At 42.6% G+C, this 72,089-nt stretch overlaps 1 protein-coding gene across 1 annotated transcript; it reads left to right on the top strand.

The window, feature by feature from the left end:
- The first annotated feature begins 26,747 nt into the window (after window positions 1–26,747).
- LOC148511462 (tachykinin-like peptide) lies at window positions 26,748–68,792 on the top strand. The gene is made up of 5 exons (XM_088442244.1): window positions 26,748–26,849; window positions 27,082–27,343; window positions 57,052–57,145; window positions 58,004–58,027; window positions 68,173–68,792. Exons 2-5 carry the CDS (start codon window positions 27,233–27,235, stop codon window positions 68,220–68,222), a joined length of 279 nt encoding a protein of 92 aa, XP_088298370.1. The 5' UTR covers window positions 26,748–26,849; window positions 27,082–27,232; the 3' UTR covers window positions 68,223–68,792.
- Window positions 68,793–72,089: the final 3,297 nt, after the last annotated feature.

Raw genomic sequence — 72,089 nt, 5'->3', positions numbered from 1 at the left:
GTGCAGAGAGGGGGGGTTAGGTTTAGGCACCCCAGGTGGGAGGTTAGGCTTAGGCACTAGGGGGGGAGGTTAGGGTTAGGCACCACTACCTGAGGGTTAGGGGGGGGAAGAGGAGTAGGGTTAGGGTAAATACTTACCCTGTCGGGTTCTCCATTGGCTTAGGTCCGGCGGTATACCATACCGATTCCTATGGGAAACATTATAAAAATAATAATAATTATAATAATTATAATACAAAACGTAAAACAAAAATAAATAAATACAAACTACTTTAATGTGTGCCTGGATTTACGTGACATTTTTAAAATACGTTTTTATAAATATTGTAGAAATGATCAAACTGGCACAGACAACCAAATCCCAGAATACAACTAAAGACTTGGCAGACAAGATGCTATGGATGTGGGGTAATGTGTGCTAAAACGTTCAGATGATGCTATTATCTTTACTCCTGACAGTACATAGACCCCTCTTATCAGATAGGATTGGGTAAAAAGGACTGACAGGTGGATGGTTTGTGTGCATAAAATGATAACATAAACATATATGGAATGGATACATATTATATATAACATATAATATAATAAATTGTATATTATTGAGGAAAGACAAAGGTCTAGCTTTAGATAGAGACAAAACAAAACACACTGACAGATTTCAATCATCACATTGTACTTGGTAGTTTATTCTATAAAAAGCTTGCAAGACAAACAATGATGGGCATGGAAAGAACATACAAACTCCACACAGATTGACCATGACTGGAAACTGAATGTTAAACTATGTGCCAACCTTGAAATACTTCCTTATTTTAAACTAAGTTTCTACGGACAGCTTCCTGGTGATTTTGAGTGGAACCATACATCAATGTATTGGAACGATCTATATAATTATACATCTGCTCATATTTAGATTTACATTCTGAATATTAATGTAACAACTTGCAGCTGATTCACCCCCAAAGCACACAAGTCACCTATAACACTAACAGCAAACCGGTCCCCACGGGAATTCTCTTGGCCCACCTCTCATAGTGCAATGGACTAAAAGCCTTAAGAGACATGCAGCTCAAATACTGGTGCATGATATGGGCGTGCACTGTGACACAGTTTAAGTTACATGCATAAAAACAAACTGCATCTTGACTAAAGCAGGGTACACACCTTTGTGATATAGGGTGTGCACTCAGCTTAATTCTCAAACAGAATCTCTATGTGGGAGATTTATCAACCAATCATCTCCTTATAGTTTTCAAACAATAACTGTAAAACATACATGCTTACACCTTCCTTGTTTTCTTGGGAGGCTCACGATTTTTTGGGTAACCCCCCTGCACCCCTGGAAGGGTAGGCACTTCTCCCACATTTGACCCACTTCCTAGTGAAGTGGGCAGAATGGGGAGAATTGAAGCGGTGATCGCGGGTCCCTGTGTAGGGGTGGGGCTTAATGACACGATTCTCCCTGTGTAAATTTAAGCCAATTGTGGCAATTTGCCACAAAGGGGGCAGGGCTTAATGGCACAACCTGTCAGGCCACGCCCCCATCAGAGAAGCTGATTGGTTGGTAGATTATGTCTCTCCAAGTTTTGATAAACCTCCTCCTATGTGTGAGCAACTGTAAGTCATGGATTAAATATCCTTATAATCAGGGCAGTCACTAACAGTAGGCAAAATTAGAAGGTTAACGATAACTTTATGAAATACATATAAAACATTGCAGTATTGTGAAAACATCACATTACTGTGATACTGTGAATCAGACCCTGTGTGGAAAAGATAGAGCTACAGAAAGTGTAGTCAGTTGTACTAAAGGAGAATTGCTCATCTTACCATGACTGTCTCATGCAGCTTTGTTGGAAAGTAAAGTGGGGTTGAGCAGATCCGCTTCCCTTTGTTAGAAATGGATAAAGCCACCAATGTGGCCTTTGCACTAGGGGGCAGAAAGACTGACAAACAGCTTAGTGATGCGTGCTTTCAGCAAAGAGATTGGACAAACGGAATGCTGGTACAATTTTCATAAATGCTGTACAAACTTCAGTTATGTCATAAAGGGGCCTATTCATCATTACTAAAAATTTGATGGAGTTCATTAGGTTTAGAACTCGCACAGAGTTCTATCTGATTATCCTCTCCATAAGTGTCTACTCCGAAAAGCTGTCATTTTTGCGATGACAGCTTTTCAGAAAATAGATAGTTATCCCTGTGTACACTACCTTACCGCAGCTGGAATCCGTGCTGCGCATGCGCCGTTACGTTCACAAAAGCGGCGCAAGCGCAGCACTGCCTACAGCTGCGATAAACCCCAGAAACAGACAAATCACAGGTGCACAACTCAAAATTACTGATTATATAAATACATTATGCAATAAAATTTTGCAATCAGTAGAAGTTTTTAGCATAATCATGGCCAAGGTTATGGGCCTACCCACCATATCCAGGTAACCTCTGTAGGGTAGGTCCCTAGCATACTAGGGTTCAAATCTAGAGCGCAGGACACCCCTAAATCGCTGAGCCACCCCAGGGCATCGCTATAATGAGAAAAGTGAAATGTGAAGTAAGAAAGATAAGAGCAGCTATGGCTGCATAGAAAGGTGAAATTTCTGATTATACAGTATATAAATACATTATGCAATACAATTTTGCAGGTTACCTGGATACGGTGGGTAGGCCCATAACCTTTAGGGGTGTCCTGTGGACTTAACCAGGAGATATCAGTGATATCTCCTGTGTTAAGTGTGTCCATGAATACTAAAAAAATAGTAATTAAGGAAAATGTCCTTAAAACCGTTATTTTAGTGTTGATGAATAGGCTGTTTAGTTGAGTAAGGCAAAGGCTAAGATTTAAATTATTGCAGTATCCAGTAGTGGGGATTCTCTTTTCCATAACATAATTAATAACGGACAGACAACGGGAAAAGCTAAGCAGTAATTATGTACTGGATATACCACATCATGTAGGAAGGGGCTAATGAAATAGCAAACTTTACTGGAATGTTTCAATGTAAAATTACTGTTAATAAGTATTTTCATTTTGGAAAATAAGTTTTTTTTACTGAACTGATGCTGAGATATGGGGACAATCTATTCTCATGTGTTTCTATTATCATCTCCTATCAGCATATCGGCTGCAAACAAACAGCATTCCCTCTGGATTAATGAGAGCAAAAATATTGTGTATTGGCAGACTGGACAAATTCCAGGAGCCATTAGCAACATGCTGGCGCCAAACATTTTGGATTAATTTCTCTTGATGTCCGTCATTTCCCACCTCGTGGCCTCCTAAAACTTTCTTCCCCCTAGAGTTTTTTAAACATGGAGTGCAGTACTGCGCAGACTGCGGGGCGCTAGGTCCGGCACCGCCCCCCCTCACTTCTACATCACAGCAGCCCAGCACATGCTAAGCAGCAGCTGGAGCAGTCTCCTATGCTTATCACCCTGATCGCGCCCCCCCCCATTGGCTGTGCACCGGGCTGAGGGGCTCACAGAGCCCCCATCCCAGCGTGATGCAGCGCTGCTAAAATGTTTTGGTTTTTTTTCCCTAAGGGGGCATGGCCATGCCTCCCACAATTAGGCCATGCCCCCTGTCACCCGGGCCCGGCGCAGCTCTTGGCGGCCCTGCCGGCACAAGCTCGCACCCTATTCCATAAGCCCCTTCATGCTGGTTCCTATGGGGAGTTTCCATTCCCTAACCAAGATGTCTGCCAAACCTAGTACTGTGCATGCACAGCGCCATCTTATCACTGTGTACGAGTGATGCAGTAGTACATGACTCTGTAGCAGTGATCCTGCGCATCCTGCATACATTCACTGTCTGGTGAGCTGTATGACGCTCCGCTCAAGCTACGCTGCATCCTGCCAGTGTGTATCTGAGTGAGTACTGCTGTACCCATCACTTTCTCAACAAACCTCTCCACTGGTTAAGCAACTGGACTGTTCATGGTTGTAAGGCATCCGTTGGTGTGTACAGTTGCTCTGCTCCATAATTAAGCCTGTACACACACCATTTTCCAACAGCTTATGGGCCCAAGCACATAATGTTTAAGTACACAAGCCCTAAGCTACTAGGACACCCAGAGTGGCACACAGACACCATCTTAAGCACATGTACAGTGCAGGCTGCCATAGAACACAGAGTGAAGATAGCACAGAGTGTTTCCAGCATAGTTCAGCAGCAGTGAAGCATATTAGACCACAGAAGCTACATAATTATGTCTGTAAAAAGCATTCATACATGACTAACACCCATTTATCAAGCTAAAATGTGCAGAAAATTATACAACATGGAAGTTTGCTATGGATATGCCATTAAAGCGTGAAAGGTTTGAGAGGTCACAATAGACCCAGGTGCAAGTCCAAGCCCAGATGATGTTGTCATGGGTACTATATGTTTAGTATATGTGTAGAGCAACATGTGTACTCTATTATAAATGGGAAGGAGTCAGAAAATTACATGTGCACAGCGCTGCAGGCGATGAATCAAGATGAAGGTCTCATGATATGAATACATTTAAGACGTGTATTGTACAAAACAGGGGCGGCTTGGGAAATGAAAGTGGACCTGGAAAAAAACGTGTAAGCGGCCCTGGTGTGCGCGCCGAAGGTGTGCGCCGAAAAAGTGGGTGTGGCCTTGTGGAAAGGGGTGTGGCCTAATGCAAAACACCATGCCTGCAAGCCACTCCCCCTGTTTCAGTCATAGTCATACTGGGGGCATGCCTACCGCTCCAGGAGCTGATAGCCATGCCAACAGTCCCTCTCTCCAGTGAATAAGCACAGCGAGCATGTGAATGAGCATTTTCTTACATATATGATTTCTCTGCAATGGGGAATCTCTGAAGAAATTGATCCTCCCTGGACAGGCAGTGTCTTGAGTTGGTATTTGCTATTCATGCACGAGATTCCATGGTCTGGAAGTATGTGTCCCAATACAACCAATGTCATTATCATGCAACAGAGGTTCAACCAGATAATAAATGTGGGTTTACCATATCAAACAATTTTATATTAATAAAATATATTTGCTTCTTTGGTACCATTTGCATCAGTAATATGGTTTCATTAGAATTGTTATCTTACTGAAGATTACTGTGCCCCAGTGTTTTCTTCTAATAGTATCAGCAGTCCTACCATCCTATCCTCTATGTGTGTCTCCAGCACCATCGCCTTAGTGTGTCTCCAGCCTATCCCCTCTAATGTGTTTCTTCAGGGCTATCTCCCTGCACCTCTCCAGTGCCACCCCCAATTCTCTCCGGAACCATCCACCCACCGTGCCATCCTCCTGCGTCTCCCGAGTGCCATCCTCCTGTGTCTCCTCAGTGGCATCCTCCTGCCCTAGCACAGAATAGCCCTTCTTTCTCACACACAGATCATCTCCCCTTAGCACAGAATACCCCCCTCCCCACAGACAGATCAACCCCCCATCCCCACAGACAGATCATCATTTCCCCCGCCCTTAGTATAGCAGACCCCCCCTCCCCCAGACAGATCATCTCCCCCACCCCTAGTGTAGCAGACCCCCATCCCCAGACAGATCATCATCTCCCCAGCCCTTAGTATAGCAGACCCCCCCTCCCCCAGACAGATCATCATCTCCCCCACCCCTAGTATAGCAGACTCCCTCCTCACAGACAGATCATCTCCCCCGCCCTTAGTATAGCAGACCCCCCATTCCCCAGACAGATCATCTCCCCCGCCCCTATTATATCAGACTCCTGATGGAGGCAATTCCAAAGAAGATCGGCGGTAAGGTAGGGACAGTTAGTATGGGCACAGGCGGACCACCATCTGGACCGGGCTCTGACCTTCCTCCCAATTAGTCACATAAGACTATAAACATCAATGATGTTTTATGTTATATGTTTATTATGCTTAATTTATTTACATAGCGCTCTTTCCTATTTTTATATCAGACCCCCCTCCCCCACAGACAGATCATCATCTCTCCAGCCCCACCCCTAGTATATCAGACCCCCTCCCCCACAGACAGATCACCACCCCCTAGACTGCAGCCAGATCCGATTGTCTCCTCTCCACTCTGCCCCCTCCCCAGGCTGTGAAATGAAACTTAAACATGACACTTCACAGCCTGGGGATGGGAGAGTGGAGAGGATGTCATCAGGCTGAGAGACTGCCCTGACCAGCCGGCAGGCCCCATCCCCGCCACAACTTACCCTCACTGCGGCCACGCTATCACTCGCGGTCCTCCGCCAATTCACCTCACTCCAACGGTACGCTGGGTGGAGCCTTGATAGGATGCTGGCCGCTGGCCTCTCTTCTCGTGAGAGAGGCTAAGGCGCGGCCAGGCAGTACTGATAGGCAGCCAGGCTGCTTGTGTAAAACACACAGGAGCCGGCTGGGTGACGCGAATAGGGGGGCGGGGCCTCATATAACAAGCGGCCCCACAACCAATCGTCCCACCGGAATTTTCCCCGCAAAAAGTAATGCCCAATCCGCCCCTGGTACCAAATTACGTGAATGCAGTAGCATGAGTGACTACATTGACAAAATTATGTCCATTTCTCAGTAACTAATGTCTCTTGGAGTGCAAATAGTTAATGAAGAGATTGCTATGGCAATGTTACAGAAATGAACTCCTGAGTTTGACTTTCTAGTTGTGGCATTAGAAGCAAACAGCAAAACTAACCACAGACACAATCAGTTCAAAGTTACTGCAGTACCAAGAATGTGTGCCCTGTGATGGAATGCTGAGACTTCTGCGTTGCATACAAAAAGTGAAAAATTCAGAAAGTTTAAATTCAAGTGCAAGAATTGTAACAAATTATGTCACAAAGCATTTAAGTGCAAGAAAAAAATGTGAATCCTACGCAAAGCAAGAAATGTAACGGCAAAGATGAGTCAGCCGCGAGTGTCACAGATAGCCACAGAAAAAGTCATCAGCCATTTTCCAAATGAGCAAGTACAGCTACAAAACCACATTCAGATGTGTGTGGTCTAATAGAAGTAAAGTCTGTAAGTGGATACAGATACTTTGTGTCATTCATATATGACTCCACAAGGATGACACATGTGTACTTTAACAGAGAAAAATCTGAAGTTGCTAAGAAGATTGCAGACTACAAGACACTTGTAGAGAATCAAACTGGTCACAGACTCAACACCCGGCTCCAGAAAGATACCAAGACAAACTGCACGTTAGATGCAGAGCCAAGCTACAGCTGTACCCAAAAAGTCAGTCTCCAGCAAGCAAGAGTTTTGTCTGGGATGAATGATTCCACCCAGAGTCATTTTTTTTTCTGTTAAAGTGTATGTTGTATCTACCTTCTGTAGGGGAAGCTGCATTCAGTTGATGATTTGGTGAGAGACATTTAGGGCTCTATTTACTACAATCCGCATATTGAATGCAGATTGTAGTGTGATATTATTGTAGTGTGATAATATCACAGGGATTTACTATAAATCCCTTGCAGGGACAGAGCTTGCGATAAAGCTCTGTCCCTGCAAATTCCCTCCGCACACTAGTCACTGTATTTTCGCAAACAATACCGTGACAAAGTGCCCGCGCATGCGCTGACCGACCGTCGCTGCTAGCCCCTGGTGCTAAGCCCCACCTCCCATGACTGTGGACCCCCTGCAACCCCCCTCCCCCCCCCACGACCCCCCCTCTCCCTTAATTACACTTACCTCCAGTGATGTTCTCCATGCCTCTGATCAGGTGATCTCCCATATTGCACTGGGACCCGATCACCTGATGACCGGGCTGCAGTGCACTATGGGAGACCAGCTGACCGGTGGGGAGACATTACCGGAGGCCCGATCACCGGTCCCTGGAGTCAGGTAAGTAAAAAAAATTTTGACAATTTTTTTTCTTTTTTTTACAGCAGTGGTTCTCAAACTCGGTCTTCAGGACCCCACACAGTTCACGTTTTGCAGGTCACCCAGCAGGTGCGCACAGGTGTGATCATTACTCACTGAGACATTTTAAAAGGTCCACAGGTGGAGCTAATTATTTCACTTGATTCAGTGAGGAGACATGGAAAACATGTACTGTTTGGGGTCCTGAGGACCGAGTTTGAGAACCTGTGTTTTACAGTAATGAGCTTGCGGTCTGTTTAGACCACACAGCTGATTACTGGGACCGACTCTCGGCTCTGCTCTCCCCGTTAGAGCAGAATAGGAGGCCGGTAACCGGGGGATTCCCTGGATAACGCCACCTCCAGGTGGCGTTATTATCACAGGGCTTTCCCCGAATTTTTTTTACAATTTGTTTTTAGGAACTCTGGTCGGATCACATTTCCCATTACAATTATGGGAAATGCGATCTGCTTTACTAAAAATAAGTGATACTTAGGGGTTGGAGTAGAATTTTACGAATTCTACTCCAAAAATGCCCTGTAATAACTATTGGTGATACTAAAATAATGTGAAAAGGGTGTGAAAACACCCTTTTCACTTTATTTTAGTAAAAATAATGTTTATAAATAGAGCCCTGAGTCATATATACACCAACACCCATGTTTGTGTATTTGTGTGATATATATTTACTGGTGTTGTTAAACTATATCAGTGCTGCATCATACACCTTAAAATTAAGGGCCCAAACGTGTACATAAAAAGACTCAAATGTGACCTGGTACCACCATTCAAGCCACCTGCAAAGTTACTTAAACATATATTGCATATTGTCCTATACATTGTAACTCAGATTACAGGATCTTTAACAGTGTTGAATCCTACATCTAGACATGAGGAGGCTGCCCGGTGACATTGTGACATGTAAAAAACCCCCAATAAAAACAATACTTGTGTATGTGTACAAAATAAATCTAGCTTCTAGAGATGGCATTAGAAGTGATTTTTTGCTAATTACAGTCCCAGGGAGGGGCAGAAAGCACTCCTTCTAAGACTGCATGTGTTTGATTAGCAGACAGTGTTTCCAATGGGAAGTCACTGCACTTTCTGGGGGCTCACTAGAGGTGGCTGATTTTTATTGGGGGGCTGCATTCCCTAGGTAAAATCCACCTCCGATCTTCAGCCATTTAAAGGGACATTCAATTAGTTCTAGCAGTATTCATAGTCTTCCAAAGTTTACGTGAATTTCCTGTTATTGTTTAGGTCTCTTTGTTGGATTTATCTTAAATGGATACACAGTAGGTTTCTAGGATTATAATAAATAGTTAGTGGGACTGTAGGTTTACTACCTCTTTATATTCATAAGTGAAAAAATCTGTTAAGACATATACTCAGTTATCATGATTGAAAAAGTTATATCTGTGTTAGTGTGAAATTGCATTTGCCTTAGTTTCATTTGATTTTATGTGTCAATTCCTTTCCATCCATGCTTATCATTCAACTAAATTGCCCCAATCTTTATTCAGGGTTAATAGAAAAAAAACCCTATTCTTTTGCATTTAAATCCAATTGTACATTGACTGTACTGTGTTTTGGGGTGGTGAACCCTTCCCTGCTGTGGTGTGGAGTCAGGAGAAAGTGTAAATGCTGTTGAAGAAAGTGTTGTAATGGATTCCTGATACCCATTACAATCAAGTAACATCAAAACTATATTACTACAACATACTATAACATCAACTTCTTATTAAATTAGTACTTCTATTTGGTGCCCATCTATATATGTACTTTGGCTTCTGAGGTAATGCGGGTCCTATTATTGGATCTTTTTGTAATATTCCCCAATGTCTTCTAATTGATTTTTCCAGCAACTTATGCTGGTTACTATAACTTGTGATGAACGCCAACTCATATTCATTGGATTTGTTCCCTTTGCATTTTTTTGATAATAGTAGGTCTTCTCTGGGGATCTCTTTGACTTCCTCAACTGCTTTTTTTCACTTCTTCATATTTATACCCACATGCTAAGAATTTTCCTTGCATCTCCTCAGCCTGTTTTACATATACATCATTTTGGGTACAATTACGCTTCAATCTCCTTAGCTGCCCTCCTGATATAAATCTCAACCAGTTAGGATGCTGGCAGCTATCTGCCTGAATATAACTGAGGGAATCTTTTGGTTTTAAGTTTTTTGTTTGTATACCTCCTACTTCAAACTAGATACATACATCTAAAACTTGATGGTTTCTCTATTACTGTTAAAAGTAAATTCTATATTAAGAATATTAGTGTTTAATTAAGTGTAAAAAGCATTCAAAGTATCTTCTCCTCCACTCCAGATAAAAAGGACATTGTCTATATATCGAGATGAGGACACCAGGTTCGCACCATGTGGGTGTTGACTCCAAATGAAATCTTTCTCCCACTGCCTCATGAATATATTAGCATAACTTGGTGTGAACCTGGTGCCCATAGCAGTCCCGATCTTCTGTAAATAAAAGCTGTCCTTGAATACAAAATAATTAATAATTAAAATGAACATAACAGCTTCTACTATAAAATCTTAAAGTCCACAATTGATCTCACTGTTCCTGCTCCAAACCGCCCCTCTTGTCACTCACTTTGTGGGCCTGAATACCTGGTGGCTCCTATTGCAGCACGGTGTATATGACTTCATGCAGTCACCATCGCTGCACAGTGCACTAAGGAGTCGCAAAGAGGAGCAGGGACCAGGGCAAGCACGAAGGAGAGCTGCTGTTAGAGTGACATGGGGGGGATAAGCTGTTGGCCAGGAGAATAGACACAAGGTCATGGAGCTGCTGCTAGAGGGACACGGGGGTAAGTTACTGGTGGGAAAGGAGACACAGGAACTGTGAGCTGCTGCTTGCAGGACCCTTATAAGCTGCCTGTGGAAGAAGAGACACAGGGGCAGGGAGCTGCTGGAAGGACAGAAGGGGGTAAGCAATAAGCCATATTCATTCATTGATTTAAATGGGTTTTCTAGTTCCCACCACCAACACCTTGCTTTATGTTATTATTCTGTATATATATCTTTTATTTATTTATTTTATTACAAAACCCTTTATATCTACCAATAGTCCTTAGCATTTCATTCCATTTACTCAGTTCCCTTGGATACAGTGCAGTTTAGCTCAACTCTGTTCTGTGCATGAAATACACCAGTAGCCACAGTGCAGTTACATGTTGCATTCAAGGGAAATTAAATAACTGTGCTTAGATGCGGGGGTTAGATGCCTACTACCCCCTAGTTACTACTACCTGGGGTGTGAAGTGAAAAATGTAAACGTACAATGTTATACTAATGTCATGTACACTATAAATTAACATATTGTCATTCTTATTTAATCTTCAACAAGGTGCATAGATACCAATGTTCTTACTTCCAACATTAGAAATAAAAAATATTAAATACATTTTCAGAATTTTACTCCCCCCTGAGTGGTGCAACCTCCGTTTTGCCATAATGCAGCTACAACCCTACTTAAATTATATATAAAATTGGTTAAAAAAACAACAACAAAAAACAACAGTTACATAAAGAACCAGTAAAATTATGCAGTACATATAGTCAATGTTGCAGTTGGGTACGTAAAAAAGAAATGAAAGTTATGTAAAGGTAGAAAACCTCTGTAATGGAAAATTAAACCTTCCAATGATCTATGGCTTGCTGAAATATGTAGTTTAACAGGAGTTACAGAAATTTATATGAGGGCTGAATGCAATCTCACTTAGGCACTTTATGTATGCAGGCAGTGTGAGAGCAGGAACACAGCTTGGAATAGCAAAGGAGAGATCTCGCTAATGTACTCATGTTCCTTATCACAGACTCTTCTAATAATAATGTATTTTGTGTGGAATGAGGGAAAGGAAGAAAGAAGACAGAATTGTGAATTTTGCTGTAAAAGCTTTCAAAAGGAGCATTTTAGTAGTAATTTTCCATATTTAATCACCCCCAAGGAATTTATTAGATGCTGAGGATGAGTCTGAAGAAAATGCATATTACATTACATTACAGGAGCTATGTCAGATAAGACTGGCTATAGATTGGGAACTTGTATTTCCAGAAAGGTAGTACTACATGAGTTTTCAGTAGCATTAGAATCTACAGTTTATTATATATGCTTTTCATATTTAGATATGCTTGCATTAGTTTTATGCTAGTTGTTGAACTACAAGTCCCAGCATTCCATGCTTTGCCACATTTCCATACCATTATCAATTCAAAATTATTCATGTAACTCAGACAGGGAAGTCTCCTTCTTCAGTACAAATGTATAGAATCTTGGCCGTGGTAAAAATAAATTTACAATATAAACTTAAAATATATTAAATCCACCATCTTCAGTCATTCATTTGGTGGCGGACATATAGGCTGCGTATTCTGTGCCACAAGGACCGGAGACAGACAAATTGGTGGAAGAGGAACAGAGAGAGATATGAGAGGGAGAGAGGGAAGGGAGGAAGAGGAAAACATAGAGATGGGAAGGAAAGAGGGATGGGAGTAGGAGGAAATAGAGATCAGAGAGAGAGAGAGAGAGAGAGAGAGAGAGAAAAGGATTGGAAGAAGGGTGAAAGATGGGAGTTAGAGAGAGAGAGAAATAGAGAGATGGGAGGAAGAGGTGGGAGAGAGATGAGAGGAAGAGAGGGAGAGAGATTGGAGGAAGAGAGATGGGAGGAAGAGAGGGAGAGATATGGGAGGAAGAGAGAGAGATATGAGAGGGAGAGATGGAAGGGAGGAAGAGGAAAACATAGCGATGGGAGGGAAAGAGGGATGGGAGTAGGAGGAAATAGAGATCAGAGAGAGAGAGAGAGAGAGAGAGAGAGAGAGAAAAGGATTGGAAGAAGGGTGAGAGATGGGAGTTAGAGAGAGAGAAATAGAGAGATGGGAGGAAGAGGTGGGAGAGAGATGAGAGGAAGAGAGGGATAGAAAGAGAGAGATGGGAGGATGAGAAGGAGAGAGATTGGAGGGAGAGAGATGGGAGGAAGAGGTGGGAGAGAGATGGGAGAAATAGAGGGATAGAGATGGAAGGAAGAGGGAGAGAAAGAGAGAGAGAGAGAGAGAGATGATAGGAAGAGTGGGAGAGAGAGATGGATAGAAAAGGGGTAGAGAGATGGGAGGAAGAGGGAGAGAAAGAGAGATGGGAGGAACAGGTGGGAGAGAGATAGGAGGAAGAGATGGGACAGAGAGTAGAGAGGGAGAGAGATGGGAGGAAGAAGTGGGAGATAGAGAGATGGGAGGTAGAGAGGGAGATAGATGGGAGAAAGAGGGAGAGAAAGAGATGGGAGGAAGAGGGAGAGAAAGAGAGATAGGAGGAAGAGACATAGAGAGATAGGAGGAAGAGGTGGGAGAGAGAGATAGGAAGAAGAGAGTTAGAGAGATGGGAGGAAAAGAGGGTTATAGATGGGAGGAAGAGGGAGAGAAAGAGAGATAGGAGGAAGAGGTGGGAGAGAGAGATAGGAAGAAGAGAGGTAGAGAGATGGGAGGAAAAGAGGGCTATAGATGGGAGGAAGAAGGAGAGAAAGAGAGAGAGAGAGATGATAGGAAGATGGGGGAGAGCAAAGGAAAGAAGACAGGGAGAGAGATGGGAGGAAGAGGGAAAGAAAGAGATAGATTATAGGAAGAGGAGGAGGAGAGAGAGGAAAGAGACAAAGATGTAAGGAACAGAGGGGAAGAGATAAAGATGGAAGGAACAGAGGGAAAGAGATAAAGATGGAAGGAGCAGGGGGGAGAGAAATATGATGTGAGAGAGAGATGACAGAAAGTGGGGGTGAGAAAAAGATGCAAGAAAGAGAGGGAGAGAGATGGGAGAAATAGAGAGGATAGGGTAGAGATGGGAGGAATAGAGAGGATAGGGTAGAGATGGGAGGAATAGAGAGGATAGGGTAGAGATGGGAGGAATAGGGAGGATGGGGTAGAGATGGGAGAAATAGAGAGGATAGGGTAGAGATGGGAGGAATATAGAGGATAGTGTAGAGATTGGAGGAATAGAGAGGATAGGGTAGAGATGGGAGGAATATAGAGGATAGGGTAGAGATGGGAGGAATATAGAGGATAGGGTAGAGATGGGAGGAATATAGAGGATAGGGCAGAGATGGGAGAAATAGAGAGGATAGGATAGAGATGGGAGAAATAGGGAGGATAGGGGAGAGATGGGAGGAATAGGGAGGATGGGGTAGAGACGGAAGAAATAGGGAGGATAGGGTAGAGATGGGAGGAATATAGAGGATAGGGTAGAGATGGGAGGAATAGAGAGGATAGGGTAGAGATGGGAGGAATATAGAGGATAGGGTAGATATGGGAGAAATAGGGAGGATAGGGTAGAGATGGGAGGAATATAGAGGATAGGGTAGAGATGGGAGAAATAGAGAGGATAGGGTAGAGATGGGAGAAATAGGGAGGATAGGGGAGAGATGGGAGAAATAGGGAGGATAGGGTAGAGATGGGAGGAATAGGGAGGATGGGGTAGAGATGGGAGAAATAGGGAGGATAGGGTAGAGATGGGAGAAATAGAGAGGATAGGGTAGAGATGGGAGGAATATAGAGTAGGGTAGAGATGGGAGGAATATAGAGGATAGGGTAGAGATGGGAGAAATAGGGAGGATAGGGTAGAGATGGGAGAAATAGAGAGGATAGGGTAGAGATGGGAGAAATAGAGAGGACAGGGTAGAGATGGGAGGAATAGAGAGGACAGGGTAGAGATGGGAGGAATAGAGAGGATAGGGTAGAGATGGGAGGAAGAGAAGAGAGGAAAAAGCTCTGCCATGCCACTGCTGTGCTATGTACTGTATACAGTATGTGCGTGCATGTTGTATACTGTACATACAGTTAGTCATTTTATCAAGTAGATGGACATGTGCAGGGAGCTCTATAAAGTTGTATAAAATGAAATCTAGTTTTCCAGTAGCTATTTCTGACCAGTTACACAAACTAGAGTAATAATTTCCGTGACAAGTAATGACCTAGATTAGGGTCTGCTGCTCAGGAAACCTCCTAACAGCCTCCATGAGTGATTATTGCAGTAATGTGAATTGAAACAAATGTGGGAAATTAAAATATTCATTTTCAAAAGTAGTTCAAGCTAATTTACTTTTAGACTAATTTACCTAAAGTGGACTACTTGCACACAGTCAGAGCTGTAACTTTTTTGGTGACCTGGGCCAGAGAAAGCACTGGCACCCTCCTCCTCCTTCCAAAAGGGACATGGCCTCATGGGTAAGGGCCACGATGAACATGATTTGTTCTGTACGATGATGAAGGGGTACCGCTACCTTTGTACCACTGTTACTGCCAAATACAGTGTGAATCCAATGGCTCCAGTAATGATACACAATAATTATGCAGTAGAACTCGCCAGCTCTAGAGTTAGGAGGGCGCTGGTGAAGCTGCTCCTGCAGCAGGATTTGTCCATTAGATCAGCTTGCACCAGCCTGGAGACGGAAGTTTAGATCACTGACTGAAGATATAGAAAGAGCTGCTTGTCGAGTATATGCAGCAAATATCACCGGTAGGGAGATTTGTGTATGGTTTACTCACAGACAAAGGTACTCGAGGCATGCTGGTAAGACTTTTGTAGGGAATTGGTTGCTGTGTTCAGGGCTGCCATCAGAAATTGTGGGTCAGATAGCTCCATATGTAAGGTATCTAACTGCCATGTAAGAGATGATAGGTTTGAGTCCCGGGTATGACAGTATTTTGAAATGTGTGTCTTAAATAAAACAGGATGTGACTGAAGGTGCTTGGGGAGGTGGCCACACGGAGGGGGAGTCAGCCAGGAAGGAGTTAGGGGCAGCCAGGAGAGGCCGCAGATAAAAGAAAGGAAACTACAAGTGAGAATGATTATACAGAGAAAATTAACAAGTCTGAGCAGCATTCCCTGTCCTGCGGTGCCATGGCACATGTCACACCACCCTAGTTACGGCCCTGCTCACAGTGGAGGGTAACCATACTTTTTTTACAATCATAGCGACATCTATATCTATTTACACAACAATCTTGATATTCATTTAAATCTGATTTTGTAATCTAGTCTTCAAAAGACTGTGGAGGAAATGTACTAAGCCTTGGAGAGATAAAGTGGAAAGAGATAAAGTACCAAGCAATCAGCTCCTACCTGTCACTTTACAGACTGTGTTTGAAAAATTATAGTTAGGAGCTGACTGGTTGGTACTTTATCTCTCTCCAGTTTATCTCCTTCCAAGGCTTAGTACATCTACCCCTGTATCTGTAAGGAATTTGATGGTACCCGGATGGAAGATTGACAGTCAATGGGTTGACACCAGATGGTCGACGTGCAATAGGTCGACTTGGTCAAAAGGTTGACGGGGGCACAAAGGCTACTGACAAATGGTCGACAGTGCAGAAGGTCGACATGGTTAAACGGTATACAGGTTCAAATGGTCAACACAGAAATGGTCGGCACATTTATTTATGGTTTTTCTAAATTTTTAGTGAGGGTTGGACACTTGGGGGAGGGTTAAGATTAGGCTGCCAGAGGGGACAGTTAGAGTTAGGCACTAGGGGAGAGTTACTGTTCGGATTTGTGTTAAATAACAAAAAATTGTCGACAATTTTATGTTGACCATTTGTGTGTTGACCTTTTAACCCTGTCTGCCTTCTGCACTGTTGATCATTTGTCAGTTGACCTTTTGTCCCTGTCAACCTTTTGACCATGTCGCTCTATTGCCTGTCGGCCATCTGGTGTCGGCCTGCTGACTTTCTATATAATTACTGTCGATTCATTATACCACACCCGAATTTGACACGTTGAAGACACAAATGGTACCGGGTCACAAAAAGAAGCTAAATCCAAATTCATGAGTAAAGGGTATATTAAATCCACCTGGGGCTGAAAGTGCACCAGTCTGTGCCCCCCCCCTTCCCGTATCACTGCAGAAGCCTGTGTCTCTCTCCCGTAAATCTCTGCAGCAGCAACCAGTGTATGTGTTACCCCTTTCTCCACCACCAGTTACCTGGATCTTGTCCTTGCTCCTCCTTAAGGCAGCGGCAGAGACAGGCTCCTCACACACTGTCCTTCAGTGCGAGTGACATCACCTTCCTCAGCCAGCCCCCATCACCTTCCTCAGCCAGCCCCATCACCCTCCTCAGCCAGCCCCATCACCTTCCTCAGCCAGCCCGCATCATCTTCCTCAGCCAGCCCCCATCACCTTCCTCAGCCAGCACCAATCCCCCATCTCTGCCCTCAGCCTGCCCCCCATCACCGCAGCCAGCCTCAGCATGGGCATGGACAATGTGCAGTGACATAACCTAAAACGTCACGCCGCAGCATCTCCGATTGCCTGTGCTGTGACTGAGCCTGCAAGAGCCCAGTACAGTGTGCACTGTGCATGCATTGCATGCAGAGGGAGCAAGGAGAGAAGGAAGGAGGGGTGCTGCTCTCTCCAAACTGTGGCACTGCACCCCAAATAGCGTTGCGCTCCCATTTGGCCACCCTCATATCTGCAGCTCAGGGCACCCCCCCCTTCCCCGGCTTCCTAGTTGCAGCCCTGCATCCACCTCAGTAAACACTGTGGAGTCAATGTATAAAACCCATTAAAGAGTACAAACAAAGATGTTTCCTATAATAACCAATCAGCTTCTAGCTATCATTTATCAAGTATAATCTATGAAATGATAGGTAGAAACTGATTGGTTGCCATGGGTAACTTCTCTACTTGCCCTCTTTAGAAGGTGTGATATACACACCTCCCAACATGACCCTCTCCAGGAGGGACACAATGCTCTGGTCCTGGACTTCCCTGGAAATTTATGATTGGTGAAGGCTCCAGAGGTGGGGCTACAGTACAGTCCAAAATTCAAATAGGGGAGTCACACCAACTGCCAGTGAGTCCCAGCCAGTGATGTTTGGCAGCGTGTGAATCAGGGCCGGATTTACCATTATTCAACAAAGGCACCCGCCTAGGGCCCGTCGGGTTTCAAGGGGCCCGTTGCCGGGCCCCCCTACCCCTCGAAATCCGGCCCTGGAGTGAACCTGTTGAGCTGTGCTGTGCCTGTGATCGAAGTTGAACTGCTGCTGCTGCTGGCACACAAAGCAGCATCAGCATCATGGTCCAGAGCCCTGCCCCTAGCCAGCCCTTTTTAACCAATCCCGAAACAGTCTACACTGCTGTAGCCAGCCCTCCCCCACAGTGTAGCAAGCAGCCCCCCCCCACCCCTGCAGCATAGCGAGCAGCCTTCCTCCCCCGCAGCATAGCAAGCAGCCTTCCCCGCCACCCCCTCCGAAGTATAGGAATCAGCCTTCCCCCTCCGCACTGCAGCCTTCAGTCCCCCCGCAGTATTGCAAACAGCCTTCCGCCCCCCCTCCGCAGTGTAGGAAGCAGCCTTACACCACCCCCCCCCCTCCGCAGTATAGCAGGCAGCCTAAGCCGCCCCCCCCCCCCGCAGTATAGCGGGCAGCCTTCTGCCGCACCCCCCCCGCAGCATAGCAGGCAGCCTACCTCCCTCCTCCGCAGTACGAAATGCAGCCTTCCGCCGCTCCCCCCTGCAGTGTAGCAGACAGCCTTCCTCCGGCATCGATTACCTTCCCCCCTACAGTGTAGCAAGCAGCCTCCTTCACCTCTTCTTGAGTTGGGTAAGTTTAACTTAATTTTTTTTTGTATGGTATGAAACAGCCCAGCTTTCTTTACCTGTGTGTGTGTGTGTATGTGTGTATGTATATTAGGGGTGAGCGGGTTCGGATTTCTGAAATCCGAACCCCCCCGAGCCCCCCCGATCCGAGTCCGATCCGAGTCAGGCTCGACTTTTCCCGCCTGACTCGGATCTGACATCGAGGCAAAACGTCATCATCCCGCCTTCCGAGTCTCGCGGGTTTTGGATCCTATATAAGGTACCCGCGTCGGCGCCATTTTCTCACTCGGCTGTGGACAGTGAAGAGGGAGGGTGGGAGTTAGTGCTGTGTAGTGTAGTGTAGTGTAGTGCTGCTGTTGTCCACTACTTCAAAGTCCATAGGGGCTGGCTGTGTTGTGCTGTGCTGCTGTTGTTAATAGGGGCTGTGTCCACTACTTCAAAGTCCATAGGGGCTGGCTGGACTGTGTTGTGCAGTCAGTTCTCCATAGGGGCTGTGTCCACTCCAAAGTCCTGTGCAGTGTCCCAGTCCTAAAGGGGTGCTGTAGTGTTGTCCAGGGGGTGCTCTGTCCATCAGGGGTGCTCCCCCCAAGTGCTAAAAAAATAATATATTTTCTGTGTTTGTGAATTGTGTGCGCAGTAGCCGCACGTGCATCAACAAAGTAGTGCCAAGCGTGCGCCTGTGTCATAAGTAAAGGGCCGGCTGGCTTGACCGTTAAAGGGTGCTGTAACCCCCGAAAGTACACTCCAGTCCAAACCAAAAAAAAATTATTTTCTGTGTTTGTGAATTGTGTGCGCAGTAGCCGCACGTGCATCAACAAAGTAGTGCCAAGCGTGCGCCTGTGTCATAAGTAAAGGGCCGGCTGGCTTGATCGTTAAGGGTGCTGTAACCCCCGAAAGTACACTCCAGTCCAAACCAAAAAAAAAATTATTTTCTGTGTTTGTGAATTGTGTGCGCAGTAGCCGCACGTGCATCAACAAAGTAGTGCCAAACGTGCGCCTGTGTCATAAGTAAAGGGCCGGCTGGCTTGACCGTTAAGGGTGCTGTAACCCCCGAAAGTACACTCCAGTCCAAACCAAAAAAAAAATTATTTTCTGTGTTTGTGAATTGTGTGCGCAGTAGCCGCACGTGCATCAACAAAGTAGTGCCAAACGTGCGCCTGTGTCATAAGTAAAGGGCCGGCTGGCTTGACCGTTAAGGGTGCTGTAACCCCCGAAAGTACACTCCAGTCCAAACCCCCCAAAAAATTATTTTCTGTGTTTGTGAATTGTGTGCGCAGTAGCCGCACGTGCATCAACAAAGTAGTGCCAAGCGTGCGCCTGTGTCATAAGTAAAGGGCCGGCTGGCTTGACCGTTAAGGGTGCTGTAACCCCCGAAAGTACACTCCAGTCCAAACCAAAAAAAAAATTATTTTCTGTGTTTGTGAATTGTGTGCGCAGTAGCCGCACGTGCATCAACAAAGTAGTGCCAAGCGTGCGCCTGTGTCATAAGTAAAGGGCCGGCTGGCTTGACCGTTAAGGGTGCTGTAACCCCCGAAAGTACACTCCAGTCCAAACCTAAAAAAAAATTATTTTCTGTGTTTGTGAATTGTGTGCGCAGTAGCCGCATGTGCATCAACAAAGTAGTGCCAAGCGTGCGCCTGTGTCATAAGTAAAGGGCCAGCTGGCTTGACCGTTAAAGGGTGCTGTAACCCCCGAAAGTACACTCCAGTCCAAACCAAAAAAAAATTATTTTCTGTGTTTGTGAATTGTGTGCGCAGTAGCCGCACGTGCATCAACAAAGTAGTGCCAAGCGTGCGCCTGTGTCATAAGTAAAGGGCCGGCTGGCTTGACCGTTAAGGGTGCTGTAACCCCTGAAAGTACACTCCAGTCCAAACCTAAAAAAAAATTATTTTCTGTGTTTGTGAATTGTGTGCGCAGTAGCCGCACGTGCATCAACAAAGTAGTGCCAAGCGTGCGCCTGTGTCATAAGTAAAGGGCCGGCTGGCTTGACCGTTAAGGGTGCTGTAACCCCCGAAAGTACACTCCAGTCCAAACCAAAAAAAAAATTATTTTCTGTGTTTGTGAATTGTGTGCGCAGTAGCCGCACGTGCATCAACAAAGTAGTGCCAAGAGTGCGCCTGTGTCATAAGTAAAGGGCCGGCTGGCTTGACCGTTAAAGGGTGCTGTAACCCCCGAAAGTACACTCCAGTCCAAACCAAAAAAAAATTATTTTCTGTGTTTGTGAATTGTGTGCGCAGTAGCCGCACGTGCATCAACAAAGTAGTGCCAAGCGTGCGCCTGTGTCATAAGTAAAGGGCCGGCTGGCTTGACCGTTAAAGGGTGCTGTAACCCCCGAAAGTACACTCCAGTCCAAACCAAAAAAAAATTATTTTCTGTGTTTGTGAATTGTGTGCGCAGTAGCCGCACGTGCATCAACAAAGTAGTGCCAAGCGTGCGCCTGTGTCATAAGTAAAGGGCCGGCTGGCTTGACCGTTAAAGGGTGCTGTAACCCCCGAAAGTACACTCCAGTCCAAACCAAAAAAAAATTATTTTCTGTGTTTGTGAATTGTGTGCGCAGTAGCCGCACGTGCATCAACAAAGTAGTGCCAAGCGTGCGCCTGTGTCATAAGTAAAGGGCCGGCTGGCTTGACCGTTAAAGGGTGCTGTAACCCCCGAAAGTACACTCCAGTCCAAACCAAAAAAAAAATTATTTTCTGTGTTTAGCCGCACGTATATATCAAATCGATATAACATAAATGGAGGACCAAACTTTCTCCGATAAAAATAAAATAGAGAAAGATCAAGAACCACTTCCTCCTAGTGCTGAAGCTGCTGCCACTAGTCATGACATAGACGATAACATGCCATCAACGTCGTCTGCCAAGGCCGATGCCCAATGTCATAGTAGAGGGCACATACAATCCCAAATGGCAAAGTTCAGGAAAATGACCTTGAAAAAGACATTTAAATCAGCTGAAGAGAAACGTAAACTTGCCAATATGCCATTTACGACACGGAGTGGCAAGGAACGGCTAAGGTCGATCCCTAGTATGTTCATGACTAGTGGTTCAGCTTCACATGACGATGGAAGCACTCCTCCCACTAAAAAAATCAAAAGAGTTAAGCTGGCAAAAGCACAGCGAAGAACTGTGCTTTCTAAGAAGATATCACAAATCCCCAAGGAGAGTCCAAGTGTGGTGGTGGTTGCGATGCCTGACCTTCCCAGCACTGGACGGGAAGAGGTGGCTCTTTCCACCATTTGCACGCCCCCTGCAAGTGCTGAAAGGAGCACCCACAGTCCACTTGCTGATATGCAAATTGAAGATGTCACTGTTGAAGTACAACAGGATGAGGATACTGGTGTAGCTGGCGCTGAGGAGGAAGTTGGCGAGGAGGATTCTGATGGTGATGTGGTTTGTTTAAATCAGGCTCCGGGGGAGACAGTTGTTGTCCGTGGGATGAAAAAGCCCATCACGGTCATGCCTGGGCAGAAGACCAAACATTCCACCTCTTTGGTCTGGCAATATTTCTATCCAAATCCAGACAACAACTGTCTTGCCATATGTACCATATGTAAAGGTGAAATAAGTAGGGGTAGGGACGTCAACCACCTAGGAACATCCTCCCTTATACGGCACCTGCAGCGCGTTCATAAAAAGTTACTGTCAAGTTCAGAAACTTTGGCTCAGACCGTAAGCAGTCCAGGGACACCTAAATCCCGTTGTCCTGTTGTATCCAAGCGCCTGCAAACCACACCGTCAACTCCCTCCTCGTCAATTTCCTCCTTAGTCAGGATCGGAAGTAGTCCTGCAGGCCATATCACTGGCATGACTGACTCTCCTATCCGGGATTCCTCCGGAGGATCCTGCATTGCTACGCCTACTGCTGCCGCTGCTGCTGTTGCTGCTGCTGCTGGGAGTCGTTCATCATCCCAGAGAGGAAGTAGGAACACCACTACTTTTACTAAACAATTGACCCTCCAACAGTCCTTAGCGAGGAGGATGAAGTACGACAGCAGTCATCCTGAAGCAAAACGTATAACTGAGGCCTTGACTGCTATGTTGGTGTTAGACGTGCGTCCGGTATCCGCCATTAGTGCAGTGGGATTTAGACAATTGATGGAGGTAGTGTGTCCCCGGTTCCAAATCCCGTCTAGATTCCACTTCACTAGGCAGGCGATACCGAGACTGTACAGAAACGTCAGAAAAAGTGTCCTCAGTGTCCTGAAAAATGCCGTTGTACACAATGTCCACTTAACCACGGACATGTGGACAAGTGGAACAGGGCAGACTAAGGACTATATGACTGTGACAGCCCACTGGGTAGATGTATCACCTTACGCAGCAACAGCAGCAGCGTCACCAGTAGCAGCATCTCAGAAACGCCAGCTCGTTACAAGGCAGGCTACGCTGTGTATCACCGGTTTCAGTAAGAGGCACACCGCCGACAACCTCTTAGAGAAACTGAGGGAAATCATCGCCCAGTGGCTTACCCCACTTAGACTCTCCTGGGGATTTGTGATATCTGACAACGCCACCAATATTGTGCGGGCATTACATCTGGGCAAATTCCAGCACGTCCCATGTTTTGCTCACACAATAAACTTGGTGGTGCAGAATTTTCTGAAAAGCGACAGGGGCGTGCAGGAGACGCTTTGGGTGGCCCGAAAAATTTCTGGCCACTTTCGCCATTCAGCGACTGCGTGCCGAAGACTGGAGCGCCAGCAAACACTCTTGAACCTGCCCCGCCATCACCTGAAGCAAGAGGTTGTGACGCGGTGGAACTCAACCCTCTATATGCTTCAGAGGATGGAGGAGCAGCAAAAGGCCATACAAGCCTATACATCCACCTATGACATAGGCAAAGGAGGGGGTATGCACCTGACTCAAGCGCAGTGGAGAATGATTTCCGTGTTGTGCAAGGTTCTTCAGCCCTTCGAACTTGCCACACGTGAAGTCAGTTCAGACACTGCCAGCTTGAGTCAGGTCATTCCCCTCATCAGGCTTTTGCAGAAGCAGCTGGAGAAAGTGAAGGAGGAGCTAAGACGGAGCGATTCCGCTCGGCATGTGGGACTTGTGGATGAAGCCCTTCATTCGCTTTGCCAGGATACCAGGGTGGTCAATCTGTTGAAATCAGACCACTACATTTTGGCCACTGTGCTCGATCCTAGGTTTAAAGCCTATGTGGTGTCTCTCTTTCCGGCCGACACAAGCCTGCAGAGGTGCAAAGACCTGCTGGTGAACACACTGTCAGCTGAAGCGGAACGTGACACGTCAACGGCTCCTTCTTCATTTTCTCCCGCAACTGGGGCTGCCAGGAAAAAACTTAGGTATCCTAAGCAACCCGCTGGCGGTGATGCAGGGCAGGCAGGACCAAGTTTGGACATCTGGTCCGGACTGAAGGACCTGGCAACAATTTCTGACATGTCTACTGTCACTGCATATGATACTGTCACCATTGACAGAATGGTGGAGGATTACATCGGTGACAGCATCCAAGTAGGCATGTCAGACAGTCCATACCTGTACTGGCAGGAAAAAGAGGCAATTTGGAGGCCCCTGTACAAACTGGCTCTATTTTACCTGAGTTGCCCCCCCTCCAGTGTGTACTCCGAAAGAGTGTTTAGTGCAGCCGGGAACCTTGTCAGCGAAAGGCGTAGGAGGTTGCTTCCACAGAATGTGGAGAAGATGATGTTCATCAAAATGAATTATCAGCTCTTCCAGGGAGACCAGCCTCCAGAACGTACAGAGGGACCTGTGGTGGTGGATTCAAGTGGGGACGAGTTAATACTTTGTGAGGATGAGGATGTACACACTGAAGAGGGTGAGGAATCGGTGGATGAGGAGGATGAGGATGACATCTTGCCTCCGTAGAGCCAGTTTGTGCAGGGACACATTAATTGCCAGCTTGTTTTGTGGGGGCCCAAACGAACCAATCATTTCAGCCACAGTTGTGTGGCAGACCCTGGCGCTGAAATGATTGATTTGTTAAAGTGTGCATGTCCTGTTTATACAACATAAGGGTGGGTGGGAGGGCCCAAGGACAATTCCATCTTGCACCTCTTTTTTTCTTTGCATTATGTACAGTTTGGGGCCTAGTTTTTCTAACTGCCATCCTGTCTGCCACTGCAGTGTCACTCCTAGATGGGTCACGTGTTTGTGCCGCCCACTCGTGTCGCTTAGCATAGTCATCCAGCTACCTCGGTGCAACCTTTTGGACATAAAAACACTATTGTGAGGTGTGAGGTGTTCAGAATAGACTGGAAATGAGTGGAAATTAAGGTTATTGAGGTTAATAATAGCATAGGAGCAGAAAAACCTACAAATTCTGTGATTTTAGCTGTTTTTATGCTTTTTTTCAAAAAAATACAGATCCAAAACACAAAACCCAGAACCCAAAACACGGAAGGGTGGTTTTGGCAAAACCAATCCAGATCCAAAACACGAAGAAAGATCCAGATCCAAAACCAAAACACAAAACACGAAAAGTGGCCGGTGCACACCCCTAATGTATATATATATATATATATATATATATACACACTGTATGTGTGTATGTTATGTACTGTAAATATTGTATGTATGTATAAATATGTGTATACTGTATATATATATATATATATATATATATATATACACTGAGTCTACCTCTGTTCTTTCCCCTTTTCCTTCCCTCTGTTCTTTTCCCTTCTCCTTCTCTAACCATGTTTTTCCCCTTTTCCTTCTCCCTATGTTTGTCCTCCATATACTCCTGTCTACCTCTGTTTGTCCCCCCTATACTCCTGTCTACCTCTGTTTGTCCCCCCTTTCCTCCCGTCTTCCTCTGTTTGTCCCCCCTTTCCTCCCGTCTTCCTCTGTTTGTCCCCCCTTTCCTCCCGTCTTCCTCTGTTTGTCCCCCCTTTCCTCCCATCTTCCTCTGTTTGTCCCCCCTTTCCTCCTGTCTTCCACTTTGTCCTCCATTCATCCCATTCTACATTGCAGGCTTGCAAAAGAAGGGCCTTGGCCGTTCACTTAAAATTTCCATTCTACAATTGTGTGTGTGTGTGCGTGTGCAAGTGGCATTAATCTGTGTCATATTTGATGTTTTTTCCTTGCTTTTGTGTGTATTTGATTACAGTAATAATAACTGCATATATTACAGTAGTGTCACTGAAGCAAGATATATATATATATATATATATATATATAAAGATGTGTGTATATAATTTGATGTGTGTATTTTGCTCCAGCGACACCCACTGTAATATATTCACAGGATTGTTTGAGGGTGGGGGCCCCAAGCAGGTAACTTGCCTAGGGCCCCATGAGGTCTAAATCCGGCTCTGGTGTGAATTGACAGTTGGTGTGACTCCCCTATTTGACTTTTGAACTGCGCTGCAGCCCCACCTCTTACTAGGGAAGTCCAGGACCAGAGCATTGTGTCCCTCCTGGAGAGGGTCATGTTGGGAGGTATGGATATATCCCCCTCTCAGCAGGGGAGTGAGGAGGGAATTCACATCAATCACACCTATGCCAGTTAGTACTGGGCGGGGCTTGCTGATACAATTTGTACCATGCTGCCCTGACCTTACAGTTTCCGGGAGAATTGCCATCCTGGGAGGGTCTCCCGCTTAATTCTGGAGTCTCCTGGAAATTTTTTGAGAGTAGGCAACTACGAATTTAGGGGATACCATTTATTCTACATGTAGGTTGGGTAAAAGAAGGTTATCTGTTTACGACAGGCATTTTTTTCTCCTATTAATGATTTACATTTATGTCCAGATTTGCGGTGATTAATCAGACTCCTTCAGGGTATCACTTGTGTCACAATTAAGTTTCCCACTTAAGTCTTCGACAATCTGCATATCACTAACAGACCTTGATGAATCACCCTCAAAGTGCAGCATCTCCATCCTGCTATTATATTGAAAAAGCCTCCCATTAGCATAAAGAGGTCGTGACATGTGCTTGTATAGCATCAAAGACATCATTCTCTATTTCCTCTGCAGTAATCTAGAGCTGGTGACAGAGCCTTAACACATTTCATGTTTCCGAAGTCTGCCGTAGGATGCAATCAATAAATCGGGCATACTTGGGCACAGTTTCTGCGAATGACGTCGCCATGAGTAAATTGCAAGCAGTCATAAATGCATCCATGGGTCATGTGTTGGGGGCAGCGTCATTTCATCTCTTTGAGGTATAGAGAAGAGAAAAGGGAGGCTTGGAAAAAAGAAATAATTAGACATGGGAAAGCCTCCAAGTATAATGTAATATTGATAAGGAACACTGCTGTAGAGACGTCATACAGTCCCCCATATGGTAAATAGAGTTGGAGTAATTAGATTTAGCAACACGAACATTCCCTGGTCCTGCCCATCTTCTCTTATATATAGTGCAGAATTCCTGGGAGTGCTCTGTACTGTACCACACACACAAGCTAGGAGAGACAGGACTTGCAGAGCAGTCTTTGACACTGAAGTACAGTAAGTAATCACATCCTACTCTGCAGCCTTCAGCAATTTCTTACTGTAGTTTGATTGGAAAACTTCAACAGATAAGTGTCAAATTATTTCACATGCAATATATGCAGAGCTGTGACACTGAAACACTGTAGTGGATATTGATACTAGCATTGAGTATTCCCATTTGTGTGTTTATATTTCTGGATGCTTTTCATGTGTTCCTGCTGACTGACACTCTTGTTTTCTGTTGCAGATACATCCCTGAGTCCTTGGGGCTGTAGTAAAGGCATTATCAGTGCTTATCAGTACCAGCGTTAAGGTCTCACCCTTCCACCTTGTCTCAGAGACAGTGTGAACCCATCTCTTGCAGCCTGTGAGGTTCTTTTCAGAAGACAGAGGGAAGCATGAAAATCATTGTAGCTTTCGCTGTCATAATGCTGGTATCAGCGCAGGTGTTTGCGGCAGAAATGGGACTTAACAATGACATTGACTGGCCTTATACTGACCAAATCCAGGTAAGAGCTTTAATCCTTGAATTATGTTTTTTTATTTCTCTTGCTGCTAAAAAGTTTGCGTCTGTGCTGTCCTAACACTTTTTTCCCTGTGTCATTTGGATGCTTGCTTCTCTTTAAAAAAATAAAATAAATCAGTACAAAGAATTTATACACAAGAAGGGCATGTGCCCTAGTGATACCCTGCGGAGCCTGTCACAGCCCCAGCGATAATAGGTGACACTGAGATTCTCCTTACTTACTGTAAATAGTCCTTATTTTACATGCTGCGAGATAGGGTATGGCACAGCAGTATAAGTCTCAGACTGTATTATACTATTACTTTGACATAAGTCACTTGGTGCAGCAAGAGGGGTAATATTATTACAGAAGTATACATAGTATAATTGATACTATATATACTTAATAAACCCAAGATGTGTTATGAGTAATATAAGATGGTTGGATGATCTTAACCAACATTATATGAATTATACTAAATATCCTAAGTATTTCTGCAGCAACCAGCTGATTGGAATTAAAGTACAGTGTTGTAATTTCAGCCCTTTTAATTTTGTAATCTTATGTTTTTATGATATACAGTAGGTTACTACATATTATGTGCAGCTCCTAGAAAAAAGTTATCGAGAAATACTTCAAAATGTGGTAGGGAAAATAAATTTAAGACTGTGACTCCAATTGCAAAGAACTTATACTCTAAATCATTGTTTTTCACACCCAGTCCTCATGGATCCCTAACAGTGCATGTTTTCAAGGTATCCTCAGAAATAATTAGTACCAACTGTAGATCTATTGTGTTATTAATACACCTGTGCTACAGATAGATGATTTGGAAAACATGCACTTACAATACCATGGGAACCGGGTTTGTGAAACACTTAAATGACCTGTTTGTCCAGTTTATTTCTTAAAGCAGAAGACTACTTAATACAGAGGGATTGTACTTGAATTCTGAGACCAGCAAATGTACATAATTATCACAAAACACAGCTTAACTTACATAATTGTGCTATGTTTTTTTTATACCATACAAACAGTGGTTCCCCCAATTTGGTCCTCAAGGCATCCTGACAGTCCAGGTTTTAAGGATATCCATGCTTAAGCACAGGTGATTTAATTAGTACTTCAGTCAGTTTGATTATACCATCTATGCACAAGCATGGATAGCCTTAAAACCTGAATTGTTAAGATGCCATGAGGACCTAGTTTGGGAACCCCTGCCATAGATGTTTGCAGGACAAGTAATATGCAAAAGACGGGATTGAGATTCCGATTAATGTCAGCACTCTCTTGGTGTATTTCTGTAGTACTACGTAGATAAAATACATCTGAGTGCATCTTCTGGGCGAAGTGTGTCGTTACCGAACTGTTGCTTTATGTGACAGTATAATACACAGAGACTATACAGTATGACAAATAGGTGTGAGAGCAATGCAGGAAAATTCAACATAGAAGTGTGATAAAAATGCACATGTATTGTTTAATCATTGATGCATAAAGATCGCTTCAATGGTTGGAAATCTAAGAGAATGTCTGAGTACTGTTGTGATGAACTTAATAGAGTTAGCAAAGCAATAGAGTAGTCATTAAAATATAAATAGTGGAATGCTTCCTAAGATTAAATTTAATGTGTTTTACATAAAGATTTGCAGTTAAAACAAACAGCATATATATACTGTACACACATATATATATATAATATACACACACATATATACGTGTGTGTGTATGTATATATATATATATATATATATATATAAATTAACACACGTGTATATATATATAAATATATATATATATTGATGTTAGTGCAAGCTCCTGATACATATTTTCCTGTTAGCAACAACCTGCAATGCAACCTTGCACCGTGTGTATATGTATATATATATATATATATATATATATAAATTAACACACGTGTATATATATATATATATATATATATATATATTATATATTGATGTTAGTGCAAGCTCCTGATACATATTTTCCTGGTAGCAACAACCTGCAATGCAACCTTGCACCGTGTGTATTGTACAGTATATATGTTCCACTTTAAATGATTGATGAGACCACCACCTTATTTGATTGCCAGTAAACGCTCTGTTTCCTGTGTCATTTAATAGAGTACACTTCTAGGTGATTGCCCTGCATTCATCAACAAGTGCATTTTGAGAGAGTCTGCTGTCATTGAATAGAAATCACCAAGATCAATACCTCCTAACATGACCCCTCTCAACTGCTACACAATACACAGCCTCTGCTTTGCCACTTCTTTTTCAGTTTCAAAAATATTAATGTTTGTTTTTTTCAATTACTGTACTCACTTAAGCTATGTTTACTGCAATTGGAAAATAAGTGGAAGATAGCAGGAATAATGTACATGTTAAAATGAATTGCATATGAAGCTTAAAATGACACACACATGCAGTGTTTTACGAACATATAGCAATATTTTCTTGTTAAGCTAAAATATGTAAAATGGGATTGGGGTTCAAGGGGATTATATTTATTAAAGAGCAATTTATACAACATACCCATATAATACCTTTCTAATGCTAGGCATACACTATACCAGAGATTTACAAAGCACCCTAACGGTCCAGGTCTTAAGGATAACCATGCTAGGGCACAGGTGACTTAATTAGTACATCAGTCTTTTGATTTAACCGTCTGTGCTCAACCATGGATATCCTTAAAACCTGGAACGTTAGGGTGCCTTGAGGACTGAGTTTGGGAACCCTCTGCACTATTCAATTATCTGTCAGACGTCTGTCAAATCTGGCTGGTTGGAATGACAATCTGGTAATATATGGGAGCTAATGACAATTGACCCTTTGCAGAAAATAGACAAAAATGGTAGTCAAGACAAATTGGTTAAATAATAATCAAATTAATTTAACCAATTTGAACAATCGTTTTTGTCTGTTTTTAAATGTCATTAGATCCAGCCATATTGGACAGATGTCTGACAGATAATTGTATAGTGCACTGGTTCTCAAACTCGGTCCTCGGGACCCCAACCAGTTCACGTTTTGCAGGTCACCCAGCAGGTGCACAGGTGTACTCATTACTCACTGACACATTTTGAAAGATCCACAGGTGCAGCCCATTATTTCACTTGTGATTCTGTGAGAAGACCTGGAAAACATGCACTGTTTGGGGTCCTGAGGACCGAGTTTGAGAACCTGTGGTATAGTGTATGCCTAACATTAGAGAGTCAGCTATACCCCTTTTACACCAGAGCTAAGACCCGGGTTATTGCAGGGTTAACCCGGGTAGCTCCTTGGTGTAACAGGGGACAGGGTTGGATTCCTGGGTCGAGTGACTCGGCAATCTAACCCAGGTAACTTGCAGGGTTTAACACGGGAATGACCCGTGAAACCCTGCAGTGTAAACGGCGAGATCCGGGTCATGATGGCATGGAGCGCACCGCAAACCGGCCGATTGGCCCACTTCAGTGGTGCTTGGAGATGATGTCATCTCCAAGCGTCCACTTCCACGCCAGAAGAGCCGGGTCACTGCAGACCCGGCTTCGGTGTGAACGGCGCAGACTCGGGAATATCCCGGGTCGACGCCAGCTAAATTCCGGGTTTGATCCGGTTTGGAACCCTGTTCCAACCTCCGGGTCAGACACGGAATTTAGGTATAAAAGCTGTATCATCTAACAGACAGGAACGTTGGAAGGAAGAAAATTATTTTTCTGTATCAATATAGTAATTCCATCCTAAATTGAGCAAATATGTTGATGATGAAAAAGTATACAAAAAATGGTACATATTGTTTAAAAATAAATGTTTCATTGGTCCATTAAGCTCGTTGCCCCTTAATGCAAAATATAGAGAGCCGAAGATACCATCGTAAGGAAAATCCATTATTATATCCCATCGTTAACTTTCATTACTACATTTCTCATTGAATTTTGGAAACTGTATTGCTAATCCATTTTCCCCATTTGGGACATAGCACTTTATCCTATAAGGTTTATTACTTAAACCAATCACTTTCCTGAATGACAAAAGGAATATTTTAACTTTAAGTGGTGGTCACAAGAAGATTTGATGGATGTTGCTAAACCTACTGTTTTGCAGCAATGTGATTAAGCCTCTGGATGCACCTGTGACCTGTAAAATATTCATGACACGACCAGTTTGTGAAATCCCCAAACCAATTGCTAATCTGATTTTAAGGACTACTAGTATGTTAATTCAGATTGAAGTTATAGGCTCATCTGAAGGAGGTGGTCATTTTGTATGTATAACTCAACTTCATCGAGAAACAAACAACTGGCTTTACAGAATTGTAGATTAAAAGACTTTAGTGAGTAAATCAACATAAGATCTTTAATTGCTTACAATAATCACTGTGTGTTCTTCTCATTTATTACAGAACCACAGATTAACAATATGTACATTTGGTAATCACTATGGGGCATATTTACTAAGCAGAGCTTTTACAAAATACTAGTTGTCTACAGATTTTGCCTGCCTGATTTAAAAGGGCAGTAATATTTAACGCAAAACAAACATGCTTTCGCATTTACGTTTATTGCCCTTTTAAATATGGCAGACAAAATATTTTTTTTTTTAAAAAGCAAGGGTTTTGTAAATCCACTGCTTAGTAAATAGGCCCCATAGTTTTAAATTATTTCACTCCATGATTAAAATATGGTTAATATAACACTTGTTAACCACATTTTCCATGATATACTTTACGATTTCCCTAAATTCAAGAAAGTAAATAAATAAATAAATACATTCCAGGTACAATTTAATTTAATTTGTTCAAAAGTGGAGGTTTTTTTTTTTTAATCTACCGTAAACTAATTACTCAACAAAGCGGTCTCTGTCTATAAAATAGCGATTTAGACAAGTTGTAAACATGTGTTCTCATACAATTTTTAAACCACTTAAAAAAAACAAAATTGAACATTTAGATAGAATTGCGTGATTCATAGCGGTAAATTTACTAAAGTGAAAATTTTTAGAAGTGATTTTTAAAAGTGATGTTGCCCATAGCAACCAATCAGATTCTAGCCATTATCTTCTAGAAGGTGCTAGTTAAATGTTAAGTAGACTGGTTGCTATGGGCAACATCACTTCTAATACTCACTTCTAAAAACTCTCACTTTAGTAAATTTACCCCCTAGTATTTGTTTAATGGTGTACAAAGTGTGTCAAAGGTTGTAGAGCTAGAACATTTCTATTCTGAATTATCCCACTTGTCAGTCTGCTAACGTTTAATATTACTGTAGTTAATAATACAGATGAATTTTCTTCATTGTACTGTAATTACAGAAACCCAATACAATTAACATCAAGTCTTCATGTAGCCAATTCCTCAGTAAAGTGGATTTTGCTGTCCATTTCTGCACTGTGCTAAAATATCCGTCCTATGCCATTAGCAGCTTCATTCATTTCACAGATTATCCACAGTCCGGATCCCCAGAGGAAAAAAAATATTGCTCTGTGCTCGAATGCATTATCTCCAATTCATAGCAGAGTGTTTAATGTGCCCTTATGGATTGTGAGACGTTATTGTTCAGCTTTATATATTTAAATACAATTTTATGAGTAAAGCTGCATACACACACAACGATTTAGTAAATGAACGATTTTAGTAAATGATTTTCATTCATTTTTTCAAGGGAAAAATGAACGAAAATCGTTTACTCAAATCGTTCTTTTACTAAATGTAATGAACGATTTTTTTGAACTACAAACAATTTTTGCATATTCCCTTACTGAAAATCCTTGGGTTGGTCAGTCTGACTGAACTACAAACTGCAAACTTCAAACGTGAACGCGCATGAACAATAATCGTTCATCGTTTTGACTCAGTAAGTGAACGATTTTTTCAACGATTGAATGATAAACTATATCGTTATCGATAATTGTTCAAAAAAATCATTGTGTGTGTATGCACCTTAAGATCCTTATTGAGAGAATCCCCATTTAGTTTACTTTTTCTAAGGTGTAGAGGACTATTTAGCAGTTGCGTTATCTTGTTAATATATTGCCTCGCTTATGTACCAAGGGACCTTTATATCACAGAATTATGCAGATATTACAGTTTCTGCATAATTTTAGGTATCAACGCTATGTCTAACAACAGTCTAAAGGGGGGTATCCACTAGGCGATTTTAGCAAGTGATTGCACGATAACGACGTCGTTATCGTGCAATCGCTTGCAAATTGCGCATGCATCGGTCATGTTTTGGTCGGAAGCAACCAGCAATGCGCGTGCACGCTGGTTGCTTCCGACATCCGACATCGCCCGTACACGCTGGCCAACCTGATGATCCCGTCAGGTTCAGCATGTACGGGGATGATGGATGTGCCTGGACTGAACGAGTGAACTCTCAGTCTAGGCACATCACTGGATATGCAAACGAGAGCACGATTGCAATGTCGTAATCTTGCTCTCGCTTGTATATCTAGTAGTGGATACCCGCCTTAAAAGTGCATACACACGTAACGATTTTTTTTAACAATTTGCCGTTAACTATGTCATTATCGTTCAATCGTTCAAAAAATCGTTCAGTTTCTGAGTTATAACGATGAACGATAATCGTTCAAGCGCGCTTCCGTTTGTAGTTCATCGTCCATTTCAGACTGTCCAACATAACGATTTTCATTAAGGGAAGGAACATTTTTCGTTCATCGTTGTAAAAATCGTTCATTACACTTCAAAAAATCGTTCACTTTTTCAAGGGAAAATCTGACAGAAAATCGTTGGTTACAAAATCGTTACGTCTGTATGCACCTTAATGCAGGAGATTTCATAGAAAATATTTCATAGAAATCTCCTGCAAAAGGCTAACTTCTGTTGCAGATTACAATGCCTGTCATTGTCAATGGGGACTGTAGTCTGATCCCTATGTACTAAGGGCCTGATTCGTTATGGATCGCAACTGCTAATATGCACGAAATTGGCCGATTGTTGCGTACTGCCTGTGCGCGAACCAGCCACTGCGATCGTACCAGCCACTACAGTGACGACGCAGACCCATCGCAGAGTGATTGTCAGGAAGTGCCGTTTGTGCAAGGTGATGGGGGGGTGGTCGGGGAAATGCAGTTTGCGCCAGTTCATTTGAGCGCCGTTGCACGGGCGTGCATAAATTATCCACTGCGATGCTTTACGCAGTCTAAGGCCTCATAGCCTGCGAGGCAGTTAGCAATTCCCGAGTAAGGTCAGAGCTTGTGCAAGTGGGTGTGAGGCTGTGATGGTACTCAATTGTACCGATAGTTTCGCAGTCTTGATAAACATTACGGATGTGTGTAAAGTACAGTAGGTGTCCTTATGTTATGCTGAGACGGCATAGCGATCACAATGGATTAGCATACTATCGCAGTGAGACTGCTTGCGTAATCGCTATTGCATTCGCAGTTGCGATCCATAATGAATAAGGCCCTAAGCTCCAAAAAGCAACCTTTTCGGAGCTTGGTCCCCAAGGCTACCGCCATCCGACGCCGAGGAGTTTCACAAACTAATGCTGTGTACATGCGCAGTGCAGTCTCTGTGGAGGAGTCTCTGGAAAACACAAAGCACTTCTCCAGATGTGACGGAAATTATTTCACAGCGACATCGCTTTATTGAAATCTCTCTTCCTGTGGAAATTGTTAGAACATAGCGGGGAGAATCGGACTGAAAAAAAAATAAAAATCACAGCACTTCCATGACTTTTAATACATAGGCTCCTAAGACTTAGGCTGGGTACACACTTAAACGATATTGGTCCGATTGGTCGTTTCCGGGCGAATTGGAATAACAGACTGGGCAAATCATTAAGTGTGTATGCCCGATTTGCACGCTTCCGCGGTCGCATGTGATATATTCTAGTAGGCTGTGCTGTACGGTCAATCAGAAGATATCGTGTACAATGCCATGCTGCCATATGCAGTATGGCATAGTACATCGCGATGTTGCCCCCTGCATTGAGCAAGCGTGTATGCACTTGCCGATGCAGGGTCTCGTCGCCCGTCGGATCAGCCGGATACACATGATTCTGATGTGTAGCTGGCCTTATTTTGTAAGTTATACTTTTTTAAATATTGAAAACTTAGGCCCTCATTCAGAGCCGTACGCTCTGAGCAGAGCGCACGCTCTGAATGAGGGCCGCCCTCCATAATTATGGAGCGTCCTCCTGGACGCTCGTATAGCTGTGGGTCACCACCCACAGCCTATACGAGCGTGCAGTTTGATGGCTGCGATGGTCGTGACCATCGCGACCATCGAAACTGTGAGCCGGAGCCTGCGGTTGAGGTTTTCAACCGCAAGGCCCGGAGTGATTTTGGCTCTATCAGAGCCAAAATCACTCTCACTGACATCACTAGTGATGTCAGTGGGCCGGCTTCTGACGGTAGGCGTTCCCTTGGGAACGCCCCCGTCAGGGAGGCATGCCCCCGGCACGCCCACCAAAGGGGGCGTGCTGTCAATCAACATCGACAATACGCCCCCTTTGATCAGACACAACGAGCGAAGGAAAGTCCTTCACTCGTCGCGTCTGGCGCATGCGCACGACGAAGCTCCCGCCGTCGTGCGCATGCGCAGTGCACAACATCGACCCACTTGCGAGCGGACAGCCGCTCGCGAGTGGGTCTGAATCAGGCCCTTAGTTTCAAATATCAGTTGGTAAAATAACACGGAGACATTTCTGTGTGTGTTATATTGATTGGAAGCGCAGTGTGTGTGTGCATGTACATCGTGTTCTTACAATTTATATAATGACTTTATCTGGCTCTTTTAGCTGAGCTCAGGTATCTAGGTTCTATAAAATACTGTCAGTATCAGTTAATTAGTAAAACTGTTACAAACAAATTAAAATCTGCAGCTCTAACAAAACAAAACAATAAAAAAAAGTTTTCTGCAAAACTTTATTCATACAAAATGCTGTAACCATCAAATTTACGTTTTTAAATGTTTAAACAAAAGTTTCAATAATACATTTAGAATGTTTAATTCAGCAGAAATAGGCAAATGGCATCAGCAATGGCCTTGTATACAATATGTTTTAATGAAAGACTGAAAAGGTTGATAGAACGGAATGTAACTATTATTGTATGGCGTAGTCGGTTCATTACATGTAACAACTGCTTATGCAAACGCTATTCAGCTCATTATAATAAGCTACTTGCCCGTAAAACGCTCAGTTCCTTATCTGCAGTGTGGCTGCTTGGGGACATTTCCGCTGTGTTTGCTCTGATACGTCTAGTCATTTGGATGAATGCAGTTTTGCTGATGTATATGAGTGGCATACATATTGTGCACTGCGGGTGAAAGATCAGGATGAATTGTTCTTGAAGAGCGGCCACAGATTTGTGCCTTCAGTACAGTATGTCTGACTACCCTCCCCCTAATCAAATGATACATCTCTATTCTTTACTGAAGACGTACTAGACCTGGCTGCGCTTTATTTTACATAATTTGTTTTCTACTCCAGTAGATCTTGATCGTGGCTTTTTTTGCAGACAGTTCTTCAGTAAGGGCAGCTACAGTACATCAGCTATTAAACTCAGACATACATGAAATACCCATACTGCTCAGCAAGCTTCATGGCCAATATTATATAGACACTCTGCATAGCTGTAGATTGGAGTTGGGTAGGGGATCCCGGTGTAGGGGGTAGGGGATCCTGACACAATTAGGTAATTGTACTAACCCTAACTTCTAACCCTAACCCAACTCTTCCCTCCCGCAGCCTAACCCTAACCCCCCTCGTAGCCTTACCCTCCCCCCGTAGGCTAAATCTAACTCTCCCTACCCAGCAGCCTAATACTAACCCTCCACCTAGTACTTAAACCTAACCCTCACCATCGGGATGTCAGCAGTTGGGATTCTGACAGCTGTTGGGATTCCGGCGCTGGTATTGTGACGTCGGCATCCTGGCTGTCGGGATGCCGACTACATGCCATGGATTGTACCATGCAGGCAGTGCATTTGAACGAATTGCAATGTGCCAGGTACCCATGCAGCTTGTGTGTTTCATATGTAGATTTTAAATAGCTGAGTCACTTTCTTTACCAGGTTTCCAGGTTTATTGCAGTGTGCAGATGTACAGCCATAATCACAGTAACATTAACAGGTAGCGGAGGTGACGCAGAACATACAGCAGACCCTCCGGTCATGTATACTCAGTGGTATGCAGGATAACACAGGGTCTCACCTTGACACTCAAACACAGTAGCGCCATGGCATGGCACATAAGCAGCGGCCATCTTGGTAAAGGACCTGATGCCTAAGTAAATGACAACATGGAGATAGTGCTGGAGTGCACTCCAAATCCAGCACCGTCCCCCTCACTTCAAGCTGTCTCCAGTTACTTAAAATATCCAATTTTATATCTGTTTCTGTAAATAACCCCATATTTCTAGTAAAAGGTAAGCAAGAAATAACATATCAACATGTCAAGTATATTCCAGTCCACATTGATCAGTAGTTGTGATGTAACCCCTTTTGTGATCTTATCAGTGGGATTCTGCTCACTTTCTCTATAGGTCACAACAACAGATTCACTCTCCGCAAACTCACCGATGAAGTCATTAATTTCAATGTGCTTGGACCATCCACGCTGTCTGGTGTTATAGGACAGATCATTTGCACCTCTGTTGTCACACCCCATGTCGATGGTGTTATCCTTTTTTAAAAGACTCGGGGCCTGAATCAGAGATGGACGGTATTGCACAGTCGCACAAGGAAGGCCAGTAAGTCAGCGTGCACCCGCGCAGACCATGGCCTCGTCCCTCCTGGAAAATGGGGGTGACACACCCCCATTGCCAGGGAATGCCCCCGCTCCACCTCCCAAACACTAAAAGCCTATCAATCAGACTGCGGCTGAGAAACACGACGAGTGAACTCTCAGATGGAGGGCTGCACAGTACACCTCCTGCGCATGCGCAGTCCTCCCACCATCAGAGATGTGTGTTAACCATCGGGTTAGCGTACATCTCTGAATAAGACCCTCATTGATACAAAGTCTCTTTGAGGTGTAATGTTTCTGGCTGATCTGTTAGTGCCATGTATTCTGCCTCAGTGGTGGATAGGGCTACAGTTAGTTTCTACTTGACCAGCTTACTGCTGCGCCTGCCAATAGAAATAGATATCCTTTATAAGAATGATGGCCATCCTCATTTGAATCCCCAATCAGCATCACAGAATGGTTTCAGTGACAATTTTCAGATTTGGTCAATTCCAACTTCAAGGACGATGAACCTTTCAAGTAACTTAAGATTCTCATAATTGCTGTCCTATGTTGTTTCTCAGGATTAAAGGTGATTTGGCTTACTAGGTTTACTGCATGTGTGATGTCAGAGTTCTGACAATTGCGTACATTAAATGCCCAATAGTGGTCTGGTAAGAACATTTTCTAATGCTCTCTATCTCCTCTTCATTTATTGATGACATGGCTTTGGTTAGTTTGACTGTTTTATCAATGGCAGTACTTATTGGTTTATCATCTGATGTAAGTTTGCTGATCAATAGATATGACTCCTTTCTCTAGATATTGTTAGATTAGCAGGCCGAGCAGGTAGTATGCAAGACCTTTCATCTTGAACTTTTGTCCCAACAGCTCTTTGTGATAGAGACAATTATCAGGCATTGAGTGTACAAAGTAAATTTCTTGTAGTACAGCATCTAATTTGATGTACCAAAAATGACCACTCTGTTTCAGACTGTACAAAGCTTTCTTTAAGAGACAAGCCTCTCTTTTGGAACCTATTCTCACAGTAATGCTCTGGAGGTTCCATGTATATCTCCTGTCAGTTCTCCATGCAAGAAAGCTGATTCAAAGTCTAATTGGTATAATAGCATATAGTACAAGACAGATATGGCAATGACTGAGTGTGATGTACTATACCTTGCTACAGGAGAGTAGGTTTCACCATAGTCAACTCCAGATCTTTGTGTATAACCCTTTGCAACAAGACAAACTTTATAACGGGTGATAGTCCTGTCTTCTGTCATCATTTTGCAGACCGTTTGCTAATGACTGTTTTGCGGTGACTTGGCCTGTTAACTACAGCCATGTATTTTTGTGATTGAGCAATGTCATCTCCTTGTCTATTGCTGATTTCCAACACTTGACTTTGTTTTCTGGATATTTTGGGGCTCACAGAATATCATATTTGCAAACTCCTCATAATATCTTAGGTGGTTTTCCACTATTTGATCTTGCAGAATTTTGTTCTGTGGTTGAATGTCCATGCCGGTAGTCTCTAACTTAGGGCCTGATTCACTACGGATTTCTATTGTGATCGCAGCTGCGCTTACGCACACAGTTCTACTGTGAAAATATGCTAATGTCTGCAACTGCTCAGAGACGCCCACTACCGCTTTCGCACAGCCGTAAGACCTCGCAATCCTACATATACATCGGTAACATTGAGTAATATCGGACCCTCATGCAGAATTCCAGCAGGTCTGACCTGTCTCAGAAATTGTGACTCTTGTCGCATGTAGTGAGTACTCAAGCTACAAATGCTGTCACAGTGGCTAATTTATGCATGCCCAGGAAACGGCGTTCAAACGGACTGGCACACCTGCGTTTCTCCAACCAACTCCTCCATCACCACCCCAAAACTCTGATGTCCCGTCTCTCACTCTGCAATGGCTTTGTATCTGCGTACGTGATCACAGTGCGATCGCAATACTGGCTGGCGTATGCACACTGCAATGCATATGCATACGCAGTATGCACCGTCGGCCGATCTGCGTGTTCTGTTGCAGTTGTGATCTGTGATGAATCAGGGCCATAGTCATGCTTCCAGCTGCTGGCACATCCAATGTAACATACTTGCCATGCAATTCCTGTTCTAGCTTTTTTTTTAAGTGGAATGTAACATTTTTTTCTTAGGGTCCCAGAGCCTGTACCCTTTATTCTCTTGGCAGTATCCAAGTATGATACATTTTATGGATTTGGGATCCAGTTTATATATTTTCTCCTTGGGCATATGTATATATGCAATGCACCCAAAGTTTTTGAGATGGTTGATGCTTGGCTTTCTTCCAGACTACGCCTCTATCAGTGTCAGATCTTTTACAGTGACTATGGGAGCACGATTCTTCAGATATATTGCTTTAGATACTGCTTCTGCCCAAAAGCGCTTATTCAAGCTGGCATCTATTAGAATACATGTAGATCGGGCTTTCTAAACTATAGTGCAGTTTGCGCCCTCACTTACACCATTCTGCTCAGGCATGTATGCAATGATCAGTTGATGTTCAATGCAATGCTTCTTTAGGAAGGTTTTAACATCTTTGTTTTGATATTCTCAATTGTCAGACCTTAAAACTTTCAACTTGTGACCAGTTTGAGTTTCTACTGGTCTCTTGCAGTCTGCTGTTTTACATATTACTTCATTCTGTGCTTTAGCTAAATAAAAATGTGTCTTCTAGTGAAGTCATCTATGAATGTCATGAAGTAACTGTATTCAATTATTGAGTTTACCTCCATTGGATGACACACATCTGTGTGCACTGATTCCTGGGGTGCCTCAGCTCTGGTCACTGATTCTGGGAAGGGGCAATGGGTTTGCTTGCATATTATAGTATACCACTCGCACACTTTGGTCATTATGAGTTACTCTTGGATATTCCTGTCACCATCTTGTCGGAAAGTTTCTGGAAGCAAACCCAAGATGGCCTAGTATTCTCTGCCAGAGTTCCATAGTTTATGAGTCAAAAGTCATCATCGTATAACACTCCTCTGTGTCTAGGACATATAGTTGTCAGCACTGAGTTTTTGTTGCTATCTTAGCCCCTCTTTTAATTCCATATAACGCTTTTAGTTCCATATAACGCACTTTCTTTCTGTGAATTGGACTCTGAATTCTATCTGTGCTATTGTACATAAGGCAGTGAGGTTTGTCCCCATATCTGGTTCATATAAGACATCTTGGATCTCTGTGACTTTGGTTTCACCCCTATTCTCAGATGAGCCATGATTGTTCCAACATTTGTGGCTGTAACTGCTTTGTCTCCTATTCCTTTGACTGTTAGAGGATCACTTGTGCTTATTGTAGTGAACCATTCTTGATTGCAACTGAAATGACTAGTTATTCCTGAGTCAATATACCAGCAATCTCCTGCGACTCTCTGAGACACTTAAATCTAACTTATTTTTGCTGTTACACTTCTTTTCCTGTGCAGAATTTACATTTTTATGTTTTTGTTTAGGCTCTTTGTCCTAATTTATGACATATGATGCACTTATATTTAAATTTTATGGGCTTTGCATCTTTAGTGTGTAATACAGTATACACAGCATTTAACTTAACTGGTACACATTCTTGAAACTGCAGTAGTTTTGTCCTAATGATCTCTGTTGATAGTTGGGCTGTATTGGCTTCTAAATCTACTACTAGGAAATCAAATTCAGATGTTAAATTATGTAGCATTGCCATATTCTTGTCATCGACATTAATTGTTGAGCTATGGACATCATCTTATCGATATAGTCACACATACTTGTGCATTAACTGAATTAAGTATTATACAATATTCACCTCATTTTTCTCATGAAACCTTTACTATTATATGCTGTCTACAGGGTAATCCACATGTCATGTGCTGACACCTTCCCATGTATCATGGAATAAACATGTTGTTCCACACTTAAACCTATAGTTCCCATTGCTTTGTCTACATCATTGGGATTAGGACTGTCACCTGGATTAATAGTAACTTTCCATAGCTTCTCATGCTTAAATTGCATTTCTATTGCGGACTTCCATGTGGCATAGTTCTCTGAACCTCTAAGTTCAGTGAAGCTACTGTGTATATGCTGTATACTGAATCAGCATTTAGGCCTTACTTTTTGTTTCACATGCGGCATTCTATGGTGCTTGTAGTGCCTGGGCCCATAACCTGTTGATATGTGATAATTGTGGTATACACAAGTTGGATAATGCTATACACCAGTGGAATCAGCATATGAAGTGAGTCACGCAGTGAAACTTAACCAGGGTTTCAGGGTTTTTTGCAGTATGCAGATGTACAATAAGAGGTAGCGGAGGTGAATTGTCTGGAGTTTTATCAGCAGCGTTCACAGCGGATTCCAAGCTTCATGCAACCCTACATACTGGAAACTACTCAGCTCATCCACCCTCTTATTTTCAAGTCAACTTTCAATACTGTAGCTGCTGTAGTTCTTCCCTACAATGCACCATCCCCTGACACTTTCCTACAATGACACATACAATACCTAGTGAAACAAATGTGATTGGCAAACTTAGAAGTGGAATTTTTGTTTTATTTTAATTGCATTTCAAACAACAATAAAATTAAAATCAAAACACTCCCAGTTGTGCATTTATTAGTATTTAAATTTTAAATTATTTAGACAGAACTGACGATAAGTGGTTGCAACGCGTTTCAGCCACTACTGTTGCCTTTATCAAACCTTTACCAGCTTGATAAAGGCCATGGTAGTGGCTGAAACGCGTTGCTGCTCTATGGTCTATGGGCCTGATTCAGACCCGGTCGCAAGCGCTGAGCACTCGCAACCGGATAGATGGTGGCCCAGAGTGCATGCGCACGATGGAGCCGGCTCCGTCGTGCGCATACGCAAGACCCAGATAGCGACGGGCAATCCGTCGCTCTGGATCTCGCACCAAAGGGGGCATGCTGTCGATGTTGAGTGACAGCACGCCCCCTTTGGTGGGGGGTCAGGGGGGTGGCTGCCCAGACAGAGGCATTCCCATGGGAACGCCTACCATTTGGGAGCAGCCCCACTGACATCACAAGTGATGTCAGTGGGAGAGCTTTCGGCTCTGTTTGAGCCGAAAGCTCTCTGGGGCTTGCGGCCACGAGACCCTACCACAAGAGTCTCGTTGCAAGCCCGATGGTCGCGATGGTCTTGACCATCACGACCATCATCCTGGCCGCTCGCTATAGCTGTGGGTGGTAACCTACAGCAATGCGAGCGGCCAGGAGGCCGCTCCATAAAAAAAAAAAAAGACGCCCTGATTCAGAGCGAATGCACTGTCAGAGCATTCGGCTCTGAATCAGGGCCTATGTATGCTGACAGCTGCTACGCCTGCACCCTAATCCACACTTTCTGTTTGTGATCTGAAATTGTCTGTGCCTGATTTTCCTGGATGTATATGGGACTCCACCCTTTTGGGATCTCTCATAGTGGTTGGATACCGACGGGATTAACACAGCGGGGGAATACTTGCTGCCTATGTGTGAACCGGCTGTACTATCCCCACGGCAACACTCAGTGCATGATGCAAATGTGAACATAGGCGGTGCTGCTACTCGCTCATTGAGAGGAGGCTGGTTCTCAAAACCTCATCTCTTTGGTTGCTCAAGCTTTTTAAAACTCAATTGGGCATTTTAATCACAATCCACATTTTTAATGCGGATGTGATAAACATTTTTCACTTAATGCAAAGTGAAGATGTATATGTGAGGCTATGGGGACAGTGAGTGTGTGTGTTGGGGGGGAGGCCCTTAAAGGCCCTTCGCTCCACTTGGTGTAGAAGCGGCCCTGCTTAGCCTGTCAACTTATTCATGCCTCTTTATAGAACTTTGTTCTTGCCTGCTTCCTGTCTGAGACCTTGGCCTGTTTCTGGACATAGCTCTTGTTAGTTACCTGTCCTAGACCACAGTCTGCTTCAGGACTTCTCTTTCAATCACTGATAGCTGCTGTACCCTGCACCCCTGAATTCCATGGCAGGGGTATCTTCATTGTTACCCTGTGAGCTACTTTACTCTTTGCTTCCCTTGCTGTTCTGTCCATCATGCCTACTCTGCAATACCCAGAGATAATAACCCTCTACTGCTTGGAGTTTGAGGTCTCAAGGTATCCCACTAAATGTGAGCATATCGTGCTCCATGGGAAATGCAGCTTGTTATAGGTAAAGAACCATCAGGTGTTGAACTAACACATGAACTTTTACTTTGGATGGAGTCCAGCACCATTTTCTATTGACTCATTCAGTAGGGTTAGGGGACTCCTGTAAGCTGACAAGGACAGATTCACCACCACATAAGCTGTATGGTCTTCTGAGACAGGGTAGAGTTTGGCTGAGGAGCACTGTGGAGTTTCCACATTCGGCTACTGAATCCTCAGTGGAATGATCTTGACCTTCATAAACAGTTTTGCATGAGGTTTCTGAAGTTGTCAAACACATGATGGCACACTATCATCTTCCTCATGCCTTGAAAAGTACCATCCATCTAGCTGCACAGATTGATCACAAGCTTAGAGAGAGGAAGGCAGAATGAAGATTCTCTACCTATACTCTTTATACCTACTACAATCTTCCTGCTTATACTGTACTTCATTATCCTCAAGTTATCAAAAGATAGGCCTATAGCTTTACTGTGGTGAAGAAAAGTAATTTGGATGGAGTTGACCCTAAAAAATCCTCAAAAACTCGATAAATCCATCTAGATGAAAAGGAACTTTCTCCAAAATGTGACAGAACATACATACAGTACCAGCTGAACTCCAGGGTGACTTAACTTAATGCATTATCAGTCCTAGACTGTGGTCGCATCCTGTATCTTGAGTTTGCCAAGGCTTTCTGTGTTTCATGTATTGAAAATCCTTTTGAGTCTCAGCCTTGGATCATATACCTTTGAAGCATGATGTGATTTATTTTGTAGCTCCTGAGTTCTCTGTGATGGTAAGGAGTCTACACATTGAAATACATTTCTTTCTCTTAATTTATTCTCCGTGTTGTCCATTAGTCCTGGCTGTTCCTTGATCTTGTCAACCTCAATCCTTGATTGATTGACAGTTGGAAAAAATAGGCAAATGTAATTGACATTGTGTTGAAAACTGTGGAGATTGAGCTGTCTGTGGTTTTGATGTCGTACAATATAGTATATCATTATGTTATTTGACAAATTCTAATATATTTTGTAAGAAACTTGCTGAAATAATAACAGTCCACAGACCTTAATAATGTCCTTATGATCTGTTATCTGATACCTTGACCCTGACAGGGAAGTTGAGAACAAGACTACATAGGAGTATATAGGGGACAATAGTAACATTCAGCTTTCCTTTTTATGAAAAATAAATGTATTTAATTGAGGTATAAATAAAAACAAAGTTAAGAATATATTTCCCTAACCTCTGATACTGTAGTTGATCTATTTAAATTTTCACTAAACTAGATTTCAGAGGAGTATTTAATTTGCTAAGGATCAGACAAAATAATAAATGTGAAACACCAGAGATGAAAATTATAAATATTTGCTTACGTCGTAATGCTCTGACTATTTTTTTTTTTTAGTTAACAATATTTTTTTAACAATTTGTAAGATGTATTTTAGTAATTTTTTTGATGATTTATTCTTCTGTTTTCGTTCCTATAAAAGGTCCCCGCGTCTGCGCTATTTTTCAGTCCGGCTGTGGACAGTGAAGAGGGAGGGTGGGGGTTGCTGTGCTGGTGCTGCTGTTGTCCATAGGGGCTGTGTCCAAAGTTCATAGGGCCTGGCTGGGCTGTGTTGTGCAGTCCTGTTGTCCCATAAAGGCTGTGTTGTCCATAGGACCTGTGTGCAGACAGAAGAGGGGGGCTCCTGTGTCACTGTAGTCATAAAGGGGTGCTGTAGTGTTGTCCAGGGGGTGCTCTGTCCATCAGGGGTTTTCCCCTCAAGTGCAAAAAAATGTTTTTCTGTGTTTGTGTGCGCATTAGCCCCACGTGCAGCAACAAAGTAGCAGCGCCAGACGTGTGCCTGTGTCATAAGTCAAGGGCCGGCTGGTCTATTGAAGGGTGGTGTAACCCCCAAAGTGCCCCCAAAAATTAAAACATTTAAAAAGTGTTTATTTTTCTGTGTTTGTGTGCGCCTTAGCCGCACGTATCAATATCACATGAATGGAGGACAAAAATTTGGAGGATAAAATTGGGAAAGATCAAGAATCACTTTCTGCTAGTGCTGAAGCTGCTGCCACTAGTCATGACATAGACGATGAAATGCCATCAACGTCGTCTGCCAAGGCCGATGCCCAATGTCATAGTAAAGGGCATGTAAAATCCAAAAAGCCAAAGTACAGTAAAATGACCTTAAAAAATAAATTTTAATTGTCTGAGGAGAAACGTAAACTTGCCAATAAGCCATTTACGACACGGAGTGACAAGGAACAGCTAAGGTCCTTCCCTATGTTCATGACTAGTAGTTCAGCTTCACATGACGATGGAAGCCCTCCTCCTCCTAGAATAATTAAAAGAGTTAAGCTGGCAAAAGCACAGCAAAGAACTGTGCATTCTACTAAGAAGATATCACAGTTCCCCAAGGAGAGTCCAATTGTGGCAGCGGTTGTGATGCCTGACCTTCCCAACACTGGACGGGAAAAGGTGGCTCCTTCCACCATTTGCACGTCCATTGCAAGTGCTGGAAGGAGCACCCACAGTCCAGTTGCTAATATTCAAATTGAAGATGTCACTGTTGAAGTACAACAGGATGAGGATATTGGTGTAGCTGGCGCTGAGGAGGAAGTTGGCGAGGAGGATTCTGATGGTGATGTGGTTTGTTTAAATCAGGCACCAGGGGAGACAGTTGTTGTCCATGGGATGAAAAAGCCCATCACGGTCATGCCTGGGCAGAAGACCAAACATTCCACCTCTTTGGTCTGGAAATATTTCTATCCAAATCCGGAGAACAACTGTCTTACCATATGTACCGTTTGTAAAGGTGTAATAAGTCGGGGTAGGGACATTAATCACCTAGGAACATCCTCCCTTATACGTCACCTGCAGCGCATTCATAAACAGTTACTGTCAAGTTTAGAAACTGTGGCTAAGACCATAAGCAGTCCAGGGACACCTAAATCCCTTTGTCCTGTTGTATCCAAGCACCTGCAAACCACACCGTCAACTCCCTCCTCGTCAATTTCCTCCTCAGTCAGGATCGGAAGTAGTCCTGCAGGCCATATCACTGGCATGACTGACTCCTCTCCTATCTGGGATTCCTCCGGAGGATCCTGTATTGCTATGCCTACTGAAGCCGCTGCTGCTGTTACTGCTGGGAGTCGTTCATCATCCCAGAGAGGAAGTAGGAACACCACTACTTCTTTTACTAAGCAATTGACCATCCACAGTCCTTAGCGAGGAGGATGAAGTACGACAGCAGTCATCCTGTTGCAAAGCGGATAACTGAGGACTTGACAACTATGTTGGTGTTAGACGTGCATCCGGTATCCACCATTAGTGCAGTGGGATTTAGACAATTGATGGAGATAGTGTGTCCCTGGTACCAAATCCTGTCTAGATTCCACTTCACTAGGCAGGTGATACCGAGAATGTACAGAGACATCAAAAAAAGTGTCTTGAGTGTCCTAAAAAATGCGGTTGTACCAAATGTCCACTTAACCACGGACATGTGGACAAGTGGAACAGGGCAGACTAACGACTATATGACTGTGACAGGCCACTAGGTAGATGTATCTCCTTACACAGCAACAACAGCAGCGTCACCAGTAGCAGCATCTCAGACATGCCAGCTCATTCCAAAGCAGGCTTCACTGTGTATCACCGGTTTCAGTAAGAGGCACACCGCCGACAACCTCTTAGAGAAATGGAGGGAAATCATCGCCCAATGGCTTACCCCACTTAGACTCTCCTGGGGATTTGTGATATCTGACAATGCCACCAATATTGTGTGGGCATTACATCTGGGAAAATTCCAGCACGTCCCATGTTTTGCTCACACAATAAATTTGGTGGTGCAGAATTTTCTGAAACATGACAAGGGTGTGCAGGAGACTCTTTGGGTGGCCTGAAAAATTTCTGGCCACTTTCGCCATTCAGCGACTGCGTGCCGAAGACTGTAGCACCAGCAAACACTCTTGAACCTGCCCTGCCATCACCTGAAGCAAGAGGTTGTGACGCGGTGGAACTCAACCCTCTATAAGCTTCAGAGGATGGAGGAGCAGCAAAAGGCCATTCAAGCCTATACATCCACCTATGACATAGGCAAAGGAAGGGGGTATTCACCTGACTCAAGTGCAGTGGAGAATGATTTCTTTGTTGTGCAAGGTTCTCCAGCCCTTCGAGCTTGCCACACGTGAAGTCAGTTCAGACACTGCCAGCTTGAGTCAGGTCATTCCCCTCATCAGGCTTTTGCAGAAGCAGCTGGAGAAAGTGAAGGAGGAGCTAAGATGAAGCGATTCTGCTTGATATGTGGGACTTGTGGATGAAGCCCTTCATTCGCTTTGCCAGGATTTGAGGGTGGTCAATCTGTTGAAATCAGACCACTACATTTTGGCCACCGTGCTCGATCCTAGGTTTAAAGTCTACGTGGTGTCTCTCTTTCCGGTGGACACAAGCCTGCAGAGGTACAAAGGCCTGCTGGTGAAAACACTGTCAGCTGAAGCAGAACGTGATGCGTCAACAGCTCCTTCTTAATTTTCTCCGGCAACTGGGGCTGCCAGGAAACAACTTGGGTATCCTAAGCAATGCACTGGCGGTGATGCAGCCTCCAGAGAGTATAGAGGGACCTGTGGTGGTGGATTCCAGCAGGGACGGATTAATACTCTGTGAGGATGAGGACAACACTGAAGAGGGTGAGGAATTGGTAGATGAGGAGGATGAGGACGACATCTTGCCTCTATAGAGCCAGTTTGTGCAGGGACAGATTAATTGCTAGCTTGTTTTGTGGGGGCCCAAACAAACCAATCATTTCAGCCACAGTTGTGTGGCAGACCCTGGCGCTAAAATGATTGGTTTGTTAAAGTGTGCATGTCCTGTTTATTCAACATAAGGGTGGATGGGAGGGCCCAAGGACAATTCCATCTTGCATCTCTTTTTTTCTTTGCAGTATGTACTCTTTGGGGCCTAGTTTTTCAAACTGCTATACTGTCTGCCACTGCAGTGCCACTCCTAGATGTTTGTGCCGCCTACTTGTGTCGCTTAGCATAGTCATCCAGCTACCTCGGTGCAACCTTTTGGCCTAAAAACAATATTGTGAGGTGGGAGGTGTTCAGAATAGACTGAAAATTTGAGGAAATTAATGTTTTTGAGGTTAATAATAGCGTAGGAACAAAAAAAACAACAAATTCTGTGATTTTAGCTGTTTTTATGCTTTTTTCCAAAAAAATACAGATCCAAAACACAAAATCCAGAACCCAAAACAGGGAAGGGTGGTTTTGGCAGAATCAATCTAGATCCAAAACATAAAGAAAGATCCAGATCCAAAACCAAAACACGAAAAGTGGCCGGTGCACACCCCTAATTGTTACCACGTCAGTTGACCAAGCTCAAGGAAAATCCTTTGTAGGTTAAACTGGAGAAATGTATCTTTGAAACGACTGAAGTTCCATTTCATGGATGATGCAACCACCAGCTCAGAGTTACATATGGATCCAGGAAAGTTTCAATTTCCATTAGACTGGGTTCATCCGTAGAAGTTAAAATCCATCACCAACTATTGCAGATGATTAATTACAAATTTCTATTCATTAATTGAACCCAGCTTGCTTTGACTAAAAATCTTAAAGCAGCTTTCATCTTCAATAAACTTAAATAATAATTTTAGTCCCTTTGTTGTGTCACCCTGACACTCCTGCAATCTTTCATTGTTGAGGTTGATGTTTCTGAGGGTGACGGTGGTGATGCTGTTCTCCCTCAGTAGGAAATCCCCCCATAGTGCCTCCCTATGTTTATTTCTCCTCCACTAAAAACAATGATGACATACAGTAGTTGACCGAGGACTTAGATCAGTTAAATGAGCATTCAGTGGCACCATTGGTTAGATCAGTGCTTCTCAAATTTTTTCCCAAGATACACTAACAGTCCATTTTTTAAGGATGTCAGTCATTAGAAGAATTTTTAAGTAGTCTAGTCATCAATCTGAATGGACCTAATATTTAGGATGTGAACGCAGTAAATTCACCTGTTCCTTCCACTGAAACTTTGCCAATTTTTGTTTGTATAATAAACATCCTTCTTTTTCTTACTTTTCCTCTTTCTGAGGGAGGTTTAGCAAAGAGGACACGTTGCCTACAGTAACCAGCCAGATCCCAGCTATCATTTATCTAGTACATTCTATAAATTGATAGCTCAAATCTGATTGGTTGTTATAGGCTACACCTAGCCTCTTTAGAAGGGTCGATCCCCCTTCTGACATACCAGAGGCAATAGCTCCCAACCAGTCTCTCTTTGAGGGCACTGTCACATCTGGACTGCATTTTCCTGATGGTTGGCCAATTGGGGAGGTATGTCTGTTCACTACACAGAGCAGCAGTGAAAGCTGGGCGCTACATGCACCTGCCAATGGTGTGTGAAGCATAGAAAGGGTGTTAAGAGGGAGATTAGACTAAGACAGTGGTTCCCAAACTTTTTTTTTCTTGGCACCCCTAGGCCAAAAGTTTTTTATTGTGAAGTTCAGCAAAAATTGTTATATTAAATAAATTGTGCTTCCCTGTCACCCTTAGGGCCAGTTATGTGGTGGCGGTGGACAGGTTTTATGATTGGCACCCACCATCACTGGTTTTACCTATCACATTGACTGATAGTAATTTGATTTGGTCCTGGACCACCAACTCATGGTACCCGTCCAAGTGTGTCACGGCACGCCAGGGTGCCACAGCACACAGCTTGGAAACCACTGTACTGAGTTATAAGAGACCACCTTAACTATGTCAGAGCTATCCACGCTAACCCTGTGATGCAGTCATGCAGCCACACCCCCTATGTGATGCAGCCACGCCCCCTATGTGATGCAGACACGCCCCCTCCGTGATGTGGCCATGTTTCCAGTCCCGAACAGCTCAACAGCAATGTTGGGAGGTAAGCCAGAGTCCTGCTCCTTAGTTGAAGAAGGAATTGGAGCTTATTGCATTTGAGGGAAAACATTCCTCCAGTAACTATAGTGAGGTATTCTCAATGAGTCTGACCTGCCTAATTTGAAATGATTGGGGAATGGCAGATTTGGCTATGTACTGTTTAAACTATAGATCTAAATTTACTACATTCGTAGCAACATTTATTCAGATTTGTAAGTCTTCATTTCAATGAATTTCAATAAAGCAAAAAACAAACACGTTATACCACTATTATTGGTGACCCCTCTGGTATAACTATAACACTATAACAATTCTGCATAAACATGACAGCTAATATTACATAATGACCGTTTACATTCTGTAACAGTATAATAGTTTTTTCCACCTGACTAAATTTACTGCATCTGATACTGAAACTAATCACTAACTACCCAGCCACATTGTGTCTAATTATATACAATTATAGTGGGAATATATTTTATTATCTTTTTTTTCAAAGCATCCTCTGATAAGAAAATTACCACGTTCCTTATGAATGTAAAAATACATCTGTCATCATTTCTGTTATAGGTTGTACGTTTTTTTGTGATCAATGAAATATATCAGGTGTAAGACGGAGTTTGGCATTCCTCCCTGGCGATTTAAATGACAATTCTAAGCATTGGGGTCACCATGATATCTCAGCTACTATCACATGCTAACTACTAGAGACATCGCAGCCAAAGTTGTCTTTTTCTAATTACTTTAAATAATCAATGTGACTCAATTATGTTCCTCCTTCGTAAATGGTCTGTGCGTTTTCCCCAGTGATATATAGCATCATCTGCAGAATGAAATATAACGTTTTTACCGATGCCAGAAAGTCACCTTGGATAGATCTCTGCAATTATCTTAAAACAGTTCCTAATGTCAGCAGGGACCTATTGATCACTTCTCAAATACACCAAGGAGACTAGATCAATTACTTTGACACAATATTGATACTGGCCTTAAAACAACTATTCAATATAAGACATTTGGTTTTGAAGAAGCGATTTGTTAAATGTATCAAGATTGAATTTATTTCCTCCTAATTTGCTATCTTGTTGTTAGTTCTGTATAATTCCTGCTATGCCTGTAGTTATGTTGCTTATTTTGTTTTGTTTTGTGAAAATGTTTCGAAGAGGTTTTTTTTTGTTATTTTATTTTGCATCTAAATAAGTTTGTACGTCGTGCTACATGGCAGTGACAAATCTAAAATATAATCAATTGCTTGTTTTGCCTTTATGTAATCTGCATTTAATAACATTACTTATTCCTAGCCATATGTTTGACCTGTTTTAAATTGCGTACATGGGGTTCCTTTTACATAAAAAATTACCTTCAGGACTCATTTCAGTTCTGAATTTAATTTGACTTAATGAATCCTGTACTGATTAGGCAGTGAAGGGTGATTTGTATGAAAGAAATGCTCTTATGCCTGCAGTAAGGGACTGAGGTAAATCATTAGCAGGATACATCTGAATGAGCAAAGTTCTGGAATTTAAAGGGATTTGAGGGGAAAAAAAAATGAATGTTTTAATTTTATAGCGAATTAAAGAAAAAAAGTTGTTTGAAAGTTGGATATCGGTTAGATGGGGCATGGTATGAAAGGTTGACATTCAGAATGTCGACAGTCACAATGAAGATATGGAAATTAAGTCGGCAAGAAATATGTTGACGTTCACAAATGTTTATATGGTTAAAATGTCGACATAATCATTATGTCAATAGTTAATATTTCGACACCAGAATGTAAACTTACAGGTTTTTGCATATTTTAGCCTAAACCTAACCCTAAGTCTAACCCTAACTCTAAGCCTAAACCTAACCCTATCCCTAACCTTAAGTCTAAGCCTAACCCTAAACCAAACCCTTAGCCTATTCCTAGCCCTAACCTTGACCCTTAAACCTAAGCCTAAGCCCTAAACATAACTCTAAAACTAAATCTAAAAAAAAAAATACTGTCGACATGCTGGTGTCAACATGTTACCTGTCGACAGCATGAACAAATCGGAATTTGTGATCGTCAATGGTTTTCTTGTCAAGCTTATGTACATGTCGATGTCTGCATTCAACATTCCGGTGTCGATATTCTGGCCAGATCACATCAGAAGAATATAAATATAGTTCCAAAGTCTAAGCAAATGTGAGGCAATGGCCTATTTCACTCTCATTCTTTTTATCCAAATGCAGTAAATTGAGTGTATGTAAATAATTGCACCTCCCCAATTAGTAAATTAGGGGTATCTCTCCCTCTCTCTCAGAATACATTACAGTATATTATACTAGATAAACAGGAGAATGTAGTACACTAGAGCAGAGGTTTTCAAACTCCGCCATTACAGTCCAGGTTTTAAGATATCCATGCTTGAGTCCAGATGGATAAATCAATTGATAGAGGTACTAATTAAGTCACCTGTGCTCATTGGTGGCAGTGTATTACAGTAGGTGATTGGTGGCAGTGTATTACACTAGTTGATTGGTGGCAGTGTATTACAATAGGTGATTGGTGGCAGTGTATTACACTAGGTGATTGGTGGCAGTGTATTACACTAGGTGATTGGTGGCAGTGTATTGCACTTGGTGATTGGTGGCAGTGTATTGCACTAGGTAATTGGTGGCAGTGTATTATACTAGGTGATTGGTGGCAGTGTATTGCACTAGGTAATTGGCAGTGTATTACATGATTGGTGGCAGTGTATTACAGTAGGTGATTGGTGGCAGTGTATTACTGTAGGTGATTGGTGGCAGTGTATTATACTAGGTGATTGCTGGCAGTGTATTGCACTTGGTGATTGGTGGCAGTGTATTACACGATTGGTGGCAGTGTATTACACTTGGTGATTGGTGGCAGTGTATTACTGTACACCTGGTAATTGGTGGCAGTGTATTACACTGGACTAGGTGATGGGGCATGGAGTGGTGATAACACTGAAACATATGAGAAATGAACATTGAGGGGAATGGGTAATACTGGCCAAATATCTATGACCCTATTCCCCATTCTGCCAATCCTATCCTCTGATCGCTGTTAAAAAATCGCAGATGTGCGGGCATCGATGATCGGCAATTCATCAGGGAATCAGGGAAATGCAACATGTTAGAAATCCCCGACTGAGCAATTTCGACCATTTTCGGGTTGGAATCGGGGAATCGATATTGTCCAACATGTTAGATTTCACCAATCCCTGTCCCTGGCATAGGCAGAACAGGGAATTGCCCCTGATACAGCCTAGATGTATGGGTCCCATAAGTGCCAATGTAGGGTTTGGTTTCCTGAAATACAAACACACCCGAACTTAAGTGGTTCCGAGTTGAATTGAGTTCCAGTTTGGAATTACTTTCTGGTCCTGGCTCGAGTCCACAGTCGGTTCGGTGCCCAGATTTAAAAGCTGAACTCGGGTTTTGAAATGCATGTAAACTTGTCCAAATTACATGATTTTAGCTATTTTATCGATTTCAATCAATTTTTTATAGATTGTTAAGGAATCCAAAACCGAACCTAAACTGAAACCGAACCAAAACACTTGAGGGTGGTTTTGCCAAAACCAAAACATGTTGATGAATTAGACCCAAAACCAAAACACAGGGGTCCGCACATATCTCTACCAGTGGTGAATTTTACCCCCTCCTGTAAAATATGCTTCTTCACTGAGTAGTTGCAGTGCATGACTGCACTGGCTCCAATGTGACTGGAGGTGACTTCCCATTGGAAGTGCCATCTGCCAGTCACGCAAAGCACAGGCAGCCCCAGGAGGAGGTGTCTCCTCCACCTGGGACTGGCAGTCTGGGCTGCAATTGGTAGAGAGCGGTTTCCAGTGGAAGCCACTGCTCTGCCTTTCGGGCAGCCCTGCAGGGCTTCTCGGAGCTGCAACTAATGCGGCCCCTAGAAGCTGGTGTTATACGCATGTGCGGTGCCACTGCCACACATGCGCCGATTCATTGCTCAGGCACCGGGACCCAGCCGGCCACGGCCAGACCAGCAGCAGCCTCCCTCAGGTAAGAGGGCAGGATGGATTTTTTGTGTTCTCTTCAGGCCACCTCCCAGATACCACCCAGGAGCGCCTATGGTTTTCCCTCGCCAGTTACAAACAGTCCTGCACGTAACAGCCTTTGAAAGTTTTCCAGGTGGCTACACTTATAGAATACAAACTTTGCATGATGGTGACAGAGGGGTCTATGTACGAAGCCTTGGAGTGGACAGAGATAAAGTACCAACCAATCAGCTCCTAACTGTCATTTTTCAAACACAGCCTGTAAAGTGACATTTAGGAGCTGATTCATTGGTACTTTATCACTGTTCACTTTATCTCTCTCCAAGGCTTAGGGCCTGATTCAGTAAGGAATGCAGTTGCGTCGAATAATTCACACTGCGCATGCATATGCATCACTAAGAACAGGTGTCCAGCAGCACCTGTTTCTGGGTGGAGGCACAGCAGCTGCGGCTGTTCTATTGCATGCAGTGCAGACACAGCATAGTCCCCTCATCAACGTCATGTGACACATGTCCGTGACACTGAGAAGGAGTAGCTCTGCCAGGACGTCACGTCAGATGAGTCATCAGCGCGGGGATGGAGCAGTAGGCTCCATATAGCTTGGTGGGGGGGTCGGCTACAAGTGGGGCTTTCTAGGGGGGAGAGGAGGTAGGCTTGAAGTGGCTTTGGGGGGTAGCTTCCATGTGGCTTGGAGGGGGCCCCCACAACTTAGTTGCCATGGGGCCACCACAAGCCTTAATCTGGCCCGGTCTGCTAATATAAACCCCATAAACCACTTAATGTGGTTTAGCCCAGGAGTTCTCAAGTACCACCAACATGTAAGTTTTTGTGGATTTCTTTAATCATGCACAGGTGAGTTCATCTAAAGTATTTTGCGGTAAACTTAAAACATGACCTGTTGGGAAAACTTTAGGACTGAGGTTGAACCCACTGGTTTAGCCCAGGTACAAAATAGACACCAGAGGCTGACAAAGGCATAGCAACCATTTAAAAAATAAAAAAAATTGAAAACCCAGATACATTCACTGATGCTCTCAGTTAAAGATCAGCAAAGTTGTTGCTAAATTTTGTATCAAATTTTACAACAACAGTGATAAAATATTCCAGATCTGCTTTTACTTTTTACCATTCCTCAGTGAACTTATAACTTTGTATTTTGCTGAATTATATTTTATAAAAATTCATTATGCTGTGTGATTGGGATACAAATGAGAACAAATTCTACTGGCGAAATGCGTCAAAATCTTCAGCTGAATGGGGAAAGTTACAAATTTTCATTTAGTAGTCTGGAAAATTTCACTCAGCTGTACTCATTGGCACATTATTCCAAATGCCACATTCCCAAGCAATGTATCTCATTCATACAATATTGGTGGGGCCGGAACCTTGCATACTGCATATGCTATAGTCAACTTGTCTTATTACTGTTTGTAATTTATACCCTGCTACGGCACACTTTGTACTTATTATCACACATTTGTACTCGTACAGTAAGTCGTCAGATCTCCATGTAATGCATTAAATATAAGTAAAGTAGGAAACAGTTATTGTAAATGAAATTTCAAGGCAATTATCTGTCATTTGTTACGGTGTTACACTCTAACATATATATTGACTATACATATTATAACTCCCAGTAGGAAACATTAGGAAGCCATTAGGTAAGGGCAAATCGTGAGATCATTTCCTCAATTAGTATATTAACCATTTACGTGCCTGCTGCTGCTACTAGTGATACTATAATTGGCGTCAACAAAATATCTTTACGTTTCAGTTATGTCACTGGTTTTAAATAAATATTTTTGCTAGTTTTGGCAGCGAAACCAGATATTTTAGAAAAGCAAAATATATGGGTATATTTATTGCTTGTTACCAGTTATTTATGTAGTGCACATATAATCCGCAGCTGATTTTATGTCTGATTAAATTATCATATGTGTCTGCTCAAATTTTAGGAGGAATTACCAGTATTTGAAAATTTTCTACAGAGAATTGCAAGGAAACCAAGGCCTGATCAGTTTTACGGTTTAATGGGAAAACGTAACAATGGTAAGTCTTGGCAGCGGTGAGACGTTATATGACGTGGGATTAATTGTCTCATTTTTTAATTAGCATGATTACGATTTATATTATATTCAGTAGGCCTAGTAGAAATATACATGTGTAGCTAGGTTATACTGTATTTAATATCCCCCCTGTATCAGGCGGCTTATAATTTTCTTCACTGCTTTAAAAAAAAAAAAAAACAAAAACAAATAATTGTCTAATTAAAAAGTCGAACCCATAATCAGTGAAGTAAATTATTTTATATTTTAAATATTTTAATTAAGGTTTTATATATAGGTGGCAGATGTACTCTAATATGCTGTCTGTGTGCAAGGGTAGTGAGAGAGGAGGGCTTGTACTAATTACCTGGCTCCAAGCCTGTTAGAGGGGCCTGGCTGGGTCCCTGGGTTCCCTTGCAAGTGCATGGTGCAGCTTTTCAGTGACGGGTATAGTATTTTCCTTTGATTATTTTCTGGAGGAGGGGATGATCATGCCTCCCAAATTTGGCAATGTCCACTTCGTTACTTTGGCCCAGTGGCTGTCTCAATGGCCCTGTCTGTGCGTACATGGGAATTTTTGTAATTTTTTTTGTGAATTAATAGGCTGTATTCTCAGTGATATCACTCATTCCTGGTAAATTGATAGGTTGCATATTTCTCAGTGATGTCACTGGTTCCTGGTGAATGGGTAGGCTGCATTCTCAGTGATGTCACTGGTTTCTAGTTACTGGATAGGCTGCATTGTCAGTGATGTCACTGGTACCTAGTGAACAAATAGCTGCCACAAGCGAAAACAGCTGATAGATATTCTACTATGGCTTAAAGTATTGTATACTAATTAGTTGTTTTTTTTTTATTCTAGAATTTGGTCAAATTTCCCGCAAAAGTAAGTTTGTGATATGAAATTCTTTTACAAAGATAATCTTATATTCTCCCTTGTTTGTGGTTCTTCAGAACCTTGTTCTTCTATTGCTGTTTGTATACATTTTTATTTTGTGCAGTCTCCCAACACCCCCTGTTGTTTTTTTTATTTTTGCTTTAATGTATTTTTAATACATCTGCTGGATTTCTTCTCCATTCCATCCCCCACACTGTATATCAAGTAAGAGCTAACTGCATTTAATCAAATTCATTCTATCTGAGCAAGTCTTGTGAAGAAAATAAATAAATCAGATACACAACAGATGTATAATTAGAGGTGCTTTCCATTAATCCTGCAACCTTTGCTAATTATTATTATTTATGAATTACTCTCTTTACTGCCTAAAAAGTATTGCACTGTACACAACAAACTACATTTACAATACTGCTGTCCATAGCAACCAATCAGATGTTGGATTAATTTTTTTTAAACTGTTCCAGAAAATCATCAGACTCTGGTTGGTTGCTACGAGTTACATCAACTTTATTCCAATCTCTAATACTTTAATATATTTTCTCCAGAGAACAGTGGGCCTGATTCAGAGCCGCTCGTAAGTGGCCGCTCGTTCGCTCCGAGCGATGTTCGCACATCTGCGCATGCGTATGGGTCGTAATGCGCATGCACCAACCAGTCATTGCGGTCGGAAATCGTGCGCTCGCAAAACAGCGAGGGCCTGCTAATTTGAGTGACAGAATGAGGCGTTTGTGGGTGGTAAAAGGGGAAGGTGCTTGAAAACGGGGAGTGGAGATCCGAACGCAGGCGTGCCAAACGGTCAAAACGGGCATTTAATGGGAGTGCATAATTAGTAAGGGAGTGTCATCGATCACGTCACTTGGTTGTCTTTTAGCCTGAACTGCTCGCAGTGTTTGCGGGAAGTAAAACCTACCACAAGCACTGCGAGCAGTTCAGACGCCTTTTGATGTACTCGATTAATCTAATAAATAGCGGAGATGACGTATGATGCGAACGGCCAGGGGGCGTCTTTACAAAATAGCGAGCGCATGTTTCGTTCGCTCGCTCAGACATAGAGGCATCAACAGACCGCAAAGAGCGAGCGCTCAATTTAAATAGCCGGCCCCTTTTACTGAACGACCGTGCGCAAATAGCGTCCGGCTCTGAATCAGGCCCAGTGTACATTAATAGACAATGTACATTAATAGACACTGTACTGTAAGCGGGCACTATGATTTTGTTCTTATATCCAAATGTAGGATTTGGACAGATTTCTCGCAAACGTAAGTCAGAATATGTTCGCTTTAGAATGCAAATCAAAATCAGTGATTTTTTTCTTGTGATCCCCTATACAAATGGACATATGGTACAATTGCCTGTATGTCTAGTGCTCCCATGCAAAAAAATCAAGAACGATGAACAGTAATCATTTGCTCTCACATTCCGATAATTATTTTATGCATTGTTGTACTTATTATGCATGAGTAATGTGGACCTATCATCAATATAGTTTATATTATATTTATTTTTGTATATTGCATCTTGAGGGTTTAGCTGTAGGATCAATATTATTGAGTTTTGGTGAGTTTCAAATATTCACGATTGGGTCATATGCTGAGTAATAGTAAAAACTGAGACAGGATGTTGCTTTGGTGATTTAGTGACATCATCAATCTGCTTCTAATACTCAGGCCATAACTGTCTATCATGGGGAAGAGACAGTTATAATGCTCAAAGGCCAAGGCAATACTCAAGCTTATAGCCTGACCCACTCAGGGATACTTCTGTCTCTGTGACCTGTATTACTGACTAATGCTGACCGCACATGGGTAGATCAAGTCTTATAATCTGATAACTGAATTATTGGGGTTGGCCCATCTGCACAAATCCGGCCATTTGGAGAGCAGGTCAGTCGATCAGATCAGAAGGGGGCAGATGTAATTAAGCTCTGGAAAGTGATAAAGTGGTGAGTGATAAATGACCAACCAATCAGCTCCTAACTGGCATTTTTCTAACACAGCCTGTAACATGACAGTTAGGATCTGATTGGTTGGTCATTTATCACTTTCCACTTCATCACTTTGTTCCTAAAGCCTTGAGGTCTCCCCATTAACTGCAAACGCACATAGCATGTCTGCGAACAGTCCGATAAATTCAAACAGTTTATACTGACCCCACAGATGGGGTGCTGTTAGGCCGTTATCCCATCAGAATGTCGACAGTACATTTTAGTGTTATTTTTAGGGTTAGGGTTAGGCTAAAATATGTAAAAAAAAAATGGTATGTCGACATTCTTGTGTTGATATGTTAAATGACGACATTTAAACATGTCGACATTTGTGAATGTCTATATTTTTCTATCAACCTAACGTCCATGTTGACATTCAGTCTGCCCATGTTCAGTACATTGTCGACATGTCGGTGTTGACATTCTGACAGTCAACATTCTAACCCACTTTATCTCTGTCCGAGGCTTGATACATCTCCCCCAAAAACAGGAAATGATGCTGCCTGCAGTTCCACTGTTTCTACAAAATTATTTTATATAAGTTATTATAGGGAAGGTTAATAAAACCATTTAAAATTACAAATAGAGGGTTTACCCATGGCACCCAATCAGATTCTAGCTTTCATTTACCTAATACATGCTAGAAAATGATAACTACAATCTGATTGGTTGCTATGGTGAGATGTGATAAATCTCCCCCTGAGAGAGACAACATCAGAAGCTTCATCAGTTAGGCAAAGAATACAAATACACTGTAGATTTTTTTATTTATTTATTTTTACTTTTTATGTTTACATTTCCTCTCCACCTACATGAAGTCGGGACATGGATCATCTCACAGCAGTGAGGTCAATGGCTGGGGAGGCACACATGTATAAAAAAACACAGGTTTTATTTCAAAACTCTGGTGCATGACAGAGAGAAGTGATAGGGGAGGGAATATGACAGGGGAGGCTCTGCCTCCCCTGACCGCACGTCCCTGTCTTACAGACTTTCACAATCCTCTTCTCCTTTTTTTTTTTTTTACAAAATAGAGAGCTTTGGAGTTTTAAAGAGACTGGACAGAATGAGCCCTACAGTAATCTATCTCCCGGCTTTAGGCGCAGAGTGCTTAGAGATCGGATCACCCTATTTGCTACACTGAAGGAGGGAGACCATTATATATTAAAATTAGACTGTGAATTAAGGACAACTCTGTTGATGATGGGAATCACTTATACTACTGAAAAACCAATCATCATGTATCTGATTATATTTGATTGCTCTGTCATACATATGTAGTTATGTAGAGGTGATAAGTGCTCTTTAAAAAAGGCTTTTTTATCCATATTGTTTTGTGTGCTCTGTGTCTGCACATGTTAGGGTCTGAATAATACTGTACCAAAATGATTTATTTATAAAGACGGGGGGGCATATCAGGAGCAAAAATTCAAAAGTATAATTGAGAGATCAAAAAATATCAAGACAGCAGTAAAAAAATAAATATATATAAATGAACCTAAAATAAAACAAAATACTCAATGGTGTATATTATATACACCTGATGGTTTGATTACACTCCGATGTTAGAAGATCTGCGAATGTATAGGTTCTGTACTGCGCATGTGCAGATCTCCTTCTGCTCATATGCACGACGTTGCAGTCTGATTGACAGGATGCGGCCATTTGGGAGCGGGGACGGCAATTGGTGGGTACCAGAAAAATGGGCGTGTCAGCCCAGTGTTCTGGTGCGGGCTGAAGCCAGTGGCTGTTTCTTTGTACACAGCTTCAGTCGCGTGGAATCACCGGCCATCCTAAGTGACTTTAAGGTTACTCAGATGACCAATGGTCAGGCAGAGTGATGCGATTCTGCATCCATGGATGCAGCAGCGGATCACAGAAGCCGAAGGTGTCTATTTAGACAAGACACCTCCTGAGGCTTTATCTTATTAATGCCCAGTAGCTAATTTGCAATAGCATGCAAATCTAAATCATGCCCCTTGCTCTTTGATAAAAAGGACTTATTACTTTTGTAATCTCAAATGAGAGGACATTTAACAGGCCATGTATAATTACACTTTAAGCTTCATTCATTCCTTTATTTGAGTGATGAATGAGTAATATATATACTTTACAGTCCTAGCCTCTGCTGCCCGGCAGCTGCCATTAAGATTTCTCCATGGGGTAGGTTGGATGGTACATTTATTGACCCATGTCAGTGACCGGGTCAGCAATAGTGAAGGCAGTGGGCAGATATTGCAGTACCCCTTCTTGTTCTTGCAGACCCAGACTTTTCTGAGACAGGCATTTGTGGTTTACCAACAAGGCACTACCAGTGGGAGTATCCTGAGCAGTCTTGGGTGTGTGAAACGCGTTGGGTTTGCCACCATATCACTTGAACACAGACCAAAGGCAAATAATGTCTTTAGACTGGGTTTCATTACTCTCCTCAAAACTTACTTTTAACTCTTAGATGTAATTTTCCTATAAAATAATTATAGAATTATGTGAGGCCTATGTAATATAGTAAAAAACAACATATTTGTTCACCTTTGTTGGCAATCTCACATGGCTACCTAATTATTTGTGTGTAAGTGGCATGCTTCCCTATTATAAATCAGTAGCCGTCTTTGTTTTACCCACCTGTGTATGATTTTCCTGCCTAGCTTTTTCATCATAAACCACAATATGCATTCTAATGTAATCTGCTATTTGTCTTAATCCAAAACCCCATGTTAAATGATCACAACCTAAAATACAAGCTGATTTAATCTTCCTTCTAAGAAAATCTGTAACATAACATGTATACATAAATGTATGTGTATAATTCTCCATGCCATGACAGTGTATGTAAAATGATTTAACTAGTAGCTATCAGCCGTTATGTCAGCTGATGCTTTTGGAGGCTCTAAAACTGTAGGTTCCTTGCAGTATTCATCACTATGGGTAGTGTTAGGAAGTGTGATGTTCTTAAATCCATCCCCTTTAAGTTTTATCAACAATATTGTAGGTCCTGGTAAGATATAAATCTTTTACAGCCATGGTTCCCAAGCTATCTCATTGTAAAACACCTGCCGACGTACTTATCTTTTAATTAATAATTCATGGCACATTGAATTCAGGATATTTTGATGAATGAATTGTGAATCATTAAAAACATGTTTGTAAGGAAATATTTGCTATTTCTTTCATTTGTATTTTCTAAATTAAATTGTGCTGAACTTATCAGGCTGATTATGTATAAATAACTTTTATTTAGTCTATTCACTATGACATAGCACCTTCATTTTCTATATTTTCAGCCTAGTGCTTTAACATAAAGGTGCACATTGGCAAATAATAAATTGTATTTTCATTACTAGCGGACAAACGTAGCAACTTAATACCGCCACGGCATTTGTCAAAAATTCCTAATACATTTGATTATTTCAAACTAAATTAAACACATGTGCTTTCACCATCTCAGTATTTTTTAACTCGAAGAAATAGAAAATCTTTGTTGAAATGTATAAAAACACCGTCCTTCAAATGTATATTTTTTCAGGGTATAAATCAGATTCCTTTTATGGACTTATGGGCAAAAGATCTTTATTGTCTGGTATGTATTCCTCAAATGTGTTATTGATAGGACATACATTTCATGAATGAAAGCTTAAGGGCAAGAATCTGAAATACACCCAAGTCCGAATGCAGCCGCATGTAGCGATGGGTTGGGTATAGGATGCCGGTGCTTGATCCTAGGCGTCAGAATCCCAACGCTGGCACCCTGACAGGGTTGGGATACCGACACCTGTTGGTACCTATATCCTAACCCTGCCCCTACCCCTAAACATAACCCTTTCTCCCCACTGTTTAAACTTAACCTCCCCCCATGCAACCTAACCCTAACTCTCCCCGGGCAGCCTAACCCTAACCCTCCCTCCCCGCTGCCTAAAGCTAATCCTCTCCCTAGCAGCCTAAACCTAACGTCCCACCCCATGCAGCCTAACCCTCACTCTCCCCCTGCAGCCTAACCCTAACCCTCCCTCCCCGATTCCTAAAGCTAATCCTCCTCCTAGCAGCCTAAACCTAACCTCCCCCGTGGAGCCTTACCCCAACCCTTCCCACTAGTGCCTAACTCTAACCCCTAACTCTCCCCCTAACCCCACTACTTACCGTTGAGATGCTGGCGCCAAGACTCTGACTGGTGTCGGAATTTCAACCCATTCTGAGCAGCCAGGATTGAAACTACATCCACTAGCGATTGTTAGAAAATTACCTAATGTGTCGTGGGCTGGATGTGCATCTGTGCGAATATATGAGCGATTAATAGTCGCACATATCTCGATCGTTTCTCTGTTGCTGAATTAACAACGCATTGCATTCTGCTCGCTCCAGTAGTCTGGATTGCATTTGCATTACTATCTCTCAGAATCAGGCCCTAAGTATATGAATACATTATGCCTCAATGATGTCACTAGATACTTGGAAATTGGTTCAAGCTACAAAATGGCTGATTCTACTTCATATAGGGGACAAGTACATTGTAAATAATTGTTGCAAGTGTTCATCCTTGGAGCAGACTGGACAGCTTCTACGTAGTTAATAACGCTGTCTGAGTTATTTAGACTGTATATTATTTTAAGTGCGTACAGCTTGCAAATTACATATCTAATGCTGCTTAATTAATTACCCCATGAGAACTCATTTTTAAAGCTTCAATCCAAATGATGACAAATTGCTAAGCGGCTTCAGGGGAAATAATTGCTGACGAGCCAGTAACTACGGCAAAGTTTGGCTGTTTGATGTTCAGTTCTACAACTTATCGCTAAGGGGCACAAGTCATTTAAAAGAAAAAAAATATCCTTAAAAACTTGTCCAGTCAGGAAGCATAATTGCAGTGCCAGTCAGTTACTGACATAATTCAGCGTACAGCATGTTCATTAATCTCCGTGGTTAGTCTGTTTGCGTCTTCCCAGATTGATAGTACAGTCATTGCATTTATTTTTATTTTAGTTACAATTATTTACCTATTGTTATAGATAGAAGAAAGCTGGAGCTGTCTCCTACCATACCTTATTTCTGCCTCATTTACAATTACATTTTGACTTAAACAACTATTATATAAGGAAAACATAGAAAATTATTGTCATTGCGTATAAATTTCACACCTAAAATGTTCCATGTCTGTAGATAACATTCATGCCCTAAATTGCAATTCAGATGAGCTCTGTGCTGATTGGTTGATCCACAAACTGGGACAGTGATGTTGCAGCAACCGCTCAAGAAATTGAGGCTCATTCATGCCTAATGCTGTTAATGGTCTTTTCCGCTGCTAATACTTGACAGGACTTTAGAATTAGGATAAATTGCCTCTTATGGCCCTGCCTCTACCATCCATTCTAAATTTGAATGCTGTTGATGTGCATATCCAATACAATATACAAAATACAATGTTCAACCCATCTAAATCCTGTCGCTGCGAGAGAGCACTTCCCGGCAAAGAAGTAAACTTCCAGGGTTATGACCCAGGAGTCCTAATGCCATTGGCCAGCATTTGAGCAAGCCGCGGGGACTGGGAAGGGATCCTTCTCTGGAGAGTTTTTACAAAAATAAGCCCATAGGTTTATATAGGCAATGCCATCTAGCTACAGAACGTGACAGCAAGCTCCGAATGTTATGCTTTCTGGAGCTTGCTGTATATGGACACATATAATCCTACGGGGCAAGATGTGCCGCAGGTCCGCAGAAGACATCTCTGATATTTGCCGTGGACCTTTTGAATACGTATGGAAGTTTTCTGAGGTACGGCATTTTAGGCTTTGATACATTCCCACCTCGTGTGTTTCACCAATCTTCTCAGTGCATAAGTGGCTTGTTTTTTCATTATTCTTGCAACTACTTACCACAACTGTACAAACTGATTTACCACTGCAATTCACCAAAGGATCTCTTTAATGTGGCATCCCATGTTATCTGCGCCTCCTCATGAAAGCCACCGCTGGAGAGCGCAATGTTCTGGCAGGAAGCTTCCTCATAATTTTCCCAATTTTCTTCAAAGAAAGTGGCAGTGTGTATGCGCAGCTTTACTTTACCATCTAGAGTACTATATGGAAGAGTAAAACTGCACTATGCTTCACTGTGTTGCAAAGACAAGTCATCAAAGGAAATTATTTGAAGGAATGGAATTAACATAACACTACAAAAAATAAGTTAGATTTATTAATATTTAATTTTTTACTATGAGGTACATTTAGATATATTAAGCAATCCATGCTGACCAATAGCCGCTTCCTCCGGGAACTGAGATGGTAGTGGAGTATCATGATTAACATGCGGCCGGGGTGGAAGTCAAACCATTTACTCTTCTCCTCTCCGGCGTGTATAGTTCTCATGGTAACTGAAGCGCTAGGCTGTTTGCAGTTTAATAAATTGACCAAAGTCAGCAATTCCTGTAACTTCCTATTGGGACCCAGTGAACTAAGATATATATATATATATATGGGACCGCAGGGATAATCTGTAATTACTCAGCAGAAACCTGTTTAGAAAAGGAGTATCATGGCTTAGTACATATACCCCTTGGTGTCATCTAGGGCAATAGATTCTGTGACATTGGATTCATACTGTATATAGCTAGAACCAGAGCTCAAAGTGAGCCTGTATGAGACAGTATGGCACTTCTAAATTTGCACTGACCTGAAGGGAGGTGATGAGCTGTATCCAGCCACATATTGTACCTTACCTTTAGAATGACTGACTCCAGGCTTACCCATTCACTGAAAGAACCTTACTAATAGGCTGATTTAAATGTGAATCATAGCCTTCTTAAATACCACACTATATCATACACAATTAGGATTATGGAGACTATATATATATTATTTGTTTTCTTATTTTATGTTTTTCTAATAACACTTACTATATGCTAATCAATAATCATTTAAACCTGTTTGTCAACAAAGCAGGCATATGGTGCAAACCTTAGATCATTTACAATCATAACAGATAATTAGCAAAATAATTAGCATATATGCAAATGCTCACTACACGGAGTATGGGCTGAAAACAGGAGGGGACAGGACTGGAAGTAATGAGTACAGAGGGGAGGAGTTGCTTTTAATATGTATGATATATTTGTTAATAAATTGTCTCAAAAAGCCTTGAGACCCTGTAAGTTGATAAACTAAATATTATTCCAGGTCACCAAACGGCTGCCTGCACCTTGTACTGGAGGCTGGTCCACTTCAAAGCACTAAATATTTGAAAATAATAGTATGTAACTTGTGGACCTTTTTTTTAATCAACTGGTCCACCTGGTAAATCTATAATAGAATGTTGGATTCTGTTAGTTATTTTAAAGTTTAATAGTTTATCTTTTTGAAAAAGTTTGTTTAATATTTGAACCAATCAATACTGTACCTGTAGACTATTTGATGTGGCAAACATTAGATCCCACTAGTAAATGTTAGTCCCCTATATTTTACTCTGTGGCTGAATTAGGGAATAGTTTTGTTTCTTCCACCATTTAATGCAAGTGCCTCATGAATTAATGAGGAGTGGTGCAAAAAAAGATGGACCCTGCTATTGTAGATGGGGGAAGGGGGGGTATTGGGGAGAGCAGCGCAGACTTGATTGCCAAACGAATAATGAATATTCGGGTTTATCTTCTTTTACATCCATTTATTTTTATTTTCCATCTCTTTTAAAGTGTTTTTCTTTATACAAATGTCTCTGTGACCTCTCTTTTGCACCTAAAAATGCATTATTTAGTTTCTGAACACTGAAAAGGATGTACTGTAAGATTGTTCAAAATGTAATAAATATCTCTACAACATATAAATACTGAAGAAATGGGCAGTACTGGCTGCCAATTTGGGGTGAAAACCAAAGTCAAATTTATCTTTTTCTATTTTCTCCTCTCACCCCCTTCCTGAAATTGAGCATCTCTCAGTAGTTAGTAATCATTATATATGTATTATTTATTTTTTATTTAATTTATTACCAATTATTTATATAGCGCACACATATTCCGCAGGTGTGGTATAAGATGTCCCGTGATTCCTAAGTCTGTATGTCTGCGGTCTCTGCGGCCTTTTTATGCTAGGTTGATTGAAAGTTTAAAATGTTGTTGTGTTTTATAGTATTTATGTTTAATTATGAACTCATTTTATTTGAATTTTTTTCACAGGATCTTCAGAAAGGAACACGATACATAATTACGAAAGAAGACGCAAATGAGAAGCCCCAACTGTTACTTTGGTCAAACTTCATTCATTAAAACGGAAGATGAAGTGTAATATATTATATCCAGTGTACAATGAATAATTATTTATTTTAAAATTGATTGTTTTAGCTTGTATTTTCCAAAAAAGTTATTATTTTTAATAGTGTGGCAATGATACTTGTAATATAAGTGTGCTGTGGTTCCCCAATTATGACTCTCTTCAAAATAATGCAAGAGGAAAAATATTAGAGAGGGCATCAGCTATAAATGACCTCTCCCCCTATTTGCTGGGGTGACCGTTCTGTGATTCTGAAGAGAGTTGCAGCCACAGGGCCTCTACTCCATTCATCAGAAGATCCACCTTTTCCATCAGTGAGTGTCAGAAATACAGTTCAAAGATTTGATGTTTCAGTGTTTAAACATAAATACAGACTATCTTGTACCTTTGTTTTCAGGAATAAACTGGTATCATTGCAGCATGTTTATTTTATTTTATGAGTGTGAATCCAAAGTCTCCATTTCATAGTTTAGATTTTTTCTGATAGTAGCGCTTTGAATAAAAAAAACCTTGAGATTTTGCAACATTTCCTTGTGTTATCAGTTTGTTCATTGCAAAACAAGCAATATGCATTCATTCAGGGAAGGGGGGCAGTCAATATCAGCAAAATTTGGGCCAGGGTCTGGCAGTGCCACTGTACCCACATGACCCACCATGCTGCAATGCGGAGAGCAGAGTGAAGGCTCCACAGGAAGGTGGCCTGGAATTTCCTGCCATTGTCACTTCCGGGCAGCAGCTCTTGGTGTAGCTTCTGCCAATGGTTGCTACTCTCTGCATGTTGTGGGAAGGAGAATGGACGGTAATTTATAAAGTGTTTTTTTTTTTCCAGTATACAGACATTTACAAGGGCCCTATATATACATTTTTTTTTACTAAAATAATGTGAAAACGGGAGTTTTTACAGCATTTTCACATTATTTTAGTTTCATCTAAATGCATGAAAGAGCAATTGGAGCAGTTGTCGCAAAAAAAAACTACTCCAAACCCTTAAATTTGTACATTTTTAGTAAGCTGGTCACATTTCCCATACTTGTAATGGTAAATACAATCTGTTTCAAGTTTACCAAAGAGAATTGTACCAAAAATACCTGGGAGAACCCTGTGATAACACACTTGGAAAATGTGTTAAGCAGGGTGTCCCCCATCCCCCCAAATTTCCCCTACTCTAACTCAGCAGAGCCCGGAGTAGGCTACAGTGATCAGCCTGAGGGCGGTATGTACTAAAAGCGAAAATGCTTTAAAAATGCAGTTTTCAGGGGTTTTATTGCATTCCCCAAATGTACTTAGCTCCCGTGTTACCCAATAGAAGCCTATGGTCTTCTTATTGGGAAGCTTCCCCTAGGGAGGGATCTGATCGGATCCCTCCCATCATCCCCTCACGGCCCTCAGCTTTCTGTGCCCAGAAGGACACCAGAGGGACTTCTGGGTGTTAAGAATGGAAGTCCCTCTGTCCGGTGCCATTGCAAAGGACAGCTCTTATTGGGAGAGCTGTCCTTTGCAATATCCTTGGTACATACCGCGGAAGCGATGCTTAGTACATCCTGCCCTGAATGACTTTTAGACTGCAGTGCTGGTCACAGCGAGTTAAAATAAAAATGAAAGAAAATCCACTAACCTGCACCCAGAGTGGTGATCAGTGATCCGGTAAGCGGCTCGCTGGCTCGGTCATCTGAACGCTGTGACCCGGTCAGCTGATGCAGTAAACCATGATGCTGTTTACTGCATCAGATGACTGGGGACACAGTCGCCATAAAATGACCGGATCACTTAGAACCTCACAGGGTCACTGATCATCAGAAGGAGGTAAGTGAAAGCTGTGGGGTGTGTGGGGGTAGAGGAGGGTGGGGACATGCTGAGTATTGTATGTGAAAAATACCATGAGAAATGTGCGAAGAAGATTTGCAGGGACAGATCTTTCTCACCAGCTCCGTCCCTGCATGCAATATTTGATGCATCCTTCCTTCCTTCCTTGCGATGTATTCAAATATCGCATTGCGAATCCTGGCGAATTCAGCACATCACATCCACATCTGGGATGCGGCTTATGATAAATAGGGTTCTAAAAGTCCAACATTTTTTATTTACCTGGTGACAGAGTCACAACTATAACTTTGTCTGCCCCATAACATTTTAAAGGGGTCCCCAATGCTTCTAGAGAGTGGGCATGTCTAGTGCTGCCCAGGGGGCATTCTTACAAGTGCAGATCATTTTAGTGCGTTAACACCCTCAAGTCTCTTTTATAATTTTCACGTCCCCACATATCGGAATCAGTATTATATACTGCCGGCAAGGGTGAAGATCCCGATCGCTAATACGGTAAGTACAAATAACCCTATTCTACCCCCAAACCCTGACCCTCCTTTAGGGGTGCCTAACCCTAACCTCCCCCCCAAGTGCCTAAACCTAAGTCTTCCAGGGGGGTGCCTAACCCTAATCTCACCCCGGGGGTGCCTAACCCTAACCTCACCCTGGGGGTGCCTAACCCTAACCCCCCTTCCCCTAGCCTAATCCTAACCTTCCCGGGGGCTGCCTAACCCTAAGTCTCCCCCGGGAGCCTCTAACCTAACCCTCCCACCCCTCGGCTGTCCGCGCCCAGCTTATCTTCGATCGGTATGCAGGGCGTCGGGCTCCCAGCATAGGTCTAATGACAGGCATCGGGATTTCGATGCCTGTCATTAGTACCTTGCCAGGATTTGACAGTCGGGAAGCCGGGGGTCGGCATTGCGACCGTTGGCTTCCTGACAGCATTCCCACATATCACCATCACCTACTTCCATCATAGTCATTACCCCATATTATTATATCCAACAACCACTTACAATGACATTAGCCAAATGAAAAAATAAACTCAATTTTATTTTATGTCCCATGGTAACGCTCCCTGTGTATAGCTACATGCCCCACTGTAGTATCCCGGCCCCAGTTTATAATGTGATGGAAAGCGGATGGATATACAATTAAAATATTAAGTATATAATTTATGGGTCAGGTATACTGGTGTATTGATGAAAGCTCAAACACAGATAAAATAACAAATAACAGTTTTAATATCCAGCTTTGTTGATTAGCACATGACAACATGCAGTCCAGTGAATCCCGATATTGGAAAGTCGGTGGACATCTGTCATTTCTTGCGTGGAAATCCAGAGTGAGATTCCTATGTTACGTCAGAGAGCTCCAGTGCCGTCATAGTCTTTCATATCAATTCTAGGCACCAGCATTCAGCATCTAGTATGAGAGCTAGTAGGGCATTTATAGGCTAACCTGGGTGTAGTCTTCTCCCAAGATACATCTCTGTTTTATATACATACTGCCCCCCCCCCACTTTATAGTATTAAACTCCCACCCCCTCCACATTTTATCTCCAAACCCATGTGGTCCTCAATCATTCATTATTTTTAACTTAGTTTGTGGAACCTCTGTAGCTAGAGATTACTCCGTCTGCCTCCTCACTGGCGCTGACGCCTTCAATCAACAACTCGATGGGTACCAAGTAATAAGATAAATGACAGTAGGTTAATTTTACAGGTATGTATATAACATTACCCAAAGGTGAGAGCTTGATGTCAGACTAGTATTTGTTTGTGAACCTGTTGTCTAATATTCGTCTGTGTTGGTGTCTAGAGGCATGTAAGGAAAGCTGGCAGGCCTAAGGAACCTACTGGCATGTTAATGAAGAACACTTCCCTGACCGGGAATCGAACCTGGGTCTCAGAGGAGAGATGCCGGATCATACCCACTAGACCACCAGGGACGTCGGTGTTGATACCAAGTTGTTATGTGCAATCAGAGGAGAGTGTATCAGTAGATTGACCAGGCTGAT

Source organism: Taudactylus pleione, unplaced genomic scaffold (assembly GCF_031769625.1).
Source record: "Taudactylus pleione unplaced genomic scaffold, aTauple2 ptg000306l, whole genome shotgun sequence".
Taxonomy (NCBI): domain Eukaryota; kingdom Metazoa; phylum Chordata; class Amphibia; order Anura; family Myobatrachidae; genus Taudactylus; species Taudactylus pleione.
The sequence above is the reverse complement of the archived record's forward strand: the minus strand, read 5'-3'. Positions and strand labels throughout refer to the sequence as shown.

Coding starts and splice junctions, on each gene's coding strand:
- LOC148511462 (XM_088442244.1), top strand. CDS start 27,233: ATGAAAATCATTGTAGCTTTCGCTGTCATAATGCTGGTATCAGCGCAG. Junction 27,344..57,051: donor CTTATACTGACCAAATCCAG/GTAAGAGCTTTA, acceptor CTCAAATTTTAG/GAGGAATTACCAGTATTTGA. Junction 58,028..68,172: donor TGGTCAAATTTCCCGCAAAA/GTAAGTTTGTGA, acceptor TTTTTTTCACAG/GATCTTCAGAAAGGAACACG.